This window comes from Triticum aestivum, chromosome 6D, assembly GCF_018294505.1.
Source record: "Triticum aestivum cultivar Chinese Spring chromosome 6D, IWGSC CS RefSeq v2.1, whole genome shotgun sequence".
Taxonomy (NCBI): Eukaryota; Viridiplantae; Streptophyta; class Magnoliopsida; order Poales; family Poaceae; genus Triticum; species Triticum aestivum.
Genome location: NC_057811.1, coordinates 294,487,717 through 294,548,664, shown reverse-complemented (window position 1 = coordinate 294,548,664; position 60,948 = coordinate 294,487,717). Strand labels below are relative to the sequence as shown.

Here is a 60,948-nt window from a genome sequence, read left to right as displayed (position 1 = left end):
TCACGTGTTACCACCAATGCAATCTCTCTAAAAGTAATATAGGCTTTCTCTGAGTTATATGATAATTATCCAACTATGTTTGTTACCTACTCAGTGCATACCTTTAGCTAAACCGAATCCCCTCATTAACAGCATAACTATTCAGGTAAAATTTACAAAGAAGTAATACACAAACATATAATACATGCATGTAAAATTATTTCGGTTCTTTTGGAAATTCAATTAAATTTTTTTCGTGCTTTTTAAACGGGCTCCAAAATGCATTTCCATCGTAGCTAGCCCGTGTTGTTTGAGCCTAAGTTTGCTTGGTACAGCTCAAACATTTCGTGTATATGTATAGGGGAATCACGTCGATAACTTGATGATAGCAAGCTCAAGCCCTTGCAAAAGTCAAGCACGCCTTACTATGATACATACACGGAATTTATCTCAGCAAATCAACAAACATTTGCTCTTGTACGCGGAGCAGCACGCCAAACCAAACCAAACCAAACCAAGCCGGGGGAGTTCAACACACACACACATATATCGCTGAACCGCAAAGCCGAACGCAGGCCAGGTCAGGACACCCGGAGGCACTGCTGCTTGAACATCTTGCTCGTCTGCTGCCCGCTGGCAGAGTCTTCCACCGTGAGCCCCTGCGCGCCGAAGCAGATGTTGATGAGCCTCCCGTTCCCGCAGCCGTGGTTCCTCCGGGCGGCCACGCCGACCCCCTCGTCGGCCAAGGACGAGTTCGAGCACGACGGATCGTCCGCGCCGTCGTCGTTGTCCAGGATGATGTCCTTGAGCTTGCCGAACGGCGGCGTCACCATCGTGCTCTCCTCTTCTTCGAAGCAGATGTCCTTGAGCTTGGTGGATGTCGGCGCGGAGGACATGGAGGACCTCGGGAGCGTGCTCGGCGGGGACCGGGTCGTTGGCGATGAGGCCGCGAGGTGCGGCATCGCCTCCATGATGCCGTGGATGAGCTTCTTCTTGCTGGCCGAGCTGGGGGCGGAGCTTTTGACCGCGAGCGTGCGCTTGTTGTTGAGCGCCGTCGTCTTGGTGAAGGCCTGCCTGAGCGGGGTCGGGGTGTCGGCGACATGCTTGTTCAGCTTCTTGATGGTGTCCAGCGGGCCGCCGTCCTCGGATTTCCTCGGCGTCCTGGACATCTTCTCCCTGTGGCGAGGCCACCGCAGCATCATCTTGAGACGGTCCTTGGCTCGGCTGGCAGAGCTGAGCCTCTTCTCCGACGATCCATGGTTCTCATCACCTTCGCCGTTTGCATCCGCATGTACAGGGTCACACTTGCCATCGCTAGAGCACGAGCTAGCCCTTCGGGACTCCGTCGCCGCAATGCCCGAGTGCAACAATATCTCCGCATCCGATATCTTGAACATGGTGCCCGGACTGATCGCAATCCCTCCCCGCATCTTTATCTGCGAAACGACGGCCGACCGGCTTCTCAGCACGCTCGAGCTCAGCACCCCTCCGGCGGAGACTATCTGCTTGATGAGCCTCTCCGACGTGGTTGATCGCAGCTGCTCCTTGAGCAGCGCCAGCGGGGTCATGCCGTCAGCATCTTCGACGTTAAGGTCGATGGACGGCGTGGTCATCAGGAGCTCGACGAGGTCCGGGTGCACGCAGCCAACCACAGCCATGTGCAGGGCGGTGAGGCCCGCGTCGTTTCTCAGGTTGATGATCTTCCTGATGTCTGCGGCTCTCTCTCGAATGAGATGCTTGGTGAGCTCCAGCTGCCGGTCGAGCCGACGGAACCCCGGGGTTCTGAACCCTGCGATCGCCGAGTGGAGGAACGTATCGCCTGCATTGTTGACAGCTGATATGGCTGATGGAGATGCAGCAACCAGTGCGTTTACAACGGGCAGGTGCCCTCGGTAGGCCGCTACATGTAGTGCAGTGTTCCCTTGGTTGTCGGTTGAGTTGATCATGTCGAAAGAGGCCATCAGGTACTTGACAACCTGCATAAGATATTTTCCAATTTTCAGATAAATGGACCTTTGCACACCTAACAATTCAATGACACCAGTAGCAAGAACGATCACATGTGACATTAAGAAACAGAAGGAAAGTTGGCTGAATATCACCATCAAGAAAACAGAAAGGGAGCCGTAGATCTAAAAGTTGTTTGGTACCAATTCTTTTTCTATCCGGACAGAAGTAGAAGTACATTCGCTTTTGCCTCAGTTTATTGGAAGGGGGTCTCATGATTGGAGCTTTGACGTTTCAGTATTGTGTACCACTACCAACCTTCTAACAAAAAAACTGGATCATGAATTGCTCGAGCTGATCCAAAAGACCTCTCGTTCCCAAGTGTTGATCACGATGGTAGTAACAATAATACCTTTACTGCTATGATTGTTGTATTAGATCATAGTGCTTGTCTGTTAAAGTTAAGTACTCCTAGATAATTATCATAGATTATCCTTGAATGACACTAGACATTTCATTTTGGATAGTGGACACAATTCCAATTATCCACCGGAAAGGCGAATATACCTCAAGCAAACCGATTTTGCGCACCAAAATTCCAAAGCATGTAAGCATACTGATAACGAGATCTAAACTAGACGACGAAGACAAACTAAACAACAGCATCTAGAGAGGAAGATGTAAGCAATGGCAGGAACACAGGTGGCTCACCTCGAGCTGCCCTCTCCCAGCAGCTGCATGAAGCACGGTGGATCCACGGATATCAAGATACGCCGACACGTCGGAGCGACCGTCGATGAGCTCCTTCAGCATCCGCACGCTCCCTCCTCTGGCGGCAGCGTGTACAGCCCTGCTCATCATCTCCAGCCGGAACACCGAGGCGCGGCCGCCGGCGCCGGCGCCATCCCCGTCGCGACCATACGTCGAGCACCTCGGGGACATGGCGTGGTCCAGCAGCATCCTGAACAGGTCGGCGTTGCCGCCCCTCGCCGCCGCATAGAACATGTCCGTGACCCCGTACTCGCCCTCGCCGAAGACGAGCAGCGGGTCCCTGTCCAGCAGCTCCTGCACGAAGCCCGCGTCCCCCGCGGAGGCCGCCGTGTAGAGTAGCCATCCGCCGTAGCCGGCCCGGAGCAGCGTGTTCTCGGCGCCGTGCTTGCACTCGCATTCCAGCAGCAGGCCACGGGCGACGGAGGCGCGGTGGCGGGGCGCGTGGACGAAGCGTGCGTCGTCGTCCCAGAGCGCCTCGAGGCGGCGGATCCGGCGGAGCGAGGTGAGCTTGATGAGGAGGTTGGGGTCGAGGTGCAGCAGCTGGCGGACGATGTCGTAGTGGCCGTCGGCGGCCGCCCAGTCGATGGGCGAGGCGTACCACCACTGGTCGCCGGTGCTCTCCCACCGCAGCGGGAAGCAGCAGGACCGGTCCATCGATCTCGGAAGGACAGATCCAATCCACCGGTGCCGTGCTGTCAGTCCGGAGTGAGGCGAGCTCTGCTCAGCTCAGCTTAGGCGCACATCACATGGGAGCAGCTGCATCAAAGGTAGAAGAAGATTAGAAGAAGGAGGGAATGTGCATGGGCAGGGCGCCATGTGGGCTGAGCAAATCCATGGAGGCGAATATGGTTTCTTTATTGCTTGTGATGAGATTGGGATCCAAGTGCAGCTGCAAGCATCTGTGAACTGCACTGCAAGGGAGGCATCATGCAAACAGATGGAAATGGATACATCCGGAGCTAAAGCAAAGCACCTTGTGGACGACGCAGCTTCGTCCTCGGCCTCCTCGCCCGGGAAGGAAACAGAGAAGCACGAGGGCCTGCGACACTTATCAACCGAGCTGAAGAGACCCACTGGACTGGATTAGCAGGAGCTTTATTATGAATGAAGCATTTAGGCCGCCAAAGTGGTTAGGCATTCTTGATTCTGTAGTGGCACAGTGCGAAGGTGGCACGCAGTTATGGACGAGTGGGGGAAGGGAACAGTGTGGCAGCGACAGTGACAGAGAGAGCATCGTGGTCCTTCTCCTCTGCCCTTTGGAAAAGGAAGTGCGGAGACATCACATGGTATAGAATTGAATGGATGCTTTTCCGTTGATCGAACAAAGTGCACCCGAGAAGGAGATGAGAGGAGAGGAATCTTTGGGAGGGGCTGGCTGGCTAGTAGTAAAGGTGGAACAGGACCATCAATGGCAGTGCAGCTTTTGCATCAGAATCAACGGGACAGAGGCCAATGTAGTACGGCGCCATAGGGGGATTAGGGGGGTGGTTTGGGTTGGCAATGATGCGAAAGGGTGGCGCTGTCCTCTGCTGTTCGGTGGTCTGCCTGCATCCGGCTATGGAGATCAGATCAATGTGTTGCATGGCTGAAGGTTTCTTTCTTTTTGCTCTTCTTTTCTCAAGGCAATCCTTGAGACGCATCATGATGGCGTGCCTGCATCTCCATGGATGGATGGCGTGCCGAAATGAACTTATGATGGTCTCCAAGGTTTGTTTTCCAAGTTGTTGATAATACTCCCTCCGTTCTTAAATATAGGTCATCTTAGAGATTCAAATATAAACTTCATGGAAGCAGTAGCGCCGACCTCAACATCCATCCATGCATATAAATATCCTAGAATTTGTAATTCCGCACTCGAGGAGTGTACCGAATATCTTAGAATTCGCGTTCCCTAAATAACCGTGCATTTGTAACATTCGATGTGTGTCGCTTCTTCCTTGTTTTCTTGCTTGTTAGGCTGGTCATAGTGGGGAGTATCATATACTAATATCATGCATATGATACTAATGTATGATAATTGATACTACATCCATAGTACATAGTATCATAAATTAGTATCATAGGTAGTCTCATTTATTGTCATGCATGACACATAATAGCATAACTTTTATTATGTTACGGTATCTACCTATGTTACTATAACCATCTCTTTTTTCTTTAATTGCCTGCCACATAAGTATGTTTGCGAGTCCCAAGTGCATGAGACTACTTATGTTACTCCCACTATGGCCAGCCTTAGCGTCATCATCAAGACAAGATTGTGTTCCCGAGACCCACCTTGTTCGTACACTCCTTGCTTCAGTTGCAACCTACAAGGCCAGAGGAGGGGCCAATTTGTCATTGTCAGAATTTACGCAACGCCTGCAACGAGATCAAGCGTCATGTCGGCTCTACAGCTGGAATGTAAAGGAGATCGAGGCAACTCTGTTCGTCCGATCAAATGGCAGTATGGTGTTGAGTCGATGATTCATCTCATCTTCTCATCCAATTCGCGAACACCACAACTGTGTTGATCTCCTAACTACTCAGACGACGCTGATGTTGCAGCGACATCGATCGATTCATGCCTGTGTATCATTGACCAGCACATGTTACGCCATGCAACTGTACATGGGCCGTGGCTGGCTCTTAACGATGGGCCACAAATACTGTGCGAAGATCGTGGTTGATTTTGATGTGCAAATGGGATAATAGTAAACATGTTGTTTGGAAGGTAGCAAAAGAATGGTTGTTCATGATGCCTGAGACCCTGACACCGAAGGAGTTCACAACATTGGTAGTAACTATGTGGGCGATCTGAAAGGCGAGGAGGAAAGCTATACATGAGGAAATATTCCAGAGCCCCTTGTCAACCCATCTGTTTATTACTTCTTTCCTTGTTGACATTCAGATTTTGTCAAAGCCGGTCCGAAAACAGGGAGCAACATCAACAAAGCCAGAACATCGAATTGGCTAGTACCATCAGCGGGCCATGTTAAAATTAACACTGATGCAGCTGTGACGAGGAGTGGTACTCATGACGCGGTTGGAGCTGTATGTAGGGACTGGGTGGATCTTTTTTGGGAGCATCTTGCATCACTTTCAGATTTATTTCAGACCCTTAAACACTTGAAGCTATGGCAGTTAGGGAGGCCCTTGCAATTGCAGATGATTTGTACGAGCAGAGGATACATGTGGCCTCGGATTGCAAGACCGTGGTGGACGAAGTAAAGCAAGGCTCATCGACGACATACAGAGCGATCATACATGAGAATTTTTTTGAGGGAAAGGCCATCATGGCTAGCTTTATTAAAATTAAACAACGCTTACATCGTCCGCTAAATAATCAGAAATAAAAACTGGAGGTGAGTCCAACCACAAGTTTGGTGGATCAACGCTTCCATTCTGCGCTAGCACATGAGCCACCATATTTGATTCACGGTTACAATGCATAATAACGACCTTTCCGAAGTTAACTATCAGTAAACGACATTCTTCAAGAATTGGGCCTGCCACCATCGAGTGCCCAGAGTTTTGTTGGAGAGCTCCACTAAAATCAGACTATTCGTTTGCACCAACAAGGAGTTGCTCCCAACAGTATTAGCCAATTTTAAGCCTTCAACCAGAGCTGCAGCTTCCGCCAATAACACATCCGCGACATGTTCAAGTTTTGCTGTAGATGCCGCAACAAAAAAGCCCCCGCTGTCTCGGATAATGGCGCTGCACGCCCCCGAGTTAGTATCCTCTGAAAATGCAGCGTTGACATTCAGGGCCAACTAATTCAGTAGTGGTTTTTTCCAGTGATTAAGACGCGGGATCGTCATTGGTTTACATGCAGCCCGTACGAAGTTCAAAGACAGAGCTTGAATCGTCTGGCTCGTCCGCGTTGGAGATTGCACTGGTTCCTGCCGAGTTATGCTTCTCCTCTGCCACCACAGAAACCATGATGCCACCGCAATCAATTCAGGCAAGACCACCTGGCCCATATATTTAGTGTTGTGTTCTGGATCACACAGGAATATCTCAATGATTTCAGCACCCGATCGACCCGGTATTGCCACCTTGGCTATTATTTCATGCAGTCCGAGCCCCCTCCAAATCTCCTGTGCTCCGTGGACATTTTGCGAAAACCCCCTTCCCTTTCCTCCGACAAACACGAAGCTCCCCGCGCTAGAACAGAGCTCCCCTGCTCGTTGTCCCCCTCGCCGGAGCTCCTTGCTCAGCTCCCCCGCGCCCTTCCTCTACTCCCCCGCACAACTTCCCTGCGCAAGAGCCCCCTCTCCCCACGTTGCTGCCGCGTTGCTTCCCCCTCGTCGTTCCTCTCATCGCTCCCCATGGCAAATCATGGTGAGGAGAAGGAAGCTTGGTTTTTTTCGATCTGCTATCCGACGGCGTCCTTCCCCGAGGACGGCGAGCCAGAGCTGCTTGCGTGTCGTCCACCACCTCCTCGCTGGCTGGACGCCGTCGACCACGAAGCCAGTCTTCTCCAAGCGCGCGCCGCCATGTGGGTCACCGAGACGCCGAGGCCAAGGTGGAGCTCCAGGCCATCGAGGTCACGTACGCCGCCGAGTCTGGTGATAATTACTCTTGAAGCTTGCTAAATTGTATCCTCTGCTTTGTCAACCATGCTCTGCTTTTGAGCTGGTGATAATTACTCTTGAAGCTTGTGGCATATATTCCTAATATGCCCCGATGGGTTGAACCTATGCCTTCCATAATATGTGTGAACTCGAAAGATTTCATGAGTCATACTCTTCTGGTATTTTGCCAGATAAAAATTTCAAACACTGCAACTTCATCAAACGCGAGAAGTGAATGAAAGGTTATGCGTTGAACAAGTGGGAGTCGACCTTGAACCCTGTGTTCATGCCCATGGACACGATGTATACCTTATCATGGAAGCTTCTCTTAAAATAATTATCCCCTTGTAATAAGTTCATCTGGTATCCGTGGACGTGGTTCCGACCATGTTTCTCCTTGATTCCGTTTCTCGTGCAAGTTTGAGCACTTGTCTTCTGCAGGGCAATACCCTAGTCCAACCTTTACCTTGATCTGTCGTCGAGTATTACCCCCTGGTATCTCGAGATTATCATGGAACTGCATAACTTCTTATGAGTTCTTCATCAAGTGATACATTCTCACTGATTCCAATTTTCCACGGGCTCTGAGTTATTAGTCACCCGAGAACACCGATAAGTGAATCGATTCCGCACTCCGATTCAATAACTCTAAGTAATCCTTGTTGCTTACGAGTTTAATAATCCTTCAAGTCATTCCTAGCCTTACCGGCTATATCATTATCGTGCAAACTTTTTAACTGTGCTACCCGGTCCTTCCCGGAACACAACTTTTGATGATGAGCTAAGCTTACGTTGACCTTCCTCGTCATATCAGTTCACCTTGAACAACAAGCTTGATTTCAAGTTTGTGTCGTACCCTTGGTTCCAATAACTTTTCGCTTCACCATTCCTTTGACTTGATGTCATTGCTGATCGATTACATCTTCAAGAAACCTCTCGACAAGTGTGTCGTGATCATCGTCAACATTTTAACTTCATCCGAGATATCAATTGAATTCATGATGAGAAATACCATCCTTGCCCCTCGATGAATTGTGTTATCATCGACAACATTCTTGCCTCCCCCCAACACAAACTTGTTCATATTTTGTATTGTATCTTGATTTCCCTGCTATCCAACCTATGTTATGTTCTACCGTGGAGTATTACCATCTTTGATGTCAAGAATGTCGTGAGCATTACTCCACCTCTTAAGAATTCTTGATACAGTGATACTTCTCACCCTCACCATTCTTTCTTGGTCCCCGTGTTGATTCTAACCGGGATACCAACACGTGAACCATGTTGCTTGGATTCTGTACTTCTAGCAACCCTATTGCTTTGAAGTTAATGGTCGACATTTCATTCTTAGACCATTGGTTACCGAATCACCATTCTAACATTGATCCTGCTACCTAAGCCCATATTTCGGGTGCACCTTTCAAGCAGTGATTAATTGCGTATGTTTCCCTCGAGCATACATCATTATATCATTTGATCTGTTAAGTTTTATATCCTTGTTCACATAATTGTGGAGATCCATCTTTTGGAAATCTCGATGAATTGTCGCCGAGACCATCAGCCACCTCCTCATCCTCTCCTTGATTTAATGATGAACTCTTGTTTCGGAACTCGCTTCCATAGTTCAATTCCCGAGAATCTTACAATGTCATCTCGACAATTTGTGTTGCACCTTTTCTTCTCAGGCATCCTGAGTCTGAGGTGTCCTGGCACCAATCAGATTTGAAACTTGGTCAGATATGATGGTTGGAACATACTTTCAAGAGTTATAACATTGGATCTCTTATGACACGGTAAGGTGATGTCATGCCTAGCACACCTTGCCGGAGGACCTAGTGTTATAGTTTCCTTTTTAACAAGGTTAACCATTCTTCCATGAGGAAATTGAATGACTTGTTTAATAAGTTTTTCCTGATGGATCCTTTGTGTATGCAAGGTCTGACCTTTGCTTGAAGACCATGTCAATGCTATCTCGAAGCATGTCTGTGGTACTCCGATTTTCAATAAGAACACTTATCCCAATGCTAATTGTTTCTTGCTCAATTATCCAAACACCGTTGTTTGGGTTATGTCATGAAATTTCTCTCCCCTCACCTAGAGGGTTTTCTACATAATATCCTATCATGGTTATCAGGCTCTGCTTGTCCTTGGGAAGGATATACCCCTGAAATATGTGTTTAAACACATTTTCCTTTCCATTGTTCTGTTTAATCTGATAATCATACTATCATTTCCATTGTATTGTTTAACCTTTCCAGTAATCTGACTTAACTGAGCAGTGACATTTCCCTGCTTAGGTAAGCACCTTGTTGTACCACTCTGTCAGTAAGACCCTGTTACTATTGTTGATGACATTCCGGTAGCCACCGATGGACGAGAACTTTGCCTATTGGTCCGCCTCGTTCAACGAGCAGGAAAATGGTTCTCTTTGTCCCTCGCCCTTGGTACCAACGTTGTTGCCAACATAACTGACAGGCTACCCTCTGACATGTCTTGCTATCATGACCGTGTAAGATGCCAACGGCCTTCCTACTTTTAACCACATGGTGGGCCCATAACCCACAGTTCCACAGGATCGAAACCTGACTCTCCTATACACCCCTGTTTCTAAAGTTACTCCTCACGCTTGGCTTCTTATGAAAATCCCGAGACACCTTCCGAGAGACGATCTATTCTGGTATCAGACGCAATAATTATTCCCATTGCTCCGAATCCCATTCACCCTCTATTTCGGGCAACAAACGATTGCCTACCCGGTTGAAGCTTCTTATTGCAACTCCTTACCTTGCTCTCAACGTCTTTCTTAAATTTCAACTCGAGAGATGCCTCTATGCCATGTTCATTGAGATAGCCCCCAGGCACCTGTTGGGGAACGTAGTAATTTCAAAAAAATTCCTACGCACACGCAAGATCATGGTGATGCATAGCAATGAGAGGGGAGAGTGTTGTCCACGTACCCTCGTAGACCGAAAGCGGAAGCGTTAACACAACGCGGTTGATGTAGTCGTACGTCTTCACGATCCGACCGATCAAGTACCGAACGCACGGCACCTCCGAGTTCAGCACACGTTCAGCTCGATGACGTCCCTCGAACTCCGATCCAGCCGAGTGTTGAGGGAGAGTTTCGTCAGCACGACGGCGTGGTGACAATGATGATGTTCTACCGACGCAGGGCTTCGCCTAAGCACCGCTACGATATTATCGAGGTGTAATACGGTGGAGGGGGGCACCGCACACGGCTAAGAGATCAATAGATCAATTGTTGTGTCTATGGGGTGCCCCCCTGCCCCCGTATATAAAGGAGCAAGGGGAAGGCCGCGGCCAAGGAGGAGGGCGCGCCAAGGGGGGAGTCCTACTCCCACCGGGAGTAGGACTCCTCCTTTCCTTGTTGGAATAGGAGAAGGGAAGGGAGAAGGAGAAACAGGGAAGAGAGCGCCCCCCTCCCTAGTCCAATTCGGACTAGTCCATGGGGAGGGGTGAGGCCACCCTTTGTGGTCTTTCTCTCCTTTCCCGTATGGCCCATTAAGGCCCAATACGAATTCCCGTAACTCTCCGGTACTCCGAAAAATACCCGAATCACTCGGAACCTTTCCGAAGTCCGAATATAGTCGTCCAATATATCAATCTTTACGTCTCGGCCATTTCGAGACTCCTCGTCATGTCCCCGATCTCATCCGGGACTCCGAACTCCTTCGGTACATCAAAACATATAAACTCATAATATAACCGTCATCGTAACGTTAAGCGTGCGGACCCTACGGGTTCGAGAACTATGTAGACATGACCGAGACACCTCTCCGGTCAATAACCAATAGCGGAACCTGGATGCTCATATTGGCTCCCACATATTCTACGAAGATCTTTATCGGTCAGACCGCATAACAACATACGTTGTTCCCTTTGTCATCGGTATGTTACTTGCCCGAGATTCGATCGTCGGTATCTTAATACCTAGTTCAATCTCGTTACCGGCAAGTCTCTTTACTCGTTCCGTAATACATCATCCCGCAACTAACTCATTAGTTACAATGCTTGCAAGGCTTATAGTGATGTGCATTATTGAGTGGGCCCAGAGGTACCTCTCCGACAATCGGAGTGACAAATCCTAATCTCGAAATACGCCAATCCAACAAGTACCTTTGGAAGCACCTGTAGAGCACCTTTATAATCACCCAGTTACGTTGTGACGTTTGGTAGCACACAAAGTGTTCCTCCAGTAAACGGGAGTTGCATAGTCTCATAGTCATAGGAACATGTATAAGTCATGAAGAAAGCAATAGCAACATACTAAACGATCGAGTGCTAAGCTAACGGAATGGGTCAAGTCAATCACATCATTCTCCTAATGATATGATCCCGCTAATCAAATGACAACTCATGTCTATGGCTAGGAAACATAACCATATTTGATCAACGAGCTAGTCAAGTAGAGGCATACTAGTGACACTCTGTTTGTCTATGTATTCACACATGTATCATGTTTCCGGTTAATACAATTCTAGCATGAATAATAAACATTTATCATGATATAAGGAAATAAAATAATAACTTTATTATTGCCTCTAGGGCATATTTCCTTCAGCACCTATCATGTGTTGAGCTCCGTCATTCCCGAGTTTTCCCCCCTTACTCTACCCCTTAAAATCTCGGGACGAGATTTCTTGTAGTGGAGGAGATTTGTAACACCCTCAGTGTCATGCTACGGTAACCCACTATGATTAAGCTAATCATTCTTCCAAACAGTGCTTAATCACCTTTGATTCAAATCTCATTTGAAATTCCACTTTGGAATCAAATTCAATTTGCAAGTGCAAAATGAAGTTGATCAAAGCTTGTTGGAAAAATGTTCACCTTTTAGCAAATAATCCAAAACTATTTACTGTTAAGGAACACAACATCATCATCATTTCTAAATGGGCCTAATGCATTTTAACAGAGCAAAAACAGCCTTTAAAATGCCGTTTTCATTATTGAATAAATTCAAATGAAGTCCAAAAATGCCCAAACTTTTTGTGGCAGTGCTGGATATTGCAAAGTAATTATGTGACCAAGTTTCACTTTTTTGCAAAATCATATGGAAGCTCAAAATATTACTAAACCCCTTTTCTATAAAAAAAAGGAAAATAGAAAAGGCCACTGTGCACAGGCCTAAGTGCACAGTGCCTAGAGCTCAGCTCACCACGGCCTCCTCCTTCTCCCCCGTTCTCTGTTCAAGCGACCGAGGCGCGCCCGCCGTCGCCGCCGAACCCACCTCGCCGACCACGCCGCTACAGGCCGTCGGGGTGGATAAGATCTCCACCGTGGCCTCCCCTCTCGTCATTTTCATCCATTCGCCCCTGCGTGCCTCTCCCTCTCTCGTTCCCCACCTCACCCAAAACGCTCGCCGCCGTCGCCGCTCGATTCCGTGGCCACCGTGCCTCCCGCGCCTCGATCTGGAGCTCACCGTCTTCCTCGTCATCGTCTACGTCGCCTACGCCATCGGGACCGAGCCGAGCGCCTCTACTCCGACCGGAACGAGCTCGTCTTCAACCTTCGGATCGCCGGCGTTCGTCGCCGATTCCGGCTACCTCGCGCCCTCCCCGAGCTCACTGCCACTCCCTACGGCTCCGCTGTGAGCTCCCGCTTCCCCCCTCTCCGTTAGCTCGCCCACGTTTCGTAGCCGCTGATGCCACCGACGAACGAACACTCCGCCGCTCGCGCTTGTCGCCGGCATAGCCACGGTGACCCTTGGGTCACGTGCGTGCCACCATCGCGCTCACCGCACCGCGTAGGCCTCGTCTAGCCGCTTGGGTTGCCAGCTAACGCACCCAGCCCCGATCCCGATGACGACCGAAGTCCGGCGTCCGCCTCGCCGCTCGCCGTCGACGTTCCCGACCACCGCAGCCTCTGCCACCACCCCAGATCGCCTCGCCGTCGTCTTCTCGTTCGAACGAGTCGAGCCGCATCCGATTTGAGCCACCGTAGCGCAAATCCGGCGGCCTCCCGTGCGCGCCGCCGTGCGTTTTGGTCGCCGGCGTTGCTCCGGCCGCCGTGCTGACCTGGCGCCAACGTGGCCCTATGGGGGCCACCCCAGTGAGGCTGCCGGGGGCCCCGGCGCCCTAGTTGACCACGTTGACTCTGGTCAACGCAGTTACTGTGCACTGACATGTGGGCCCCGTCTGTTAATTAGGCTAACTAAACGTTTTTTATAAATAAAATTAACTTGTTAGACTAATTAGTCACTGACATGTGGGGCCCCGCTGCTAATTAACCCCCCTGTGCAATTAAAATAACCACTGCTAGCCCTCTGTCTATGACATGCGGGACCCACTGGCCAGTTTGACCAGTCAGCGGGTCTGTTGACCTGCTGATGTCATGTTGACACTCTGCTGACGTCATAATTCCTTTTCTGTTAATATTAATAATTCCAGAAAATACTTTAATCTTTAAAAATTCATAGAAAACAAACCGTAACTCGGATGGAAATGTTTTCTACATGAAAGTTGCTCAGAAAAATCCAACGAATCCGAATACGCGGTCCGTTCATTTGTCACATGCCTCTAGCATGCTGAACATGGAACTTTCCCCCTCCGGTCATCTGTCTGGCACAGGTCCGGAACCGGGAAAACATTCCCAGTTGAATTTCCCCCTTCACCTATTCGTGTAGACATACGTTAGGTCACACCCGACACGTCGTATTACCACGTTATGCTTTGTGATGCTATGTTTGCTTTATATTTACTGTTTCTTCCCCCTCTTCTCTCCGGTAGACCCCGAGACCGATGTTGCCCCTGTGATCGACTACGTCGACGATGACCCCTCCTTCTCGGCTGAGCTTCCAGGCAAGCCCCCCCTTGATCACCAGATATCTCCTATTCTTCTCTATACTGCTTGCATTAGAGTAGTGTAGCATGTTACTGCTTTCGGTTAATCCTATACTGATGCATAGCCTGTCATTGTTGCTACAGTTGTTACCCTTACCTGCTATCCTACTGCTTAGTATAGGATGCTAGTGTTCCATCAGTGGCCCTACACTCTTGTCCGTCTGCCATGCTATACTACTGGGCCGTGATCACTTCGGGAGGTGATCACGGGTATATACTATATACTTTATATACATGACACATGTGGTGACTAAAGTCGGGTCGGCTCGCTGAGTACCCGCAAGTGATTCTGATGAGGGGGCTGAAAGGACAGGTGGCTCCATCCCGGTAGAGGTGGGCCTGGGTTCCTGACGGCCCCCGACTGTTACTTTATGGCGGAGCGACAGGGCAGGTTGAGACCACCTAGGAGAGAGGTGGGCCTGGCCCTGCTCGGCGTTCGCGGATACTTAACACGCTTAACGAGATCTTGGTATTTGATCTGAGTCTGGCCATTTGGTCTATACGCACTAACCAACTACGCGGGAACAGTTATGGGCACTCGACGTCGTGGTATCAGCCGAAGCTCTTCTTGACGTCAGCGACGGAGCGGCGCGCGCCGGATTGGACTGGAACGCCTGCTAGGCTAGGTCTGCTTTCGGCCGCGTACGCAACGTGCAGGTGTGCAATGGGCGATGGGCCCAGACCCCTGCGCGCATAGGATTTAGACCGGCGTGTTGACCTCTCTGTTGAGCCTAGGTGGGGCTGCGACGTGTTGATCTTTCGCGGCCGGGCATGACCCAGAAAAGTGTGTCCGGCCAAATGGGATCGAGCGTGTTGGGTTATGTGGTGCACCCCTGCAGGGAAGTTTATCTATTCGAATAGCCGTGTCCCTCGGTAAAAGGACGACCCGGAGTTGTACCTTGACCTTATGACAACTAGAACTGGATACTTAATAAAACACACCCTTTCAAGTGCCAGATATAACCCGGTGATCGCTCTCTAACAGGGCGACGAGGAGGGGATCGCCGGGTAGGTTTATGCTATGCGATGCTACTTGGTGAACTTACCATCTACTCTCTTCTACATGCTGCAAGATGGAGGCTGCCAGAAGTGTAGTCTTCGACAGGATTAGCTATCCCCCTCTTATTCTGGCATTCTGCAGTTCAGTCCACCAATATGGCCCTTTACACATATACCCATGCATATGTAGTGTAGCTCCTTGCTTGCGAGTACTTTGGATGAGTACTCACGGTTGCTTTTCTCCCTCTTTTCCCCTTTCTATACCTGATTGTTGCAACCAGATGCTGGAGTCCAGGAGCTAGAGATCCCGAGGATGATTCTACATGGAGTTCGGCTTCGAGGAGTAGTTAGGAGGTCCCAGGCAGGAGGCCTTGCCTTTTCGATCGTTGCTACTTTTGTGCTAGCCTTCTTAAGGCAAACTTGTTTAACTTATGTCTGTACTCAGATATTGTTGCTTCCGCTGACTCGTCTATGATCGAGCACTTGTATTCGAGCCCTCGAGGCCCCTGGCTTGTATTATGATGCTTGTATGACCTATTTTATTTTTAGAGTTGTGTTCTGATATCTTCCCGTGAGTCCCTGATCTTGATCGTACACGTTTGCGTGTATGATTAGTGTACGGTCAAATCGGGGGCGTCACACATGATGTCATCCAAGCTTGATATTCCTAGCTTTCTGTTTGGAACAATGCATTCCCAGCATTCTTGTGCAAAGGTACAATCCGAGAAAAGATGCCTCAAGGTTTCTTCCGTGTGCTCCCTACAGTAAACACAATTATAGTTGTCCACATGTATATTCTTTCTCAACAAATTTCTGGTCTTGACTCTATCATGTAATAGCAGCCAGAAGAAAATTGTATGCCTTAGTCTGTTAGAAGTCTTCCAGATCCATTTGAACAGGAAATTGCTTTCAGTCTTGGCCATATAGCTTTATACATTCTGATTGAGGAATAGTGTTGGCCTTGCCCAGAGCCCTTCCATTTATCCCCTCTTTGGTCATTCCAATGCATATTCACTAGACCGTGGAGATCGTTCAGTTGCTTGTATGCTAGCAGTTCTGAGAGTGGAGTGTGAAGCAGTAGATGGAGGTTCTCTTCTGATATCCATGGGGCTGCTGTGTGTGTATCATTTTTGACAAAGGAATGCAACTCTGAGAATTTGTGATAAGAGAAGTATCCAGCCACTTGTCATGCCAAAAAAGGACGGTTTGTCCATTACCCATTGTGCACTTGTAATTTTCTTTGAACAGTGGAAGAAGCTTTAAATGGCTCTTCCACCAGCTGGAACCTTCCATCTTGTGCCCTAGAAGCTGTGTGTTGTAGTAAGTACTCTAGATTAATTTAACCCATGACAAATCCTCTTTATTGAATAACTTGTGGAGGTTTTTCATCAGGAGTGTCTTGCTATGGAGAGCAATATCCAGTATTCCTAATCCCCCCTCATCCTTTAGCTGACAAACCTTCTTCCATGAAATAAGAGCTGGTCCCTGTTGTTCTTGACCAAATTTTCTCCAAAATAAATGCCTTAAGTATTTGTTGATTTGTTCAATGGTGCTTGCAGGAAGAGCCAAAGTACTCATGAAGAAAATAGTCAGAGCAGAGAACACAACTTTAGTTAGGAGTAGCCTACCATCATAAGACAGTAGGCTGGAGCATCCACTCAATCTTCTTTCATTTTTTGGGCATATGGGATTGAAATCTTCCAATTTCAGTCTGTGGTGCACATTCATTTTTCATGCCATGTAGTGGATTATTTTGGAGCTTCCATAGTTCATATATGCCACAGGGGGTAATTTCATCGGGTTATCCCTTTTCTTGCTTGTATTGTGTAAAGTAAGGAAGAGCTTTATGAGAGCATTGGATTTTGAGCTGTACACATAGTTATTATGTTTTTCACGTCATTCATGGAACATAAATTACGATGGTACATAAAGCTGCTTGGATCTGTGTTCTTAAAACTTGTTCTGATTTCCTCATGCTGTGCTACATAGATGTACACCGTTTCAAGTTTTGGACTTGCTTCCTTATACCTCATAGCATTGTTTCAACCGAAGGCTTTGACTGGCTGTGTAATAATTAATTTCAATCCCATGTGACCATGGAACGTCTTGGTCAATATTTCTATCTTCTTTGTTCTTTCCAATTTGTTATTGCAATTAACATATAGTCAACTGCTTAGACCTTGTGAGTTTTTACAATTGGTATCTTTTCAGAACTTAGTACAAAAGCATGGAAAATTTAGGTAATCAAAGTGAAATTGGTAATTAGCATAAGTCCAAATCATGTTCAAGAATTTTTTTTGAATTTTCATGTTCATGAAACTTCATTTGTCTTCTTCTGATTTTCTACAGGCGGACATGTTCTCGAAGCTTCTTATTCAGGTCTTGTAGATGGCGAGCCTGTTTGGTGCATGCCGAGAGCTGTCGAAAACATGTTTGTTCTCAAAAGCAGGTTATCAATCTGCTGACTAGGTTTCTTGTGTTCATTCTTGCTCATCATTATACTTTCGACATGTTAGTATCTTCCCTTGCTATCTACTCCCTCTGTCCCATAATGTGTGTCAAAACATGTCTTACATTATGGGACGGAGGAAGTACAATCTTTGCTAGGTTTTTTAGCTCTACTACTATATTGTGCTCACGTGTTACCACCAATGCAATCTCTCTAAAAGTAATATAGGCTTTCTCTGAGTTATATGATAATTATCCAACTATGTTTGTTACCTACTCAGTGCATACCTTTAGCTAAACCGAATCCCTCATTAACAGCATAACTATTCAGGTAAAATTTACAAAGAAGTAATACACAAACATATAATACATGCATGTAAAATTATTTCGGTTCTTTTGGAAATTCAATTAAATTTTTTTCGTGCTTTTTAAACGGGCTCCAAAGTTTGCTTGGTACAGCTCAAACATTTCGTGTATATGTATAGGGGAATCACGTCGATAACTTGATGATAGCAAGCTCAAGCCCTTGCAAAAGTCAAGCACGCCTTACTATGATACATACACGGAATTTATCTCAGCAAATCAACAAACATTTGCTCTTGTACGCGGAGCAGCACGCCAAACCAAACCAAACCAAACCGAGCCGGGGGAGTTCAACACACACACACATATATCGCTGAACCGCAAAGCCGAACGCAGGCCAGGTCAGGACACCCGGAGGCACTGCTGCTTGAACATCTTGCTCGTCTGCTGCCCGCTGGCAGAGTCTTCCACCGTGAGCCCCTGCGCGCCGAAGCAGATGTTGATGAGCCTCCCGTTCCCGCAGCCGTGGTTCCTCCGGGCGGCCACGCCGACCCCCTCGTCGGCCAAGGACGAGTTCGAGCACGACGGATCGTCCGCCCCGTCGTCGTTGTCCAGGATGATGTCCTTGAGCTTGCCGAACGGCGGCGTCACCATCGTGCTCTCCTCTTCTTCGAAGCAGATGTCCTTGAGCTTGGTGGATGTCGGCGCGGAGGACATGGAGGACCTCGGGAGCATGCTCGGTGGGGACCGGGTCTTTGGCGATGAGGCCGCGAGGTGCGGCATCGCCTCCATGATGCCGTGGATGAGCTTCTTCTTGCTGGCCGAGCTGGGGGCGGAGCTTTTGACCGCGAGCGTGCGCTTGTTGTTGAGCGCCGTCGTCTTGGTGAAGGCCTGCCTGAGCGGGGTCGGGGTGTCGGCGACATGCTTGTTCAGCTTCTTGATGGTGTCCAGCGGGCCGCCGTCCTCGGATTTCCTCGGCGTCCTGGACATCTTCTCCCTGTGGCGAGGCCACCGCAGCATCATCTTGAGACGGTCCTTGGCTCGGCTGGCAGAGCTGAGCCTCTTCTCCGACGATCCATGGTTCTCATCACCTTCGCCGTTTGCATCCGCATGTACAGGGTCACACTTGCCATCGCTAGAGCACGAGCTAGCCCTTCGGGACTCCGTCGCCGCAATGCCCGAGTGCAACAATATCTCCGCATCCGATATCCTGAACATGGTGCCCGGACTGATCGCAATCCCTCCCCGCATCTTTATCTGCGAAACGACGGCCGACCGGCTTCTCAGCACGCTCGAGCTCAGCACCCCTCCGGCGGAGACTATCTGCTTGATGAGCCTCTCCGACGTGGTTGATCGCAGCTGCTCCTTGAGCAGCGCCAGCGGGGTCATGCCGTCAGCATCTTCGACGTTAAGGTCGATGGACGGCGTGGTCATCAGGAGCTCGACGAGGTCCGGGTGCACGCAGCCAACCACAGCCATGTGCAGGGCGGTGAGGCCCGCGTCGTTTCTCAGGTTGATGATCTTCCTGATGTCTGCGGCTCTCTCTCGAATGAGATGCTTGGTGAGCTCCAGCTGCCGGTCGAGCCGACGGAACCCCGGGGTTCTGAACCCTGCGATCGCCGAGTGGAGGAACGTATCGCCTGCATTGTTGACAGCTGATATGGCTGATGGAGATGCAGCAACCAGTGCGTTTACAACGGGCAGGTGCCCTCGGTAGGCCGCTACATGTAGTGCAGTGTTCCCTTGGTTGTCGGTTGAGTTGATCATGTCGAAAGAGGCCATCAGGTACTTGACAACCTGCATAAGATATTTTCCAATTTTCAGATAAATGGACCTTTGCACACCTAACAATTCAATGACACCAGTAGCAAGAACGATCACATGTGACATTAAGAAACAGAAGGAAAGTTGGCTGAATATCACCATCAAGAAAACAGAAAGGGAGCCGTAGATCTAAAAGTTGTTTGGTACCAATTCTTTTTCTATCCGGACAGAAGTAGAAGTACATTCGCTTTTGCCTCAGTTTATTGGAAGGGGGTCTCATGATTGGAGCTTTGACGTTTCAGTATTGTGTACCACTACCAACCTTCTAACAAAAAAACTGGATCATGAATTGCTCGAGCTGATCCAAAAGACCTCTCGTTCCCAAGTGTTGATCACGATGGTAGTAACAATAATACCTTTACTGCTATGATTGTTGTATTAGATCATAGTGCTTGTCTGTTAAAGTTAAGTACTCCTAGATAATTATCATAGATTATCCTTGAATGACACTAGACATTTCATTTTGGATAGTGGACACAATTCCAATTATCCACCGGAAAGGCGAATATACCTCAAGCAAACCGATTTTGCGCACCAAAATTCCAAAGCATGTAAGCATACTGATAACGAGATCTAAACTAGACGACGAAGACAAACTAAACAACAGCATCTAGAGAGGAAGATGTAAGCAATGGCAGGAACACAGGTGGCTCACCTCGAGCTGCCCTCTCCCAGCAGCTGCATGAAGCACGGTGGATCCACGGATATCAAGATACGCCGACACGTCGGAGCGACCGTCGATGAGCTCCTTCAGCATCCGCACGCTCCCTCCTCTGGCGGCAGCGTGTACAGCCCTGCTCATCATCTCCAGCCGGAACACCGAGGCGCGGCCGCCGGCGCCGGCGCCATCCCCGTCGCGACCATACGTCGAGCACCTCGGGGACATGGCGTGGTCCAGCAGCATCCTGAACAGGTCGGCGTTGCCGCCCCTCGCCGCCGCATAGAACATGTCCGTGACCCCGTACTCGCCCTCGCCGAAGACGAGCAGCGGGTCCCTGTCCAGCAGCTCCTGCACGAAGCCCGCGTCCCCCGCGGAGGCCGCCGTGTAGAGTAGCCATCCGCCGTAGCCGGCCCGGAGCAGCGTGTTCTCGGCGCCGTGCTTGCACTCGCATTCCAGCAGCAGGCCACGGGCGACGGAGGCGCGGTGGCGGGGCGCGTGGACGAAGCGTGCGTCGTCGTCCCAGAGCGCCTCGAGGCGGCGGATCCGGCGGAGCGAGGTGAGCTTGATGAGGAGGTTGGGGTCGAGGTGCAGCAGCTGGCGGACGATGTCGTAGTGGCCGTCGGCGGCCGCCCAGTCGATGGGCGAGGCGTACCACCACTGGTCGCCGGTGCTCTCCCACCGCAGCGGGAAGTAGCAGGACCGGTCCATCGATCTCGGAAGGACAGATCCAATCCACCGGTGCCGTGCTGTCAGTCCGGAGTGAGGCGAGCTCTGCTCAGCTCAGCTTAGGCGCACATCACATGGGAGCAGCTGCATCAAAGGTAGAAGAAGATTAGAAGAAGGAGGGAATGTGCATGGGCAGGGCGCCATGTGGGCTGAGCAAATCCATGGAGGCGAATATGGTTTCTTTATTGCTTGTGATGAGATTGGGATCCAAGTGCAGCTGCAAGCATCTGTGAACTGCACTGCAAGGGAGGCATCATGCAAACAGATGGAAATGGATACATCCGGAGCTAAAGCAAAGCACCTTGTGGACGACGCAGCTTCGTCCTCGGCCTCCTCGCCCGGGAAGGAAACAGAGAAGCACGAGGGTTTGCGACACTTATCAACCGAGCTGAAGAGACCCACTGGACTGGATTAGCAGGAGCTTTATTATGAATGAAGCATTTAGGCCGCCAAAGTGGTTAGGCATTCTTGATTCTGTAGTGGCACAGTGCGAAGGTGGCACGCAGTTATGGACGAGTGGGGGAAGGGAACAGTGTGGCAGCGACAGTGACAGAGAGAGCATCGTGGTCCTTCTCCTCTGCCCTTTGGAAAAGGAAGTGCGGAGACATCACATGGTATAGAATTGAATGGATGCTTTTCCGTTGATCGAACAAAGTGCACCCGAGAAGGAGATGAGAGGAGAGGAATCTTTGGGAGGGGCTGGCTGGCTAGTAGTAAAGGTGGAACAGGACCATCAATGGCAGTGCAGCTTTTGCATCAGAATCAACGGGACAGAGGCCAATGTAGTACGGCGCCATAGGGGGATTAGGGGGGTGGTTTGGGTTGGCAATGATGCGAAAGGGTGGCGCTGTCCTCTGCTGTTCGGTGGTCTGCCTGCATCCGGCTATGGAGATCAGATCAATGTGTTGCATGGCTGAAGGTTTCTTTCTTTTTGCTCTTCTTTTCTCAAGGCAATCCTTGAGACGCATCATGATGGCGTGCCTGCATCTCCATGGATGGATGGCGTGCCGAAATGAACTTATGATGGTCTCCAAGGTTTGTTTTCCAAGTTGTTGATAATACTCCCTCCGTTCTTAAATATAGGTCATCTTAGAGATTCAAATATAAACTTCATGGAAGCAGTGGCGCCGACCTCAACATCCATCCATGCATATAAATATCCTAGAATTTGTAATTCCGCACTCGAGGAGTGTACCGAATATCTTAGAATTCGCGTTCCCTAAATAACCGTGCATTTGTAACATTCGATGTGTGTCGCTTCTTCCTTGTTTTCTTGCTTGTTAGGCTGGTCATAGTGGGGAGTATCATATACTAATATCATGCATATGATACTAATGTATGATAATTGATACTACATCCATAGTACATAGTATCATAAATTAGTATCATAGGTAGTCTCATTTATTGTCATGCATGACACATAATAGCATAACTTTTATTATGTTACGGTATCTACCTATGTTACTATAACCATCTCTTTTTCTTTAATTGCCTGCCACATAAGTATGTTTGCGAGTCCCAAGTGCATGAGACTACTTATGTTACTCCCACTATGGCCAGCCTTAGCGTCATCATCAAGACAAGATTGTGTTCCCGAGACCCACCTTGTTCGTACACTCCTTGCTTCAGTTGCAACCTACAAGGCCAGAGGAGGGGCCAATTTGTCATTGTCAGAATTTACGCAACGCCTGCAACGAGATCAAGCGTCATGTCGGCTCTACAGCTGGAATGTAAAGGAGATCGAGGCAACTCTGTTCGTCCGATCAAATGGCAGTATGGTGTTGAGTCGATGATTCATCTCATCTTCTCATCCAATTCGCGAACACCACAACTGTGTTGATCTCCTAACTACTCAGACGACGCTGATGTTGCAGCGACATCGATCGATTCATGCATGTGTATCATTGACCAGCACATGTTATGCCATGCAACTGTACATGGGCCGTGGCTGGCTCTTAACGATGGGCCACAAATACTGTGCGAAGATCGTGTGAAAGAACATGCGGTGCCCCCATGTTTGGTTTTGGTAATTGATGACAATCTCTATGGACTAATGGTTGCCTTGAGTTATATTTGAAGGATTTGTCCATAGGCTTTTCTTGAAGTCCATGTGTTGGTTTCAAGGAGTTTATGTGGTGACCAAGGTGTTATTAAGGAATTATCCAAAGATTGGTCATGAGTTTATGTGGTGACCAAGGTGTTATTAAGGAATTATCCAAAGATTGGTCATGTGAGAGTAGAACTTATTGCAAGCATGTCTTGAAGAAGAAGATTGTGTGATCATTCATGTTTACCTTCAAGACATCATCCAAATGAAGAGAGTTGGAAAGAGTCAAGGTTGATCAATACTAAGTCAAGAGTGAATCAAGTTGATCAACACACAAAGCGCACAAGATGTACCGAGAGGGATCAAGCGATCCCATGGTGTGGTAAGCATTGTCGATTACGCTTTGTGTACTAACCCATGATCTTTGTGAGAGTTCTTTGTGGGGTTAGGTTGCGGTGTGCAAGTTCAAGTGAAGCATCATGAAGAGATCAAATGCTTGAAGCTTGCCGTCCATTGTGGCGACAATGGACTTATGAAGATGTTGCGGTGCGCAAGTTCAAGTGAAGCATCATGAAGAGATCAAATGCTTGAAGCTTGCCGTCCATCGTGGTGACAATGGACTAGTGAAGATGTGCGGAAGAGTGGCTCACCCATAGTGGAGTATGGGGGAGCAATCAACTAGTCTTCATCGAGCCAACACAACCAAGAAAGGTGGTCCAACTTGAGGGAGTCAAGATCGTCATCATCTAGCTCAAGTGGACCATGTGCAAGGCAAAGGTTTGCTCTTGATAGGTTTTCTATTTTACCGGTCTCATGATGGTAGTTGGGAGACCGGGTTATAGGATCGATTGCCGTACTATCAAGGGGGGCTCTCGATGAGTAGCTTGATCGTATCGTTCATAGAGAGCTCAAACCATTGCATCCTTGCATCATCTTTGTTGGTTCTTGTTTGGTTCTTCTCTTCGTGAGTTTTGGAGCTTATGGTCATCTTGATGACAAGCTCGATTTCATCGAAAACGGAGTTCACTCGCATCTTCTATGATGTTTTCGATGTTGGAAGTTATGCCGGTTCTTCTCGGTTGGAGGTTTCACTCCTCTATTTTTTTGGCATACCTCCCCTGCCTCTTCTTACTATAACCAGTCGCTATTTTGATGCTACTCGTCTTTCTCAATCCAACAAGCTTGAGTTTGCTCAATTCGGAGCTCATATGCAGAAGTTATGGCAGTTTTGGTTTCCTAGCGGTAGTACCGCGGCCAGAGCGGCAGTACCGCTTATCACCCCAAGCGGTAGTACCGCTGTCCAAAGTGGTAGTACCGCCTATGGCCATAAGCGGTAGTACGGCTACGGTTCCGCGCTGGTACCGCCTCGATTTTGGGTCTTGCATTTTTCGTGTCGAGTTTTGCAGTAGTTGCACGGCAGTAAGGCACGGCAGTTCCACCTATAAGCGGTAGTACCGCCCTGATGGGCGGTAGTACCGCCTATAAGCGGTAGTACCGCTCCGGTCGGGCGGTAGTACCGCTGCTGCTTTTTTGGTCCCGTGTTCTGCTCCTCCAGCGGTAGTACCGCTGGGGTGCGCGGTAGTACCGCTTACCGCCCCAAGGTTCATGTTTGGTTGCTCCTTTTCCCTGCTTCTTCCGCCAGAGCGGTAGTACCGCTCGTGGAGCGGTAGTACCGCTCGTGTGCGGGCTGAGCACATAACGGTTGGATTTTTCCCCTTCTATAAAAGGGGGTCTTCTTCCCCATTGAACCTTATCCTTTGAGCTCGTGTTCTTCCCCCATTGTTGACCTTCTTCGAGCTTGCTAACTCTCAATCCCTCCATGGATTCTTGCTAGTTTTTGAGGGAAAAGAGAGAGGAGATCTAGATCCACATTTCCACCAATCACTTTCTCCTCTTTGTGAGGGGAACCCCTTGGATCTAGATCTTGGAGTTCTTGGTGTTCTCCTTCTTGTTCTTCCTCTCATTTTCTTCCCTAGCATTAGTTGCTTCGGTGGGATTTGAGAGAGAAGGACTTGGGCACTCCGTGTGCCCTTGCCATTGCATTTGGTGCATCGGTTTGAGTTCTCCACGGTGATACGTGGAAGTTACAAGTTGAGAAGCTTATTACTCTTGGGTGCTTGGTGCCCTTGAGCTTGTTCCTCTTGGGTGCTTGGGCGCCCTAGACGGTTGGTGGTGTTCGGAGCTCAATCATTGTGGTGTAAAGCTCCGGGCAAGCGTCGGGGTCTCCAATTAGGTTGTGGAGATCGCCCCGAGCAATTTGACGGGTACCGGTGACCGCCCCCAAGGGTTGCCAAAGTGTACGGGTTCGGTGACCGCCCCCAAGGGTTGCCATTTGTACGGGTTCGGTGACCGCCCTCAAGGGTCCCTTAGTGGAATCATGGCATCTTGCATTGTGCGAGGGCGTGAGGAGATTACGGTGGCCCTAGTGGCTTCTTGGGGAGCATTGTGCCTCCACACCGCTCCAAACGGAGATTAGCATCCGCAAGGGTGTGAACTTCGGGATACATCGTCGTCTCCGCGTGCCTCGGTTATCTCTTACCCGAACCCTTTACTTACGCACTTTACTTTGTGATAGCCATATTGTTTCTTGTCATATATCTTGCTATCACTTAGTTGTTTATCTTGCTTAGCATAAGTTGTTGGTGCACATAGGTGAGCCTAGTTGTTGTAGGTTTTGTGCTTGTCAAATTAACCGCTAGGTTTATTCCGCATTTGTTCAAGCCTAAACCGTAATTATTTTAAAGCGCCTATTCACCCCCCCTCTAGGCGACATCCACGATCTTTCATCGTGGTTGATTTTGATGTGCAAATGGGATAATAGTAAACAGGTTGTTTGGAAGGTAGCAAAAGAATGGTTGTTCATGATGCCTGAGACCCTGACACCGAAGGAGTTCACAACATTGGTAGTAACTATGTGGGCGATCTGAAAGGCGAGGAGGAAAGCTATACATGAGGAAATATTTCAGAGCCCCTTGTCAACCCATCTGTTTATTACTTCTTTCCTTGTTGACATTCAGATTTTGTCAAAGCCGGTCCGAACAGGGAGCAACATCAACAAAGCCAGAACATCGAATTGGCTAGTACCATCAGCGGGCCATGTTAAAATTAACACTGATGCAGCTGTGACGAGGAGTGGTACTCATGACGCAGTTGGAGCTGTATGTAGGGACTGGGTGGATCTTTTTTGGGAGCATCTTGCATCACTTTCAGATTTATTTCAGACCCTTAAACACTTGAAGCTATGGCAGTTAGGGAGGCCCTTGCAATTGCAGATGATTTGTACGAGCAGAGGATACATGTGGCCTCGGATTGCAAGACCGTGGTGGACGAAGTAAAGCAAGGCTCATCGACGACATACGGAGCGATCATACATGAGAATTTTTTTGAGGGAAAGGCCATCATGGCTAGCTTTATTAAAATTAAACAACGCTTACATCGTCCGCTAAATAATCAGAAATAAAAACTGGAGATGAGTCCAACCACAAGTTTGGTGGATCAACGCTTCCATTCTGCGCTAGCACATGAGCCACCATATTTGATTCGCGGTTACAATGCATAATAACGACCTTTCCGTAGTTAACTATCAGTAAACGGCATTCTTCAAGAATTGGGCCTGCCACCATCGAGTGCCCAGAGTTTTGTTGGAGAGCTCCACTAAAATCAGACTATTCGTTTGCACCAACAAGGAGTTGCTCCCAACTGTATTAGCCAATTTTAAGCCTTCAACCAGAGCTGTAGCTTCCGCCAATAACACATCCGCGACATGTTCAAGTTTTGCTGTAGATGCCGCAACAAAAAAGCCCCCGCTGTCTCGGATAATGGCGCTGCACGCCCCCGAGTTAGTATCCTCTGAAAATGCAGCGTCGACATTCAGGGCCAACTAATTCAGTAGTGGTTTTTTCCAGTGATTAAGACGCGGGATCGTCATTGGTTTACATGCATCCCGTACGAAGTTCAAAGACAGAGCTTGAATTGTCTGGCTCGTCCGCGTTGGAGATTGCACTGGTTCCTGCCGAGTTATGCTTCTCCTCTTCCACCACAGAAACCATGATGCCACCGCAATCAATTCAGGCAAGACCACCTGGTCCATATATTTAGTGTTGTGTTCTGGATCACACAGGAATATCTCAATGATTTCAGCGCCCGATCGACCCGGTATTGCCACCTTGGCTATTATTTCATGCAGTCCGAGCCCCCTCCAAATCTCCTGTGCTCCGTGGACATTTTGCGAAAAACCCCCTTCCCTTTCCTCCGACAAACACGAAGCTCCCCGCGCTAGAACAGAGCTCCCCTGCTCGTTGTCCCCCTCGTCGGAGCTCCTTGCTCAGCTCCCCCGCGCCCTTCCTCTGCTCCCCCGCACAACTTCCCTGCGCAAGAGCCCCCTCTCCCCACGTTGCTGCCGCGTTGCTTCCCCCTCGTCGTTCCTCTCATCGCTCCCCATGGCAAATCATGGTGAGGAGAAGGAAGCTTGGTTTTTTTCGATCTGCTATCCGACGGCGTCCTTCCCCGAGGACGGCGAGCCAGAGCTGCCCCTGCGTGTCGTCCACCACCTCCTCGCTGGCTGGACGCCGTCGACCACGAAGCCAGTCTTCTCCAAGCGCGCGCCGCCATGTGGGTCACCGAGACGCCGAGGCCAAGGCGGAGCTCCAGGCCATCGAGGTCACGTACGCCGCCGAGTCTGGCAAGCACCGCTGCCTCCCAGACACGCGTCCCCATGGCCGCGTGCGCCTCCTCATCGTTGTGGGTCCTCTCGCCCCCACTTGCCAAGGTGCGGCTGCCCCTCTTCTCGCCCCACTCCAAAATGCTTCTTTTCAGTACAAGATCACTGCAAATTTAGTCTATCTTGATGCTTGGGAGCTTCTTTTGCAAGTTCACTGTAAATTGAGTACAAGATCTCTGAAAATTTTCGGGAGTCTATGTTTACTGAATTTTTTGAATTTTTTGGAGTGTGTGCATTGGGGTGATCTGGGGAGAGAGGCCATCCTATCTAGTTACTGGGTGGAGAACTTGTTAGGTTCACAGTATTCATCAAGATTGGATTATAAACATATGGGTTTAGTTATGTTCATAGTGTAAGTCCATCTAGTGCCACCCCTAGTTGGTTTTGGAGTATTGACGACAAACTTGGTTGAGGGACTAATGTGTTTGTGAGAATTGCAGGATAACACAGGTAGTAGTCCCACATTGATTCGATTTATCTACCAGAGATGACCCCTAAAAATGTGTGAAGACATTGAAGACAATGGTGGTTTGTGAAGATAGTCACAACGAAGATTATGACTTGAGAAGACATTCACGTGAAGACTATGGAGTGCGAAGACATAGTTGTTTTGTAGTTTCCTTTTCTTCTTTGTTGAGTCATAGGAACCACCGCACTGTTAAGTGGGGTCCAAGTGAACAAGGTCAGAGTGACTGAAGTGATGCTCAACCAAATCCTATGTCTTCGAGCGAAGACAATGAGAGCAAATCTTATCCTGAGCTGGATAAGTCAGCTTTACTTGTAGCCCAAGTCAAGCTACTGACCGTTGGACACGTGTTAGTTCCTTAGTGACCCAGGGTCATTTCGGACAAATCAGGTCGGGTTGCCTCCTGCTATAAATAGCCCACCCCCTACACCATAAATTGGTGGCTGCTCAGAGTTAGTGCACGGCTTTTGTCGTTTGAGAGCAACCCACCTCCGAAGCATTTGAGAGAGAGATCCTTGCGAGGACAAAGCCCAAAACACCCAGAGCCAAAGAGTGTTAGGCATCACTGAAGTCTTTCTGTCCGCGTGATCTGAAGACTTGTTACACTTGAGGACTGTGAATCCTGCAGTTGGTTAGGCGTCGCGTTCTGAGCATCCAAGAGTCATTGTGGATTGCCGGTGAACGAAGTCTATGAAGGTTTGGAAATCTACCTTGAAGACTTCCCAGAGTGATTGGGCGAGGACTAAGTGTTCTTAGATCAAGGGAATAAGGTGAAGACGCGGTCTTCTGAGTTAAATCTCTGCCTCCCTAACCAGGCGTACAGTTGTCACAGCAACAGGAATAGGTCCAACAAATCCTTGTCGTCTACAAGCAACTGGTTCTATCTCATACCTCTCTTTACTTACAATTTGTCTTCGTGAAGCCATTGCCTACTTGCATGATATGATTGACTTCACTGTGTGAAGACTGTGATTGTTTGGCTTCATACTATCTTCCATCCTGATCCATTCTACCTAGCTGCTAATAGTCTTCGTGCTTTCACTTTATTGCTTACTTGACTATGGCTTGTCTAGGGTAGTCTACCTTCCGCTGCATATCAATAGGTTTATTTCTACTGTTTGTTTTCAAAGCCCCTGTGTTTTGAAGACTTTCATAAAAATCGCCTATTCACCCTCCTCTAGTCGATAACTAGCACTTTCAATTGGTATCAGAGCAAGGTGCTCCCTTGTTCTGTGTGATTCGGTTTAACCACCTGGAGTTTTAGCTATGTCGACTACAGGGATAATCAAAGTCTCCGCTGCGTGCCATGTCTTCGATGGCACTGATTACCCCTACTGGAAGAATAAGATGCGTATGCATCTTGAAGCCATTGATGTCGACCTCTGGTATGTCGTCAAGAACGACGTTCCCAAGGCCGGTGAAGGTGTCACTGCTGCTGATGTCAAGAGGTTCATTCAACTGGATTCGACTGCTAAGAACATCATCTGTGGTCATCTGACTAAAGGACAGTATGGTTGTGTGAGTGCTCCGGAAACTGCGAAGCTAGTCTGGGACTGGCTCTCCAAGGTCAACGAAGGCGTCTCAACCCAAATAGACTCAAGGACCAGTGTTCTTCGCAACCTCTTCAACCGCTTCAAGAGAAATGGCAATGAGAATGTCCAGCTCACATTTGATCGCCTCACTGATATCACAAATGAGCTTCACGCACTCGGCGCCACTGAGATCACCAAGCATGAAATCGTAAAGACACTCTTGAGATCGTTTGACAGCTCATTTGACACCCTGGCCCTGATGATTCAAGAACGCCCTAACTTCAAGACTCTCGATCCGTCTGACATGCTTGAGAGGCTCAACACACATGAGTTCCAGTTATCTGAGAAAAGAGATATCTATGGTCCCAACTATGGCCGAACTCGCGCTTTGAAGGCAAAGGTTGTTTCCTCATCTGAAGAAGAATCTGACTGTTGTTCTGAGGATCCTGAAGACATTGGAAAGGAGCTTGCTATGCTTGTGAAGAAGTTTCAGAAGTTCACCAAGAAGAAAGGCTTCGGAAAGTCTTCAAGATCCAGCTCAAGAAATGATGAAGCTTCCCATCGTTATCACAATAAGAGAACATGCCACAAGTGCAAGATACCTGGTCACTACAACTCTGAGTCTCCACAGTGGGACAATGAGACCAAGAAGAATAAGAAGAGCAAGGAATATGATTCTAATGACAACAAGAAGAAGAAATCCTCAAAGCCTTCTTCAAAGTCTTCATCACACAAGAAGAGCTCATCTGGCAAGGCTCATGTGTTTGTTGGCAATGAGATGGATTCAGAGGAGGAGTCTGCTTCTGAGGAGGCAGAGGTGGAGTCTGAGGAGGATTCCGATTCAGGCGTGGCAAGCCTGGCTCTAGCTACTGCTTATGTTGCCAAGTCCATCTTCAACACTGAAGACAATGACCCCGTCACCAACGCTGATGCTAATGATGAGGATGACTCTGCTCCCACCTACTGCTTCATGGCACGCGGTGCCAAGGTAAACTCACGCGATGCTTACTTTCAAACATCAAGTGAAGATGACTCTGAATGTGAATCTAAACCTAGCTACAAAACACTTGCTAAAATTGCAACTGAACAACAGAATGCTATGGAACATATTCAAAAATTGCTAGACAAAAGCGATGACCTGTTGGACGCGGAAATGACCCGATCTCAGTCCTTAATTGAAGACATAAAAAATCTTCATGTTAAGTACGAGGAACTTGAAAGTCGTCATGAAACGCTCTCAACAACTCATGAAAAGCTTTCCTACGATTATCTTCAAAGGAAGTAAGAACTTGAGAACTTGAGAGCGGCTCATGAAGATCTTCAAAAAGAGAACGAGTCACTTCGCGCTCAACAAATCAGTTCCGCTCAGGAAGGATTTGAACCACCATGTCTAAAATGTCTTGAGCGTGATAACGCTGTCTCTATTGCTGAATGTTCTACTGCTGCTACTCACTACTGCAGGATGCTGCTAACGCGACACTATGATTAGAGACCCATCAACGAAACTGTGTGCGATGCCATAATTGCATACGGTGGTGTAAAAAACCCGTCAAAAAAGGTGCAAAACGTTTGCGATGGAGGACGCATCAAACACGGTTCAGATTTTAGTTGCGTGTGTGATTCAGGGCATACGGTTCAGTTAAATTAACCGTTTTCAATGAGGAGGAACAAAAGAAATGGGCAGCCAGATGAAGGTGTGCGATGTACAACATACGGTTCACTCGGATGAACTGTTTGTGATTAGGCAACACAAAAGAAACGGTCAGCCAGATGAAGGTGTGTGCAATATACGGCATGCGGTTCACTCGGGCGAACTGTTTGCGCTGACACAAGAGAACAGAAACGGTTCAACTTAACAAGACGTGTGTGTTGTGCGATGGGATTGCATACAGAACAACAACATATATATATATATACACACACACTTATAAGGACATGCTTGCATAACCAAATTAAGCATCCACTTACATAGGTGGCTACTACAACCATGGCATTTGCACACACCAAAGTAAACTATTACATGCATAATTACATAGGTGGCTACTACACACATGACATTTTCACACACACCAATAAAGTAAATTATATATTACATGCATGATTAACTAGCATAAACGATCATCTGATCATCATCTACTTCTTGTGAAACTTGCTCTGCTTGTGGCTCAATCCGGGCTCGTCGATTTGGGTAACGAGGCACTTCCTCATGTCAACGATCCGCCTGTGCATCTCGTAGCATGTGTACACGCTCTTGGCTGCAAACCTGAGGTGAGGTTCATCCAGTTGCCGCATCCAGGCCCCGTGCCAGGATACGGGACTTGTTCTCTGGGCATCCTGCTTCATCTTTTCATAGTAGGGGTCGATGATGGCCGAGGTGAGTTCGACCAGGGAGTCCTGCTTCGTGCTGCCCCATACCCTGTAGTGGTCACGGATTTCGACAAGGTTCTTGCAGGCCAAGCCCATAACACTGAGCGCTTTTACATCGTCTTTGGTATCCACCGTGGCGAACTTGTAGTCGGTGTTGTTGACAAACCTGTCGAAACGGTCGCAAGGCTCTGTGGCCTTGCAGTAGTGGTAGATGAGGACATGATGGCGCACACAAAACTGGGCAACGACAACCTTCTGATCTATGCCGGGACGACCGGCGGTGTACTGGAGGTCGATGCCGACACCTTGTACTTGTCTCCAGCAAGCAACTGCTCAACGCTGTTGATGTAGTCGTCCACCACGGCCGGGTCGATGGTGTACACCACCGAGAGATCCGTCTCCCTCGCGTGGGTCTCCACTCTATGCTCGCCGAACTCCATTGGAGCGCCGCCGGACATCCCCTCTCTATGTGTCATCGTGGGTGTGCTTGTTGTGTTGTGGGGCGCGATCGAAAGGTTGAAGAGACTAAGGTTATAATGGCCGCGGGAATTAAAGGGGAAGCCGGACGACCAGGAATATCTGCAGGCCCTGATGACAGTTCTAATTTGCAGCGCGTAACTCCAGCGTGCCGCACATAACTGCATCGCGTGGCAACGCGCGCGGCACAACCGCATGCATACGGGGCCCCCAACGTGATCGTGCGCACGCCCAACTGTTGGCAGAGCGCGCGCGGAGGGACGCGAGCAGAGCGCTCCGCGGTCGCCTCAACGGCGAGCAACCATATATATATATATATATATGCATATAGCAGTTGAACACGCAAGGAAAAGTTGTCCACAAGCCGAGCGCGCCGACGGACGCGAGCAGAGCGCGCCGCGGCGCCTAACGGCGAGCACAGCGCGCTGCGGCGCCCAACGGCGGGATAGACCTTCATTCAAGCCAATCAAAATAAGACTGGAACGGACATGTCTGTATTGAGCAAAGGGATCGCACATGTCTGTATTGACTGGAACGAGAATGCAATAGCAAAATAAGAATCAAGGCCACGATGATGCGATCGCAGTGGTGGTTACAGGAGGCAAGCAGAAAGATGCATCCATCAACATGCGACCTCCTCCTCCTCAACTCAGTGCGTCGACCGAGCCACCGACCGGCGGCTAAGGAGCGGCGGCTTGTGTGGCGAGGTCAAGGTGCTTCTCAACTAAGGCATCCAAGGCTTCCAGCCAGCTGAAGAAGGCCAACGTCGTAGCGTCCTCACTGGCCTTGTAGATACCTATGTACACGATTCGTTCGTACACATGGATGTGTAGGTCGACGGTTTCTTGCAGGGCGAGGCGCCTCGCGGCGAGCGCGACCTCCGGGTGGACATTCTTCGTGGCGTCGGCGGGCAGTCGCAGGGCCACCAGTGCTTCAAAGAGGTTCCGACCATGGAGGCCGATTAGGGTGGCAGGCAATGAGGAGCCCGGGCGCGCGGGCTGGAGGAGTACGGCGACGTCGTCCGCGAGCTTCTTGTCGACGGTGAACCTGTTGGTGCTCCGAACGATCATCTAGTCGAACTGAGACTCGTAGCTGGCGTCGACGGCGGCCATCCACCAGCCGGTCGCCAACACCGTATGGAGACGATCCACGGCGCCATGCCGCAGGCCGGCATCGTGGACCATCTGGCACAGCCGCTGGCTGCTCGCGCGCATCGCCGCCATGGCTCTGGAGTGGGCACTTTTGCGCTTATTAGTGCAGGTGCTTAGGCAAATGCTTAGGTGCGTACGATGTGGTAGATGCATTGGAATGGAGGGGCGCCTTTATATGAGTGCAAACTGCGTTGCATTCAGATCGTGCTGCCTCTTTTCCTGGTTCTCCCATTACTTCCCTCATGCATTCACACGATGCTAATTGAAGGAGGATGCATCATTGGCCGTTCAACATTTCGGGAACCGCTACCCTCTCCCTCGTCTGCATTAAAGCCGTATCGGGAACTGCGCCGCCTGCTGTCAAATCGAATAGTACTGCGCCGCCCCCCTAGTGATTCACACGGGTCATCCAAAAGAACCGTTTGTGTTCAAGAGATGCACAAATCCTGCTCTCACTTTCGGGACCTAAGCATGCACCCAAGGACCAGAGATTTGATTTTTCAACCAATTTATATGCACCGGAGCATGTGCATGTAGTTCAAATTTGAATTATGCACATAAATGCATTGAAAACTCACTTAATGCATAAAAATGTCCAAACGAACCCCGAAAAATCACAAAAAATAACACAACACTCCTCTTGTTCTATGTTGACACGAGAAAAAAATTGAAAGCAATTAGAGGCAATGGATATCGTTTCATCCCCAAAGTTGGGGCGTTCCCTACCGAAACCATCATGCTTGTTGTGAGAAGCATATACCCAAACCTGCCCAAATGGGACAAAAACTTTACCATGCCATGTTGATGTCGCTCCATGATAGCGTGCCAAGTTTCATGAATTTCAGACGAGTTTTGGATTTATTAGAATTTAAGAACTAGGTATCTCAATGTTTGCGGCCGAGTGACGGTGGCAGGGTGCTTGACATTCATTCCCATTAAGCATGCACCCAAGGACAAAGATTTGATTTTTCAACCAATTTATATGCACTGGAGCATGTGCATGTAGTTCAAATTTGAATTATGCACATAAATGCATTGAAAACTCACTTAATGCATAAAAATGTCCAAACGAACCCTGATAATTCCAATTCTTTTATGATCACTGCAGATAAAAGGTCTAGCAATTCAAACACCGTCCATGGCCGCCGTGACCCCATTATGTAATTCAAATCAAGACGAAAAATCAAGTAGATCCCACACAGTTTATTATAACCAACCGTGTGAGATGCAGCACAAAATATCTTTGGACCGTGTCTGAATAAGGGACCGTGTCTGATGACACTTTGCGCGCCAGTTTTTTGGCTAAAGCGATTCCAAATTTTTGGCTTCCGTGAAAATATCTACCTCCCCGCCCCTCCCCCTTACCAAAAGCCACATTTCCCCCCTTTCTGCCTTCCTTTCCAAGTTGAAACCTTCACTCATTGCTTGCAGCGCCTCCGCCTCCTCACCGGCGACCCTCCTTCACGCTGCTCGGCCTCGCCTGTCCAGGTAGGTAATCCACACCCGACCCCCATCCTCCTCCTGCTTCCACATCCCACATGCCCCGACCGCCGGTGCGAGCGCGACACCTTCCACCCAAATCACCAACCCCTCCACCAAATAAGCGCCGGCCTAAGCCACGGTGCACGCAGTATAGCCAGGACCTTAAGGAGCATTTGGCAGCGGAGAAGCAAATCGCGGCCGCAAGCGCGGATGAGGTCGCGATGGCTGCCATTCGTGCCGACCCCCAGATCTTGGAGGAGCACCTCGCCGTCGAGGCCACCGTTGACGCCTTGCACGCCGATGTCGCGACGCGATTGGCTGCTTTAAACGACAGTTCATGGCATTTTCTCGAGGCCACCGTCGGTGCCTTCGACGAAGACTACGAGGTGTTTTCTCAGCGTGCACGTGCTTACCTCATCTCGAGAGCCAGCAGGTTGGTGCCCGGAGCGGCTCAGGCAATTCATCACTACAACGAGGGCACCCATGATGAGGAGGCCTCGCCCTCTTCCATGTCCAAGGAGCCAATCGTAATTGATATCTCCGACAATGAGGAGTAGCTTGTCTTATTAGCTCACTGTAAGGACCCATGTTCAGTTTGCTACCTACTACCTTTCCTTAAGAAATTCTAGTGAATTGTGCTATCTACTTTCATCATGCAATCTTCTGCTATAGTGTATATGTTCTATATGTCTTTGAATGTGGTGTTCAATTAACTGCTTGGTTCAATTCTGCAAATGAGATGTTCAATTCTTCAGGGTGCAATATTTCCAAGTTGTTAAGCATGCTTGGTTTGGTTAACTGTCTGATCTTCTATTAGGAGTATGTTATATTGTTCAATTGGTGTTTAGTTAACTGCTTGGTTCATTTGTTGTGGCTTGGTTCACTTGTTGTGGTGTTTAGTTAACTCCTTGGTTCAATTCTGCAATGCGATGTTCAATTGCAATGGCTGCATTCTCTTATTGTATACCATGTGAGGAATAAATCGAATTTGGCTGTACTAAATACATGATAAACAAATACAATTGCTATATTTCCAAGTTGTTAAGCATGCTTGGTTTGGTTAACTGTCTGATCTTCTATTAGGAGTATGTTATATTGTGCAATGTGGTGCTCAGTTAACGTTTGGTTCATTTGTTGTGGTGTTTAGTTAACTGCTTGGTTCAATTCTGCAATGCAATGTTCAATTGTTGTGGCTGCATTCTCTTATTGTATACTATGTGAGGAATAAATCGAATTTGGCTGCACTTAATACATGAGAAACATATACAGGTGCTATATTTCCTAGTTCTTAATCATGCTTGGTTTGGATAAATGGGTTTTCCATGTAGCTTGAATTAACCTGATGAATCTGCAATGTGCTTATTTTTCATTAACTTATTTTACTGATAGCATGCGAACCCTTACTTAACCTGATGACTAACTACCTTATATGTGTTGCAGGGAAACAATGGGAAGCACTGAGGTTTACAAGATGGTACTAACTATTATACCTTGCCTTTTTTATTCCTTTGCCTCGTTTCCAAAATAGAGAAGATATTTATGCACATCCTTGTTTTCAGGGTTCACTGATGATTACCTCTCAAACCACCTCTGTGGTCAGGAGGCGAGGAAATTTTTCATACAACACCCACGGTTCAATATTGAAGTGTTCCTGAAGAGGTCGAAGGATGGACGGTCAATCATCCACAGGCACTGGCCTAAAGTTGGAAAGACCTTCAACATGAATGAAGGCTCAATATTCGCCTTCCGCTTCAGCAGTTTTCCAGATGATATGCATCTCTCTATGTATCGTCTATGATGCTAATTTCGAAAGGTTTTAGATGTTGCATGTGAAACTTGCTGCTGGTGCAGTTGTGTAACGGGGTAGCTGAGTGCTGAAGCTATATCATGTTGTACTCCGATGTATTTCAATTATGAAATCCTGCTTCCTTAATATGGAAATGGAATATATTATGTGCTTAATATGAATGTCAATTAGATTAGTAAATGGATTATTAATAATAGGCCAATTAGCCCGCTAATTGGGTTTTCTTATTGCAAATGATTAATGAGAAAACACCATGGGCGATGACCTAAGGCAATGCACACAGTTTCTAGGAATAAACCGTGTTGGATCAATGAACAATCACACACGACATTCTCTTCAAAACTGTTTGCGTTACGCCACCTTGCGCAAACGTTTTCCTTGTAGTGACTGTGTGGGATGTATATACAAACGGAAACGTTTAGTGGTGACTGACTGTGTGGGATGTACTTACGACCGGAAATGATGTTGCCTGTATAATTGTATTTTTTTAGCACTATTGTACGTATTTATGTATTTGAGTGCTCGCCGGTCGCACACGACCTCATTTTGCCGAGCGTGTGTGCCAGGAGGGCATATCCCCAATGGTTTCTGGGTCATGTGGGAAGGACCCCCCTATCGCCCACACTCACTTGGCAACGGTTCCAAATGCCGTCGCGGAAAAGGGTAAAAAACTGTTTGTTTTAGGACCGACGCGCACCAGTGACTGTTGCAATATCTTCAACTGCTGATGTGGTAACTAACCCCTCAACTGAGGATACCACCACTATTGCTGTTGAGAATGCCAGGTTGAAGACATTGCTTGAGACAGGAATGTACAAAAGTCTCAAAAGGCATCAGACACTATGTGATGTCCTCAAAAAGCAGATTCTGAACCGAAACCCTAGGAAAGAGGGTGTTGGGTTCGAGAGGAAAATGAATGTTGATGGTTCCTACTGGAAGCCTGAGCAGTACCCCAAAACCACATGGGTTGCTGCGAAGGGACCTTCAGTGGATCCATCTACCTTATATGGTTCACTTGTGCTAATCCGATTATCATTGATGAATCATTTGATGCAAACTATAAACTGTTTAAGAATCAGAATGGTGAAGTGTTTGCCAGGTATATTGGTACTAACTGCAGGAATGGGCCACCTATGAAGAAGATCTGGGTACCCAAAAGTTGTCTTGAGAATCTTCCCGTGAATGTCATCATGACACCACCTGGGAAGAAGACAAACCCCAGACCAAAGGCTTCATACAGACAGAGGACTCACCAGAGTCACCCTAACGCCAATGTTTTGCAGGGAAACCATACTCATACTTATGAATATGAGCGTGTTTCGTCAAACCGTTATGTTCATAAGACCAAGAACTTTTTTGCTTATTCTTATGAGTATTATTCACCACCTGCAAGGCTATTTGCTAGGGCTCCAAAGCCGAAGTTCTCAGATGCTGCACTTAGACTCATTGCTTCTAAGCCACCCCTGAAGATGTGGGTGGTTATGAAAAATTAACTCTCTTTTGCAGGGAAAGGTCTCCAGCCGGAAATCAAACACGTCTGATGCTTATGCTGGGGACCTAAAACATCTTGTGGGGTGCAAGATAAAATGCCCAAATGGTCTTACTATGTATTTTTTTCCTGGATTCCTTGACAATTATCCTATCTGCCCTAACCAGGATCTGAACTTTGATAATATGCTTGTTTGTCAAATGTTTATGCTTCACATTTCCCTTGGTGAAGCCTATCCCCCTAACTGCACTGTAGGGTACGATACCAAAGGCTTCTGAGTGGATTATGGACAGTGGATGCACTAACCACATGACTGGTGATCGAAGTCTTCTCATGGACTCAACCTTACGTCCATCTGACAAAAGTCACATCACATTTGCCGACACTGGTAAAAGCAAGGTATTGGGTCTAGGTAGAGTTGCAATCTCAAAGGATCAGCACATGGATAAAGTGATGCTTGTTGAATCCCTTGGTTTCAACTTAATGTTTGTCTCAATGCTTTGTGACTTGAACATGATTGTGATATTTGGAAAATATCGTTGCCTTGTTCTTATGGAATCTGACAAATCTCTAGTCTTTGAAGGGTACCGAAAAGATGATCTGTACATGGTAGATTTCTCAGCAGGACCACAGTTGGCCGTATGTCTTCTAGCAAAAGCTTCAGAGTCCTGGCTCTGGCATCAGAGGCTAGGGCATGCTGGCATGAGGAACCTGTACACTCTCGCGAAGAAGAAACATGTCGTAGGCATCGAAGGCGTCAAGTTCAAGAAGGATCATCTGTGTGGTGCCTGCGAAGCTGGAAAGATGACAAGGGCCAAGCATCCCTCGAAGACAATCATGACGACATCTCGTCCCTTCGAGCTGCTTCACATGGACTTATTTGGCCCTACTCACTACTCTACTCTTACGACCACTGCTTGCCTCTATGGCTTTGTCATTGTTGATGATTACTCAAGATATACATGGGTGCATATAATCCTCTACAAGAATGAAGTGCAGGATGTCTTCAGACGATTCGCCAATCGTGCCATGACAAACTATGGCATCAAGATCAAGCACATCAGAAGTGAGAATGGCACAGAGTTCAAGAACATCGGCCTCGACACTTATCTTGGTACATTGGGCATCACTCATGAGTTCTCTGCTCCATACACACCTCAGCAGAATGGCATTGTGGAGCGCAAGAACAGAACCCTCATTGAGATGGCTCGGACGATGCTTGATGAGAACAAGACTCCAAGGAAGTTCTGGCCTGAAGCCATTGATACTGCATGCCACGTCATCAACCGTGTTTATCTTCACAAGCTTCTAAAGAAGACATCCTATGAGCTCCTAACTGGTAACAAGCCAAATGTCAGTTACTTCAGAGTATTTGGTGCTAGGTGCTGGATCAAGGATCCACATCACACTTCAAAATTTGCACCGAAAGCACATGAAGGTTTTATGCTTGGCTACGGAAAGGATTCACACTCCTACAGAGTCTTCAACCTCTTTCACTATAAAGTGGTTGAAACTGTGGATGTGCGGTTCGATGAGACTAACGGCTCGCAAAGAGAGCACCTGCCAAATGTGCTAGATGAAGTCTCACCTAGTGAATCGATCAAGCTTATGGGTACTGGAGAAATCATACCTTCAGAGGCACAGGCTGAAGAAGAAATCATCATTTCTGCACCTAATCAACCTGAAGACAATGCTCAGCCTGAAGCAAATGCTGAAGACAAAGACAATGATCGGCAAGGGCAAAATCTTCGTCCAGTTCATCCTTGTGTTGCAAATGAAGTACAGATTGAGAAGATAATTGATAGCATCAATGCACCTGGTCCACTCACTCGCTCAAGAGCAACACAGCTAGCAAATTTCTGTGGGCACTTTGCATTTGTCTCTATATCTGAACCCAAGAAAGTTGCTGAAGCCTTCATGGAACCTGAATGGATTCAAGCTATGCAAGAAGAGCTTCAACAGTTCAAGCTGAACAATGTGTGTGGGAATTGGTTAAGCGTCCCGATCCTCGCAAGCACAATATCATAGGCACCAAATGGATCTATCACAACAAACAAGATGAGCATGGTCAAGTTGTCAGAAACAAGGCTCGTCTTGTTGCTCAAGGATACACTCAAGTTGAAGGGATTGACTTCGATGAAACATTTGCTCCGATGGCTAGGCTTGAAGCCATTCACATTCTGCTAGCCTATGCCAACCATCACAACTGTGACGCCCCCGGTTTGACCGTACACTAATCATGCACGCAAATGTGTACGACCAAGATCAGGGACTCACGGGAAGATATCACAACACAACTCTAAAACATAAATAAGTCATACAAGCATCATAATACAAGCCAGGGGCCTCGAGGGCTCGAATACAAGTGCTCGATCACAGACGAGTCAGCGGAAGCAACAATATCTGAGTACAGACATAAGTTAAACAAGTTTGCCTTAAGAAGGCTAGCACAAACTGGGATACAGATCGAACGAGGCGCAGGCCTCCTGCCTGGGATCCTCCTAACTACTCCTCGAAGCCGAACTCCATGTAGAATCATCCTCGGGATCTCTAGCTCCTGGACTCCAGCATCTGGTTGCGACAATCAGGTATAGAAAGGGGAAAAGAGGGAGAAAAGCAACCGTGAGTACTCATCCAAAGTACTCGCAAGCAAGGAGCTACACTACATATGCATGGGTATATGTGTAAAGGGGCATATCAGTGGACTGAACTGCAGAATGCCAGAATAAAAAGGGGGATAGCTAGTCCCGTCGAAGACTACGCTTCTGGCCATCTCCATCTTGCAGCATGTAGAAGAGAGTAGATTGTAGTCCTCCAAGTAGCATCGCATAGCATAATCCTACCCGGCGATCCCCTCCTCGTCGCCCTGTTAGAGAGCGATCACCGGGTTGTATCTGGCACTTGGAAGGGTGTATTTTATTCAGTATCCGGTTCTAGTTGTCATAAGGTCAAGGTACAACTCCGGGTCGTCCTTTTACCGAGGGACACGGCTATTCGAATAGATAAACTTCCCTGCAGGGGTGCACCACATAACCCAACACGCTCGATCCCATTTGGCCGGACACACTTTTCTGGGTCATGCCCGGCCTCGTAAGATCAACGCGTCGCAGCCCCACCTAAGCACAACAGAGAGGTCAGCACGCCGGTCTAACCCTATGCGCGCAGGGGTCTGGGCCCATCGTCCTATGCACACCTGCACATTGCGTACGCGGCCGGAAGCAGACCTAGCCTAGTGGCGTTCCAGTCCAATCCGGCACGCGCCACTCAGTTGCTGACGTCACGAAGGCTTCGGCTGATACCACGACGCCGGGATACCCACAACTACTCCCGCGTAGATGGTTAGTGCGTATAGACCAAATGGCTAGACTCAGATCAAATACCAAGAACTCGTTAAGCGTGTTATGTATCTGCGAACGCCGACCAGGGCCAGGCCCACCTCTCTCCTAGGTGGTCTCAACCTGCCCTGTCGCTCCGCCACAAAGTAACAGTCGGGGCCGTCAGGAACCCAGGCCCACCTCTACCGGGGTGGAGCCACCTGTCCTTTCAGCCCCCTCATCAGAATCACTTGCGGGTACTCCTCGAGCCGACCCGACTTTAGTCACCACATGTGTCATGTATATAATGTATATAGTATATACCCGTGATCACCTCCCAAAGTGATCACGGCCCAGTAGTATAGCCTGGCAGACGGACAAGAGTGTAGGGCCACTGATGGAACACTAGCATCCTATACTAAGCATGTAGGATTGCAGGTAAAGGTAACAACAGTAGTAGCAAGGATAGGCTATGCATCAGGATAGGATATCGGAAAGCAGTAACATGCTACACTACTCTAATGCAAGCAGTATAGAGAAGAATAGGCGATATCTGGTGATCAAGGGGGGGCTTGCCTGGTTGCTCTGGCAAGTAGGAGGGGTCGTCAACTCCATAGTCGAACTGGGCAGCAGCAGTGTCGGTCTCGTAGTCTACCGGAGAGAAGAGGGGGGAAGAAACAGTAAATACAATGCAAACATAAACATGACGATGCGTGACATGACAATGAGCGGTGCTAGGTGTGTCCTAACGCGACAGTAGGTGGTACCGGCGAAGGGGGGGAACATCCGGGAAAGTATTCCCGATGTTTCGCGTTTTCGGACAGACGGACCGGAGGGGGAAAGTTGCGAGTTCGATAGGTTAGGGAGGTGTGGTGGACAACGGACTGCGTATCCGGATTCGTCTCGTCGTTCTGAGCAACTTTCATGTTGAAAATATTTTAATCCGAGTTACGGATTAAAAGATACGATTTTCTAAAGATTTTATTAATGTCTGGAATTTAATTAATTATTTAAATTAATTCGAAAATGGATTTATGACATCAGCATGATGTCATGCTGACATCAGCAGTCAACTGGGGTTGACTAAGTCAAACTGACATGTGGGTCCAGTGGGACCCACCTGTCATTCTCTATTTAGGTTAATTAGGGTTTAATTAAACTAATTCTGTTTAGTTAAACTAACAGGTTAATTAGATTAATTCATTAGGATTAATTAACTTTAATTAATTAATATTAACATGATTAAATAAGTTAATTAATTATCTTAATTAATTAATTAAATTTATTATTTATTTATTATTTATTTTTTTTATTATTATTTTTAAATCCATTTTTTTATTCGCTTTTTTTCTATATATAAAAAAACGTTCTAAATAGTACAGGGGCGTGGGCTCCTTGGGTCAGTGGCACAGGTCGGCCAGCGCCACGGCTGGGCACGCGGGGAAGGGGCACGGGGCCCTGACGAGGCCATGGGTGGGCGCGCGAGCCGCGCTCACGGGGAGGAAGCAAGGCAGGGGCGGACAGGGAGGTAGCGGCCACCGGAAACGGGCGGAGGCAGCAGCACCGCAGCAGGCAGCGGGGCGGCCAAGCAGCGCCATGGCGCGGGCGCAGCCAGCCCACCGTGGGGGGAGGGGGTTCGGCACGGCGAGGTGCAAACAGCCGCGGGCAGGGGAGCGCCGTACGAGGCCGGTGCAGCGCGGAGCGTGGTCGGGCAGGGACGACCATGCGCGGGCGGTTGCGGGCGCGCACGATGTGGGCGCCGTGCCGCGGGTGGGGGCTCGTGGGGAGCGTGTGCGGCGAGGTCCAGAGAGCCGCACGGGAGGAGGGTCGCTGGGCGCGATCGAAGGCGCGGCGAGCACGTGTTGGCACGGCGAAGGACGGTGCCGGGGCGCATGCGGGACAGTGGGAGAGGGGAGGGCGAGGCCCTCACCGGCGTTGGCGGGTAGGGGGTAGGCGTGGCTCGGTGGAGCCGTCGAGGGGGAGACGAGGACGGGGCGACGGACGAGGCGGAGGAGCTCTGGGCTGCGGCGAGGTAGCGTCGGGCGGCGGTCGGTGTCGAGCGGCGACGGGGTCGAGGCGCGGTGTAGGGGCGGCCTTGGTCGATCCGGCCACGGAGCTAGACGGCGGGGATGAGGAGGCAACGGCGACGACGGTGGGTCGAGCCCTCGATCTCGATCCAGATCGAGGGGGGAGTGGGCGACGACGGGCATGGGGCGTGGCATCGGGGTGGCGACGGTGTGCGCCGGCGGAGGCTCCGGGCGAGGGAGGGGGCGACCGCGTCGGGGGCGGGGCGTGCGCCCGATCCAGACGGGGAGGAGAAGGGGATCGGGGAGAGAGTGGGTGAGGCCTAGGGTTTCGGGGGGGGGGGTATGTAGGCCGGGGGAGTGGGGTGGGCCGTGTGGGCAGGCCTGGCCGGCCGGCTGAATGGCCAGCTGGGCCACGAGGCCCACGAGGGCAGGGGGTTTCTCCTCTTTTTATTTTTATTCTTTTCCAGTTTCTTTTATTTATTTTTCTTTTCTGTTTTATTTTATTACTAGTAGATTTTAGTTTTATAAAAATATGAGACCAACACTTAAATTAGTGTTTTAAATTACCCCTCTGCCACAGGAAGTTTCACACTTTAATAAAATAGGTTTATATTTGTTTGCTAATTAAAAGCATTTAAGTAATTGTTTAGCCCCTGTTTTAATTAATTTCTTGCATCTAAACATTTTATCAAAATGTGGTTTCTCCACCACAATCACCCATGATTTATTTTCTAAATTTTGAACAATTTAGTTTTTAGTTTTTAGTTTAGTTTTCATTATTTGAAAACTTTTATTGTTGGCCTATATTTTAAATTTTAACTTGAATCGTTTTTGAACTAACTCGAGTTTATCAACAGTAACCGAGGTGACGTGGCACCTTTAGCAGAGGTTTACTGTAGCTTGATTATCCGGGCGTCACAACAACATCCTCCTGTACCAAATGGATGTGAAGAGTGCTTTTCTCAATGACAAGATTGAAGAAGAAGTGTATGTTGCACAACCACCTGTCTTTGAAGACCCAAAACATCCTGACATGGTATACAAGCTCAACAAGGCACTGTATGGCCTCAAACAAGCCCCTCGCACTTGGTATGAAACACTTAAAGACTTAATGAAGAGCAAAGGCTTCAAACCTGGTTCCCTGGATCCCACTCTCTTCATGAAGACATACGATGGTGAACCGTTTGTATGCCAGATCTATGTGGATGACATTCTCTTCGGCTGCACTAACAAGGGATACAGTGATGAGTTTGGGCACATGATGCAAGAGAAATATCAGATGTCCATGATGGGTGATCTGAAATTCTTCCTCGGTCTTCAAATCCGTCAGCAGAGCAACGACATTTTCATATCTCAAGAAAAATACCTCAAAGATTGCTTGAAGAAGTTTGGAATGCAAGACTGCAAAGGGTACATGACGCCAATGCCAACCAAAGGTCAACTGGGTGCCGACGACAATGGTAAAGAGTTCGATCAAAAGGTATACCACTCCAAGATTGGCTCTTTACTCTATTTATGTGCATCTAGGCCAGATACAATGCTCAGGATTTGCATGTGTGCCCGATTCCAAGCGGCACCAAAGGAATCGCATCACTTAGCAGTGAAGCGAATTCTTTGATATTTGGCTTACACCCCAACACTAGGATTATGGTATCCAAAGGGCTCAGAGTTTGATCTAGTTGGATTCTCAGATGCTGATTATGCTGGTGACAAGGTCGATCGCAAGTCCACATCAGGCACATGTCACTTTCTTGGATGATTTCTAGTCTGTTGGTCTTCAAAGAAGCAGAATTGTGTATCTCTCTCCACTGCTGAATCTGAATACATTGCTGCTGGATCTTGCTGCGCTCAGCTTCTATGGATGAAGCAAACTCTCAAGCACTATGGCATCCACCTGAAGCAAGTGCCACTTTACTGCGACAATGAAAGCGCCATTAAGATTGCCAACAACCCAGTCCAGCACTCGAAGACAAAGCACATTCAGATCCGTCATCATTTTCTCAGAGATCATGTCATGAAGGAAGATATTGATATCATTCACGTCAACACTGAAGAGCAATTGGCAGATATCTTCACAAAGCCCTTGGATGAGAAAAGGTTTTGCAAGTTGCGGTGTGAGCTAAATATCTTAGAATCCTCGAATGTCCTGTAATTGGACACACATCCTAACGCTTATGCATGTTGATGACTTAGATGTGCAACACAAGTAACGTATATCTTCAATCAATGAAGACATACACTCTAAGTGTGAAGACATTAATGCGGAATTTGACTTCGGAGCGCCACGATAATTGTGCGTCGTATCTGGGTATAATACTTCCTATGCGGTGGGTAACGCCACCACCATATTCTTGTTTCATGTGTTTCAATTGGCGTCATAATTGCATAGTCTTCGCATTTGATTTGTCTTCAACATTGATTTGACTTCATATTTATCTTCACAATGTTGAGTTGGTCTTATGCTGATATATACATATATTCATGTTCAGTCCTATACAACATTCACTTATAGCTATGTCTTCATATTTGATTTTTTTCTTGATCTAAGTGAATGTGATCAGACCCTAACCCCTTCTGTGCTTCTACCTCAAACCCTATTTATCTATATCATATGCATTCTATTGAAACCTGTCAATTGTCTTCTCTGAATCCTTGTCAGCAGAAGACAAAGAGACAAAAGCTTAAATCTGTTTTAATGCCATATCCTTTTGCCTGAACACCGGAGAAGCCGGAACGACCACCCGACAAACCAGGCGTGCGTGGGAACATGGAACAACTTCCGATAAGTTGCATGCATGCCACGTGTCCTTCAGATATGAACCGCCAGGGGCACCTGCGTAATTACGCTGTGCTGTCCCTCTCCTTATAAATATGCACTCACCGCGGTCATTATCTCTTCTTCCACCTCGCACAAACCCTAGCGCCTCCGCTAGCTCGCGTCGACGCCGGAGACAAAGCGCTTCACTGCCGCGACTTCTTCGACGCCGTCCTCACGCCGGCTGCGGACCTCGTCCTCTCCACCGCCGCCGTAGGTGTCTTCCGCCGCCAAGTTAGGGCGCGGAAGATTGAACTGCTCGGCCTCTCTCTCCACCTCGTCTAGCAGTTCGTCCGCGGTAATTAAAACTTACTTTTTACTGCCTTTTTGATCCGTCAAATCCATCCACATCAACCAAAAGTGGTTTCTTCACTTCCAAATCTGGATATGCCTTTAGCTGCATCTCATATCATGCCAAGTATATTCACTTATGCTTCATAACTAGTTAGATTCCTCACTTGTAATTATTCATGGATTCGTACAAATCTGGAACCAACTCTCATCAAATAAGTGAATGTCTTCGCACTATGAGGTCAATGTCTTCAAACTGATTTATCTTCAAAATCTTCTGAGAATGCATATGACCTCTTCCCCTTCCCTCGCACCTCTAATGCTGTCACAGGTACATGTCCGTGGGAGAATCCCTTGGTTCTCATAGTCTGCATTCATTTGCAGAGTTCTTACAGCGTCATATTCACTCACCTGAAGCCAGTTCCTGTCTGACCAGCAAAAGGAAGCCACTCACTGTCTTGAAGCCGTTCAGCCTGAATATAATGGCAACAGAGAAATCAGCTAGGAAAGGCGGCAGGCAGCATCGTGGAGATACAGCTAAGGATTTACCTCCTGATCTATTTGAAATGTACAAAACCGATCCTAAGGAAAGCTATGGCCAGCGCAAGACTTGAAACCAATGGATTCGAAGATATTGGGCAGAGGAATGGTTCAAGTACAACTTCGTAACCCCTGAATATGCAGAGAAGAATGCTATCAAGCGCCCATGGGGAGATATTCTGTACAGAAATCTGCAACCCAAGTCCAAGTCTGAAGCTATTGCTCAAGGCTTCTACCCATGCATGGTCTGAGGACCGAAGCCAGAGAATGCTGACCCATCATCTATGTTATGGTGTCGTGAAGACAATCTCTTCAAGCGCAACTATCAGTTTGCAAAAGAGTCAGCTGTGAAGAACAAGAAGGACCTGGGACTCAACTTCAACCCTGGTCCATCTGCTCCTAGACAGGATGGCACACGCGATGCCAACCCAATGTCATTGGCCCCTTCGACAACTTTGATGGCCTCCTCTCTCACATCGTAGTTCAGAGGGCCACCGTGGATCAATCTGCGGATGACGCAGACTCTGAAGAAGCGCCAGCTCAACCAAAGCCGCACAAGAAGAAGAAGACCAAGGCTTCAAAGCCCTCTGCCGCACCAAGAGCTTCAACTGTGAAGCCATTGGCCACTGCACCTCCTGAACCCAGTGTGCAGTCTGAAGACTTATCCCGTGTCTCCAAGAAGACTGAGAAGTCCAAGAAGACGAAGAAGCCCATGAAGAGTTCTGGGCATGAACTGACCCCAGCTGCCGTTCTGCGCAATGAGGATGGCACCATTGATTTGTCTAGCGATGAAGATCTTGGTGATGAAGCTCTTTAGATGCTCATCAAGAGCAAGCAAGAGGCAGAGATCTTCAACGGTCTTCCCCTCTTTGACGTGGACATTCTGAACAACTTCATCGACGAATGGTTTGATGACCAGAGCATAAGCATCGATGATCTTCAGCTGCCTATTGACATTAACGTCACCTTCCACGGAGCCATTGCTAATGAGTTGGCTCTGGCTTAGCAGATTGTCGAGCTGAAGAACAAAATTGATTATGAGAAGGCTCACTTCAAGAAGAACATGGCCAAGCTCAGCGTGGCTGATGTGCAGATCTTCAAGACGATGATGCATGATCTTAAGGAACAATTTGTTAAGAAGCGTGAAGAAGCTAAAGGCTCACGAGAGCGGATGAAATACTTCGCAGAGAAATGCGTCTAGGCCCATAATGAAGCTGAAAAGCGCAAAGCTCTTGGGCGTCCTGGCATCGACCCCAGAATGGCTGCCAAACAGAAGAAGAAGCCTGTTGTGGCCCAAGCTGAAGCATCAAGGCGGAAGAACCAAGCATTGTCTTCCCTGCCAGCATGACAGGCTCAAAGCCTAAGGTCACCTCAACAGCTTCTGAGCTAAAGAAGACAAGGGCGGCAGAGGCCGAAGCCCGGAAACGCAAGCACAAGGATGCTTCTGATGATGCCCCATCCAAGAAGAAGCTGAAGACAAAGTCTTCCAAGAAAGAGCGCGCTGCGGCCTCTCAGCCCCTCATTGTTGAACCTATGTCTGTCGCTCTTCCAGCCACCACCAACAAAGATCGTCGCATTGTGATCCACAAGCCTGCTTCCACATAGGCTCATGAAGATGAAGAAGTTCTAGCTGTTGACCCCATCACAGCTGAAGACATTGGTCATGAAGACAATGTTGAAGATGATGAAGTCCTTCCTCAACTCGAGCAGCAATTGGTATCATCGCCAGTTCTTACGAACATCGAACTCATCAGCATTGGTCGTCCCTTGACGCCAATCACTCAGGATGATTTATGGGTTGATCGCCCTCAACAAGACACCCCCATTCATGATGAGACACCCAGAACTCCACCACCTCAAGTCACCACTCCGGTGCTTGACGACGACAACTACATGGTGCAGACCACTCCATCACCACAAGCATCGCCCGCTTTCCGCAGGCTTCGCAAAGGCCCTAGGCCACAGGTCACCATGTCGAGCATTCCGGAAGGGGAAGCACAACAAAGCTCAGTAGCACGTCAAGTGTTTCCTGAAGCCACCCCTACTGCGAATGTCTTTGAGTTTGAGGCTAAAGCCGCTGAAGACATTCCGGCCGCATCAGTCGATGAAGATCAAGAAACAAGAGAAGAAGAAAGAGTTGCCACACCCCCTGCTGCTGATCCAGTCATTCTCGAGGAGAATGCGACTATGCCCGACCCTCCTGTTATTGAAGAAACGGAGGTTGAAAACACTGAGGCTGGCACAAACAATGCTACTGATGCCAATGACGTTGTCATGGCCGAAGACAATGTGGAGCCTGAAGCTAATGTGGTGCCTGAAGCTCAAGTACAACCTGAAGCCACTGTGAATGCTGAAGCCGCCGTTCCACCTCCAAGGCCTCACACCATTGAACAGGCCTATGACTGCGACCAGCTTGTTATAGTGAGATGGCCCGTTTTGGTTCCTCCAACTGCTCCCGGACCACAGTACGACTACCATGTTGAGCAGAGGCCTCAGGTTCAGAAGCCAAAGCCCAGGCTGCCAAGGCTTCCAGGTGCTGCCACATCGCCAGGATTGTTCAGCGTGACCAGCTTCAGGGCACACAACACATTCTTCGACAGCGCCAAGAATCCATATACGAAGCCAAAGATCTCATCTGATCGCTTCTGGAGCTATCAGCAGCGCAGCTATTACTCCTGCATTTTATGCAATCAAGAGCGAATCTTTCCTCACATGCGTCTTGATTGTGAAGCTATTGTCGGGCTGCCTTGTCTTGAAGAAGCACTGGATTGCTTTAGGGATGCTGGTCTGCTACAATTCGTAACTGATAAAGAGCACTAGAATGAAGAGCTTCTGCTGTAGTTCTATGCCACACTTCACATTTGTGGCTACAACAGGGATCCGAAGACATGGATCCTTGAGTGGATGACAGGAGATGTGCACCATGAAGCCAAAGCTCAAGACATCATCGAGCTGTCTTCCCTGCCCACTCCAGGTGAGCTCTATGAGCCTGGTTATCAGCTACACAGAAATGAACTGCAGAGTATACTCAGAAGCCTGAGCCGAATATGAGCCAGATGCTCAGCATGATGAGGCCATTGCCTCAAGATGCTGAATATCCCAAGGAATTCTTCGTCAAAGACCTCGAGTACTTGCCCCGCACAGTGTATCATATTCTGAGGCGTACTCCATGGCCAATCAAGGGACATTCTTCTAAAGCCAAACTTGAAGGAACCATGAAGACATTGGTATTCTATATTGTCAATGGCATCAGATTCAATTCCCAGGATTTCTTCATCAGACAACTTGTTGCATCTGGGATTGATCTGTTTGGCTTGAAGTTTTATGCTCCATGGGTGATGCGCCTGATAAAACTCCATTCATCTGTTGACTAACAGCCCTCAGCGCGCAACCATCTTGTTTTTCTGCCTGAGGTTGATCTGTCCGTTGAAGCCATCTACCCTGAGCCTGCCAAAGAGCCCCTATATCTTCATAATGTTGATCGTCAAAGCTTCACGCAACCATAGAAGGAATTCATGTTCCCAATGCTGCCACTATTGCTTATCCTCTAGCTGGGAATATGCGTGAGCCACATCTTGCCAACACGGAAGCCACTGCTAGTACAATCGCCCAAAGGCCTCGGAAGCGATCTCGCGTTCTCAATGACCGAGAGATTCTAGTGGCCTTACATCAGAAGCAGGACAAGCACCATGACTGGCTAAAGCGTCAGATGCAGAGTATCTTGGTGGACGTCAATCACATCAGAAACTTGGCCACCAAGAACTCATTCGTAGCCCATGAAGCCTCTCGGCGGTCTTGGAAGAGTCTCACCTTACTATGCCCTGAAGAAGATCTTCACGAAGATGGCTTCACTGAGGGCTTCAAATTTGATTTCCAGACCTCCACGCAATGCAAGATGGCGCCACACTCCATCAATAGAAGATTCTGAGTATTCATCTTTGGCTGCAACTGTTGTTGCAAGAGTCTTCGATGAAGAAGACGACGCCACTTCACCGTCCATGGCTGCACTGCATCTCGACACTGCACCAGGTCCTTCTGCACCACCGAACTCCAGCGTCGACCCTGCACCTTCATCTACTCCGGATGGGAACGAGTAGATACTCTATGTCTTCAAACCTTTTTGGTCATTACTGACAAAAGGGGGAGAAGCATATGAGTTGATAGTCTTCAAGCAGGTCCTTATGGGTGGTTGCTATATTTTGCCAAGTGTTTATAACTCTCGTCTTTTGATACATTTGGTTCTTTGGGTTGTAACACTTAAAATAGATGGTTGTCTACTACTTTTTTCTGCTACTCTATGATGCGGTGATAAATTCCGCATGAAGTCATTCCGCAGACGTCCATTTTTCATTATGCATGTCATTATCTTCGTTATATCTTTATATGCATGATGAATTGTCTTCATAAGTTGAAGAGGATCTCCACAAAGTAAAACCTGCCATGTGCATTTGCATTCAAAAGCAAACTACTTATATGCACATCTTCAGGGGGAGCCTTTTGCTACTTATGAAGACAATGCCTTAATCCTTAAACTTTCACATACTTTTGTCCCCGTTGAAAATTTCAACCAGTTTGTCATCAATCACCAAAAACGGGGAGATTGTAAGTGCATCTACTGCCACCCCTAGTTGGTTTTGGAGTATTGACGAAAAACTTGATTGAGGGACTAATGTGTTTGTGAGAATTGCAGGATAACACAGGTAGTAGTCCCATATTGATTCGGTTTATCTACCAGAGATGACCCCTAAAAATTTGTGAAGACATTGAAGACAATGGTGGTTTGTGAAGATATTCACAACGAAGATTATGACTTGAGAAAACATTCACGTGAAGACTATGGAGTGCGAAGACATAGTTGTTTCGTAGTTTCCTTTTCTTCTTTGTTGAGTCATAGGAACCACCGCACTGTTAAGTGGGGTCCAAGTGAACAAAGTCGGAGTGACTGAAGTGATGCTCAACCAAATCCTATGTCTTCGAGCGAAGACAATGAGAGCAAATCTTATCCTGAGCTGGATAAGTCAGCTTTACTTGTAGCCCAAGTCAAGCTGCCGCGTGTGTTTGAAATCTGACCGTTGGACATGTGTCAGTTCCTTAGTGAACCAGGGTCATTTCGGACAAATCAGGTCGGGTTGCCTCCTGGCTATAAATAGCCCACCCCTACACCATAAATTGGTGGCTGCTCAGAGTTAGTGCACGACTTTTGTCGTTTGAGAGCAACCCACCTCCGAAGCATTTGAGAGAGAGAGAGATCCTTGCGAGGACAAAGCCCAAAACACCCAGAGCCAAAGAGTGTTAGGCATCACTGAAGTCTTTCTGTCCGCGTGATCTGAAGACTTGTTACACTTGAGGACTGTGAATCCTCCAGCTGGTTAGGCATCGCGTTCTGAGCATCCAAGAGTCATTGTGGATTGCCGGTGAACGAAGTCTATGAAGGTTTGGAAGTCTACCTTGAAGACTTACCAGAGTGATTGGGCGAGGACTAAGTGTTCTTAGATCAAGGGGAATAAGGTGAAGACGCGGTCTTCTGAGTTAAATCTCTGCCTCCCTAACCAGGCGTACAGTTGTCACAGCAACAGGAATAGGTCCAACAAATCCTTGTCGTCTACAAGCAACTGGTTCTATCTCATACCTCTCTTTACTTACAGGTTGTCTTCGTGAAGTCATTGCCTACTTGCATGATATGATTGACTTCACTATGTGAAGACTGTGATTGTTTGGCTTCATACTATCTTCCATCCTGATCCATTCTACCTAGCTGCTAATAGTCTTCGTGCTTTCACTTTATCGCTTACTTGACTATGGCTTGTCTAGGGTAGTCTACCTTCTGCTGCATATCAATTGGTTTATTTCTACTGTTTGTTTTCAAAGCCCCCGTGTTTTGAAGACTTTCATAAAAATCGCCTATTCACCCCCCCTCTAGTCGATAGCTAGCACTTTCACATAGCAGCAGCACCAAGATTGGATTGATATGGCTCCTCTTTTCTTGTGACATGTACTCACTGAATTTTAATTGACAGTAAAATTCAGTGTAATTTTGGTTAACTGAATTAAATGTAAATTCAATTAACTCATAAAATTAAGTGAACATTTGGTCTGATTGAAATGTAGCAAGTTTTTTGGGGGTCCTAATCAGTTTTCTTAAAAAACCTTGCTTAAATGGCAACAAGTTTGAATACATTGTATGTTTGCTACCTCTTGAGCACTGCGTTGGTTTTCCCTTGAAGAGGAAAGGGTGATGCAGCAAAGTAGCGTAAGTATTTCCCTCAGTTTTTGAGAACCAAGGTATCAATCCAGTAGGAGGCCACGCACGAGTCCCTCGCACCTACACAAACAAATAAATCCTCGCAACCAACGCACTAAGGGGTTGTCAATCCCTACACGGTCACTTACGAGAGTGAGATCTGATAGATATGATAAGATAATATTTTTGGTATTTTTGTGATAAAGATGCAAAGTAAAAAAGTAAAATAAAAGCGGCAATGGAAATAGCTTGTTGTTGGAAGATTAATATGATGGAAAATAGACCCGGGGGCCATAGGTTTCACTAGTGGATTCTCTCAAGAGCATACGTATTTTACGGTGGGTGAACAAATTACTGTTGAGCAATTGACAGAATTGAGCATAGTTATGAGAATATCTAGGTATGATCATGTATATAGGCATCACGTTCGAGACAAGTAGACCGACTCCTGCCTGCATCTACTACTATTACTCCACACATCGACCGCTATCCAGCATGCATCTAGAGTATTAAGTTCATAAGAACAGAGTAACGCTTTAAGCAAGATGACATGATGTAGAGGGATAAACTCATGCAATATGATATAAACCCCATCTTGTTATCCTTGATGGCAACAATACAATACGTGCCTTGCTGCCCCTGCTGTCACTGGGAAAGGACACCGCAAGATTGAACCCAAAGCTAAGCACTTCTCCCATTGCAAGAAAGATCAATCTAGTAGGCCAAACCAAACTGATAATTCGAAGAGACTTGCAAAGATAACCAATCATACATAAAAGAATTCAGAGAAGATTCAAATATTGTTCATAGATAAACTTGATCATAAACCCACAATTCATCGGTCTCAACACACACACCGCAAAAGAAGATTACATCGAATAGATCTCCACGAGAGAGGGGGAGAACACTGTATTGAGATCCAAAGAGAGAGAAGAAGCCATCTAGCTAATAACTATGGACCCGAAGGTCTGAGGTAAACTACTCACACATCATCGGAGAGGCTATGGTGTTGATGTAGAAGCCCTCCGTGATCGATGCCCTCTCCGGCGGAGCTCCGGAACAGGCCCCAAGATGGGATCTCACGGGTACAGAAGGTTGCGGCGGTGGAATTAGGTTTTTGGCTCCGTATCTGGTAGTTTGGGGGTACGTAGGTATATATAGGAGGAAGGAGTACGTCGGTGGAGCAACGTGGGGCCCACGAGGGTGGAGGGTGCGCCCCGGGGGGATAGGCGCGTCCCCTACCTCGTAGCTTCCTGGTTGAAGTCTTAACGTAGGGTCCAAGTCCTCTGGATCATGTTCGTTCCGAAAATCACGTTCCCGAAGGTTTCATTCCGTTTGGACTCTGTTTGATATTCTTTTTCTGCGAAACTCTGAAATAGGCAAAAAACAACAATTCTGGGCTGGGCCTCCGGTTAATAGGTTAGTCCCAAAAATAATATAAAAGTGTATAATAAAGCCCAATAACGTCCAAAACAGAATATATTATAGCATGGAACAATCAAAAATTATAGATACGTTGGAGACGTATCAAGCATCCCCAAGCTTAATTCCTGCTCGTCCTCGAGTAGGTAAATGATAAGAACAGAATTTTTGATGTGGAATGCTACTTGGCATAATTTTTCTTAATTGTGGTATGAATATTCAGATCCGAAAGATTCAAGATAAAATTTCAATATTGACATAAAAATAATAATACTTCAAGCATTCTAACTAAGCAATTATGTCCTCTCAAAATAACAAGGCCAAAGAAAGTTCATCCCTACAAAATCATATAGTTTAGTCATGCTCCATTTTCGTCACACAAGAATGCTCTCATCATGCACAACCCCGATGACAAGCCAAGCAATTGTTTCATACTTTAGTAATCTCAAACTATTTCAACCTTCACGCAATACATGAGCGTGAGCCATGGATATAGCACTATGGGTGGAATAGAATATAATGATGGGGGTTATGTGGATAAGACAAAAAAGGAGAAAGTCTCACATCAACGAGGCTAATCAATGAGCTTGGAGATGCCCATCGATTGATGTTAATGCAAGGAGTAGGGATTGCCATGCAACGGATGCACTAGAGCTATAAATATATGAAAGCTCAACAAAAGAAACTAAGTGGGTGTGCATCCAACTTGCTTGCTCACGAAGACCTAGGGCACTTGAGGAGGCCCATTGTTGGAATATACAAGCCAAGTTCTATAATGAAAAATTCCCACTAGTATATGAAAATGACAAAACAAGAGACTTTCTATCATGAAGATTATGATGCTACTTTGAAGCACAAGTGTGGTAAAAGGATAGTAACATTGTCCCTTCTCTCTTTTTCTCTCATTTTTTGGGCCTTCTCTTTTTATGGCCTTCTCTCTTTTTTATTCCTCACTTGGGACAATGCTCTAGAAAATGATGATCATCGCACTTCTATTTATTTACAACTCAATTATTACAACTCGATACTTAGAACAAAGTATGACTCTATATGAATGCCTCCGGCGGTGTACCGGGATATGCAATGAACCAAGAGTGACATGTATGAAAATTATGAATGGTGGCTTTGCCACAAATACTATGTCAACTATCATGCAAAGCAATATGACAATGATGAACGTGTCATGATAAACGGAACGGTGGAAAGTTGCATGGCAATATATCTCGGAATGGCTATGGAAATGCCATAATAGGTAGGTATTGTGGCTGTTTTGAGGAAGATATAAGGAGGTTTATGTGTGAAAGAGCGTATCATATCACGGGGTTTGGATGCACCGGCGAAGTTTGCACCAACTCTCAATGTGAGAAAGGGCAATGCACGGTACCGAAGAGGCTCGCAATGATGGAAAGGTGAGAGTGCGTATAATCCATGGACTCAACATTAGTCATAAAGAACTCACATACTTATTGCAAAAATCTACAAGTCATCAAAAACCAAGCACTACGCGCATGCTCCTAGGGGGATAGATTGGTAGGAAAAGACCATCGCTCGTCCCCGACCGCCACTCATAAGGAGGACAATCAAAGAACACCTCATGTTTCAAATTTGTTACATAACGTTTACCATACGTGCATGCTACGGGACTTGCAAACTTCAACACAAGTATTTCTCAAATTCACAACTACTCAACTAGCACAACTTTGATATCACTACCTCCATGTCTCAAAACAATCATCAAGCATCAAACTTCTCTTAGTATTCAAGCACACTCATAAGAAAGTTTTTACTAATCTTGAATACCTAGCATATTAGGATTATTTAAGCAAATTACCATGCTATTTAAGACTCTCAAAATAATCTAAGTGAAGCATGAGAGATCAATAGTTTCTATAAAACAAACCACCACCGTGCTCTAAAAGATATAAGTGAAGTACTAGAGCAAAAACTATATAACTCAAAAGATATAAGTGAAGCACATAGAATATTCTAATAATTTCTGAATCATGTGTGTCTCTCTCAAAAGGTGTGTACAGCAAAGATGATTGTGGTAAACTAAAAATCAAAGACTCAAATAATACAAGACGCTCCAAGCAAAACACATATCATGTGGTGAATAAAAATATAGCTCCAAGTAAAGTTACCGATGGAAGTAGACGAAAGGGGGGATGCCTTCAGGGGCATCCCCAAGCTTTGGCTTTTAGGTGTCCTTAGATTATCTTGGGGGTGCCATGGGCATCCCCAAGCTTAGGCTCTTGCCACTCCTTGTTCCATAATCCATCAAATCTTTTACCCAAAACTTGAAAACTTCACAACACAAAACTTAACAGAAAATCTCGTGAGCTCCGTTAGCGAAAGAAAACAAAAGACCACTTCAAGGTACTGTAATGAACTCATTCTTTATTTATATTGGTGTTAAACCTACTGTATTCCAACTTCTCTATGGTTTATAAACTATTTTACTAGCCATAGATTCATCAAAATAAGCAAGCAATACACGAAAAACAGAATCTGTCAAAAACAGAACAGTCTGTAGTAATCTGTAACTAACGCAAACTTCTGGAACTCCAAAAAATCAGCCAAAATAGGACGACCTAGAAAATTTGTTTATTGATTAGCAACAATTGGAATCAATATTTTATCACGTTCTGGTGATTTTTAATAATTATTTTCATGAACAGAAAGTTTCTGGAATTTTCTGCAAGATCAAATAACTATCATCCAAGAAGATCCTATAGGTTTAACTTGGCACAAACACTAATTAAAACATAAAAACAAATCTAACCAGAGGCTAGAACAAATATTTATTCCTAAACAGAAGCAAAAAGCAAAAAACTAAAAATAAAATTGGGTTGCCTCCCAACAAGCGCTATCGTTTAACGCCCCTAGCTAGGCATAAAATCAATGATAGATCTAGGTATTGCCATCTTTGGTAGGCAATCCATAAGTGGCTCTCATGATAGATTCATATGGTATTTTATTTTCTTTCTAGGGAAGTGTTCCATGCCTTTATTTAATGGAAATTGGAATCTAATATTCCCTTCCTTCATATCAATAATTGCACCAATCGTTCTAAGGAAAGGTCTACCAAGAATAATAGGACATGAAGGATTGCAATCTATATCAAGAACAATAAAATCTACGGGCACATAGTTCCTATTTGCAACAATAAGAACATCATTAATTCTTCCCATAGGTTTCTTAATAGTGGAATCCGCAAGGTGCAAGTTTAAAGAGCAATCATCAAAATCACGGAAACCTAGCAAATCGCACAAAGTTTTTGGAATCGTGGAAACACTAGCACCCAAATCACACAAAGCATAGCATTCATGATCTTTAATTTTAATTTTAATAGTAGGTTCCAACTCATCATAAAGTTTTCTAGGGTTAGAAACTTCCAACTCAGGTTTTTCTTCATAAGATTGCATCAAAGCATCAACGATATGTTTAGTAAAAGCTTTATTTTGACTATAAGCATGAGGAGAATTTAGCACGGATTGCAACAAGGAAATACAATCTATCAAAGAGAAATTATCATAATTAAATTCCTTGAAATCCAAAATAGTGGGTTCATTAATATCTAATGTTTTGATCTCTTCAATCCCACTTTTATCAATTTTAGCATCAAGATCTAAAAACTCCGAATTTCTGGAACGCCTTCTAGGTAAAGGTGGATCATATTCAGTCCCATCATTATCAAGATTCATATTGCAAAACAAAGATTTAATAGGGGACACATCAATAACTTTTAGATCTTCATCTTTATTTTCATAGAAACTAGAAGAACACGCTTTCATAAAGCAATCTTTCTTAGCACGCATCCTAGCGGTTCTTTCTTTGCACTCATCAATGGAAATTCTCATGGCTTTGAGAGACTCATTGATATCATGCTTAGGAGGAATAGATCTAAGTTTTAAAGAATCAACATCAAGAGAAATTCTATCAACGTTCCTAGCCAATTCATCAACATTAAGCAATTTCTCTTCAAGCAAAGCATTGAAATTCTTTTGCGAATTCATAAATTCCTTAACACTAGTCTCAAATTCAGAAGGCATCTTATTAAAATTTCCATAAGAATTGTTGTAGGAATTACCATAATTATTAGAGGAATTACTAGGATAAGGCCTAGGATTAAAGTTTCCTCTATACGCGTTATTACCAAAATTATTCCTACCAACAAAATTCACATCCATAGATTCATTATTATTCTCAATCAAAGTAGACAAAGGCATATCATTAGGATCAGAAGAAACACTCTTAGTAGCAAATAATTTCATAAGTTCATCCATCTTTCCACTCAAAACATTAATTTCTTCTATCGCATGCACTTTTTTATTAGTAGATCTTTCAGTGTGCCATTGAGAATAATTAACCATAATATTATCTAGGAGTTTAGTAGCTTCTCCTAAAGTGATTTCCATAAAAGTGCCTCCCGCGGCCGAATCTAAAAGATTTCTAGAAGCAAAATTCAACCCGGCATAAATTTTTTGTATAATCATCCACAAATTCAAACCATGCGTAGGGCAATTACGTATCATTAATTTCATCCTCTCCCAAGCTTGTGCAACATGTTCATGATCAAGTTGCTTAAAATTCATAATATCGTTTCTAAGAGAGATGATCTTAGAGGGAGGAAAATACTTAGAGATAAAAGCATCTTTGCACTTATTCCAAGAATCAATACTATTTTTAGGCAAAGACGAAAACCAAGCTTTAGCACGATCTCTAAGCGAAAAAGGAAATAGCTTCAATTTAACAATATCATTATCCACATCTTTCTTCTTTTGCATATCACACAAATCAACGAAGCTATTTAGATGGGTAGCGGCATCTTCACTAGGAAGGCCGGCGAATTGATCTTTCATGACAAGATTCAACAAAGCAGCATTGATTTCACAAGATTCAGTATCGGTAAGAGGAGCAATCGGAGTGCTAAGGAAATCATTGTTGTTGGTATTGGTAAAGTCACATAATTTGGTATTATCTTGAGCCATCGTGACAAGCAAGCAATCCAACACACGAGCAAACAAGAGACGGGCAAAAAGAGGCAAACGGAAAAGAGAGGGCGAATAAAACGGCAAGGGTGAAGTGGGGGAGAGGAAAACGAGAGGCAAATGGCAAATAATGTAATGCGGGAGATAAGGGTTTGTGATGGGTACTTGGTATGTTGACTTTTGCGTAGACTCCCCGGCAACGGCGCCAGAAATCCTTCTTGCTACCTCTTGAGCACTGCGTTGGTTTTCCCTTGAAGAGGAAAGGGTGATGCAGCAAAGTAGCGTAAGTATTTCCCTCAGTTTTTGAGAACCAAGGTATCAATCCAGTAGGAGGCCACGCACGAGTCCCTCACACCTACACAAACAAATAAATCCTCGCAACTAACGCGATAAGGGGTTGTCAATCCCTACACGGTCACTTACGAGAGTGAGATCTGATAGATATGATAAGATAATATTTTTGGTATTTTTGTGATAAAGATGCAAAGTAAAGAAAGTAAAATAAAAGCGGCAATGGAAATAGCTTGTCGTTGGAAGATTAATATGATGGAAAATAGACCCGGGGGCCATAGGTTTTACTAGTGGCTTCTCTCAAGAGCATAAGTATTTTACGGTGGGTGAACAAATTACTGTTGAGCAATTGACAGAATTGAGCATAGTTATGAGAATATCTAGGTATGATCATGTAT

At 47.0% G+C, this 60,948-nt stretch overlaps 2 protein-coding genes across 2 annotated transcripts; both read right to left on the bottom strand.

Moving 5' to 3' along the window:
* Window positions 1-333: 333 nt before the first annotated feature.
* On the bottom strand, window positions 334-3,917 carry LOC123144731 (ankyrin-3). The gene is made up of 3 exons (XM_044563953.1): window positions 3,671-3,917; window positions 2,638-3,453; window positions 334-1,955 (listed from the first exon to the last, which is right to left on the bottom strand). Exons 2-3 carry the CDS (start codon window positions 3,349-3,351, stop codon window positions 561-563), a joined length of 2,109 nt encoding a protein of 702 aa, XP_044419888.1. The 5' UTR covers window positions 3,352-3,453; window positions 3,671-3,917; the 3' UTR covers window positions 334-560.
* A 14,127-nt stretch (window positions 3,918-18,044) lies between these two features.
* LOC123144730 (ankyrin-3) lies at window positions 18,045-21,558 on the bottom strand. The gene is made up of 3 exons (XM_044563952.1): window positions 21,382-21,558; window positions 20,349-21,164; window positions 18,045-19,666 (listed from the first exon to the last, which is right to left on the bottom strand). Exons 2-3 carry the CDS (start codon window positions 21,060-21,062, stop codon window positions 18,272-18,274), a joined length of 2,109 nt encoding a protein of 702 aa, XP_044419887.1. The 5' UTR covers window positions 21,063-21,164; window positions 21,382-21,558; the 3' UTR covers window positions 18,045-18,271.
* Between the last annotated feature and the right edge of the window lie 39,390 nt (window positions 21,559-60,948).

Bases quoted from the DNA above. Each gene is read 5' to 3' on its own strand.
- LOC123144731 (XM_044563953.1), bottom strand. From the start codon at position 3,351: ATGGACCGGTCCTGCTGCTTCCCGCTGCGGTGGGAGAGCACCGGCGAC. The intron at 1,956-2,637 runs GTGAGCCACCTG...TATCTTATGCAG, and splicing joins CTGGGAGAGGGCAGCTCGAG to GTTGTCAAGTACCTGATGGC.
- LOC123144730 (XM_044563952.1), bottom strand. From the start codon at position 21,062: ATGGACCGGTCCTGCTACTTCCCGCTGCGGTGGGAGAGCACCGGCGAC. The intron at 19,667-20,348 runs GTGAGCCACCTG...TATCTTATGCAG, and splicing joins CTGGGAGAGGGCAGCTCGAG to GTTGTCAAGTACCTGATGGC.